A 69,943-nucleotide genomic window follows, 5' to 3' on the forward strand; every position below is an offset into this window, starting at 1 on the left:
CCAGGAGCAGGGCAGCTCATCTTGTCACTAGGGCAACACAGTGTCTGTCTTAGGCTGGAAAGGCGGAATTGCCACATGTAGTGGCTTGGCCTAATCCCATCAGGAGATAGAAACGGGAGGATCAAAAGTTCAAGGCCAGCCCCAGCTGTGTGAGCAGTTTGAGAGCAGCTTGGCTATGTGGGACCCTGTCAGAGAGTGGGGGGGACGAACCAGTGAGCGCCAGCCAGGCATGGTGGGACACGCCTTTAATCCCAACACAGCACTGGGGAGAAAGGGGGGTCTGTGAGTTTGAGAGACCAGCCTGGTGTACAGAGCGAGTCCAGGATAGCCAGGGCTGTTACACAGAGAATCCTTGTCTCGAAAAGTCAATCAATCAATAAAGGAATAGTATGACCGTCCCGTCACATGCTGTGTTTGCCCTTCCCCAGCCCTTCTCTCGCCCTATGGACCCACTGACTCGTGGTGAGACCTGAGGTCCCACCTGGCCTTCAGATCCCTAGCACTGTGCGCACCTTCCTCTGCTCACAGATAGCAGAGCTCACGGTTTGGGAGGTCCAAGACCCAAGGCACACTGTGGCACTTGGTCCCCAGACTCCCCTCTGGGGTGGGGCCACATGCAGATTTGTTTGTTTTGAGCAAAGACTTTCTAATGAATGTATTTTACAAATGCACCGGAGAACCATGCAATGCCGCCTCTGTTGGATGCAATCAACCGGGCCTGTGAGGGCAGAACCTTTCATCTCTCCTATATTGTGACTGTGACCCCTGCATCAGCTTCAGAATAAAGAGACACCCCGTCTTTTCTTTGATCTGACTTTGGGCGTAGAGTTCCCTCTGCTGGTAATTTCTCAGCTCTGCTTTGCCTTCCTTAACTGCTGTCGCCGTGGAACCCACACCAATGGCAGGAAAAGTCTTCAGCCATCCCTTGATTCCCTTCACAAACAAGATCCACGGACTTTTTTAAATTTTTGTATGCATTTTACATACCAACCACCATTCACCCTCCCTCCCTCATAAAAGTCTTTTTTTATTAATTTATTTTTCTATTATCAGCTTGATACAGTATAAATTCTTAATAGTGAAATATTTCATTGAGGCTTGTGCAGTAATTGAGTAAAACCAAAACTTACTATAAGCCACAGTCATCCTAGGGTCCCCCCTGCTATATAGCCTCCCTGGTTCTGTGGGTTGCAGTCTGATTGTTCTTTGTTTTCTATCTAGAATCCACTTATGAGTGAGTACATACCATGTTTGTCCTTCTGGGTTTTGGGTTACCTCACTCAGGATGATTTTTCTAGGTCCATCCATTTGCCTGCAAACCTCATGATGTCACTGTTTTTTCTCTGCTGAGTAGTACTCCATTGTGTATATGTACCACTTTTTCTTAATCCATTCTTCAGTTGATGGGCATCTAGGTTGTTTCCAGGTTCTGGCTATTACAAATAATGCTGCTAAGAACATAGTTGAGCATGTATCTTTGTGGTATGATTGAGCATTCCTTGGGTAGTTGCCCGAGAGTGGTATGGCTAGGTCTTGAGGTAGGTCGATTCCCAATTTTCTGAGAAACCACCATACTGATTTCCACAGTGGTTGTATAAGTTTGCACTCCCACCAACAGTGGAGGAGTGTTCCCTTTGTTCCACATCCTCTCCAACATAGACTGTCGTTAGTGTTTTTGATCATAGCCATTCTGACAGCTGTAAGGTGGTATCTCAGAGTCATTTTGATTTGCATGTCTCTGATTAAGGATGTTGAGCATTTCTTTAAATGTCTTTCAGCCATTTGTGATTCTTCTTTTGTGAATTCTCTGTTTAGCTCTTTAGCCCATTTTTAAATTGGATTGTTCAGTATTTTGATGTCTGGTTTCTTGAGTTCTTTATATACTTTGGAGATCAGTCCTCTGTCAGAAGTGGGGTTGGTGAAGGTCTTTTCCCATTCTGTAGGCTGTCTATTTGTCTTATTGACTGTGTCTTTTGCCCTACAAATGCTTCTCAGTTTCAAGAGGTTCCATTTATTAATTGTTGTGCTCAGTGTCTGTGCTGCTGGTGTTATATTTAGGAAGTGATCTCCGGTGCCAATGCATTCAAGACTACTTCCTGCTTTCTCTTGTATTAAGTTTAGTGTAACTGGATTTATGTTGAGGCCTTTGATCCACTTGGACTTGAGTTTTGTGCATGGTGACAGATATGGATCTATTTGTAATCTTTTACATATTGACATCCAGTTATGCCAGCACCATTTGTTGAAGATGCTTTTTTCCATTGTATAGTTTTGGCTTATTTGTGTTCATATGTATGATTAATGTCAGGGTCTTCAATTTGATTCCATTGGTCCGTATGTTGGTTTTTATACCAGTACCAAGTTGTTTTTATTACTATAGCTCTATAGTAGAGCTTGAAGTCAGGGATGGTGATACCTCCTGAGGTTGTTTTATTATACAGAATTCTTTTAGCTATCCTGAGTCTTTTGTTTTTACATATGAAGTTGAGTATTTTTCTTTCCAGGTCTGTGAAGAATTGTGTTGGGATTTTGATGGGGATTGCATTGAATCTTTAGATTGCTTTTGGTAAGATTGTCATTTTTACTATGTTAATCCTGCCTATCCATGAGCATGGGATATCCTTCCATTTTCTGATATCTTCTTCAATTTCTTTCTTAGAGATTTAAAGTTCTTATCAAAAAGGTCCTTCACTTGTTTAGTTAGTGTTATCCCAAGGTATTTTATATTATTTGTGGCTGTTGTAAAGGGTGATGTTTCTCTGACTTCTTTCTCAGCCCTTTTATCATTTGTGTATAGGAGGGCTACTGATATTTTTCGAGTTTATCTTGTATCCTGCCACTTTACTGAAGGAGTTTATCAGCTGTAGGAGTTCCCTGGTGGTAGAATTTTTGGGGTCACTTATGTATACTATCATTGAAAAATCCCCACCAAAGGCCCAGACACAGTTTTCCCCAAAACCCAAAAGAGCTGAGGGAAGAGATATCTTAAACAGAACTGAGTCAGTTCCCGCTTCCTGGAGAGGTGAAGTCAGGTGTTTTCAAAAGAACAAAGTCAGGATGTCTGGTGGTGATCGATTAACCATAAGATGCCCCTCTCTGGAGATAACATGACTGGACCCCAGAGATGGGTTGTAAAACTCCTGACAGATAAGACAAAGTCAGGCCCGGGAAAACCTGGACCAATCAAGGATGGACCCGTACTAACCCCCTCCCCTCTAAGAAATTTTGTGGGTTTTGCCTATAAAAACTGAGCTTGCACTTCCTCCAGCCTCCACTGCGTTGGATCTGCTGGATGAAGTCCCTGCCTGGGCTTGTATTGCTTTTGAATATCCAGAATAAAACCTTGCTTTTGCATTCTGGCATGCTCGTCTTTGGTGATCTCTCTGGGGGAGTCACGACCTGGGCACAACAATCAAATCATTTGCAAATAGTGAAAGTTTAACTTACTCTTTCCCAATTTGTATCCCTTTGATCTCCTTTTGTTGTCTTATTGCTCTAGCTAGAACTTCAAGTACTATGTTGAATAAATACAGGGAGAGTGGGCAGCCTTGTCTTGTTCCTGATTTTAGTGGAATCGCTTTGAGTTTCTCTCTGTTTAATTTGATGTTGGCTGTTCACTTGCTGTATATTGGCTTTATTATGTTTAGGAATGTTCCTTGTATTCCTGATCTCTCTAAGACCTTTATCATGAAGGGGTGTTGGGTTTTGTCAAAGGCTTTTTCAGCCTCTAATGAGATGATCATGTGGTTTTTTTTCATTCAGTTTGTTTATATGGTGTATTACATTGACAGATTTTCATATGTTGAACCATCCTTGCATCCCAGGGATGAAACCTACTTAGTCATGGTGGATAACTTTTTTGATGTATTCTTGGATTCGGTTTGCCAATGTTTTGTTGAGTATTTTTGCATCAATGTTCATGAGGGAGATTGGTCTGTAATTCTCTTTCTTTGTTGCATCTTTGTGTGGTTTGGGTAGCAGGGTAATGTTCCTTCAAATTGTGTGGAACAATTTGAAGAGTATTGGAATTACTTCTTTGAAAATCTGGTAGAATTCTGCGCTAAAACCATCTGGTCCTGGGATTTTTTTGCTTGGGAGACTTTTGATGACTGTTTATTTCTTTAGGGGTTATTGGTCTATTTAAATGGTTTACCTGGTCTTGATTTAACGTTGGTATGTGGTACCTATCCAGAAAATTGTCCATTTCTTCCAGATTTTCCAATTTTGTGGAGTACAGGTTTTGAAATATGACCTGACGATTCTCTAGATTTCCTCATTGTCTGTTGTTATGTTTCCCTTTTCATTTCTGATTTTGTTAATTTGGATGCTCTCTGTTTGCCTTTTGGTTAATTTGGCTAGGGGTTTGTCTATCTTGTTGATTTTTTTTTTTTTTAAAAGAACCAACTCTTTGTTTCATTGATTTTTTGTTGTTGTTGTTTTTTATTCTCTTGGTTTCTATTTCGTTGATTTCAGCCCTCAATTTGATTATTTCCTGGCATCTGTTTCTGCTGGGTGAGTTTGTTTCTTTTTGTTCTAGCGCTTTCAGTTGTGCTGTTAATTCATTGGTATGAGATTTCTCTAATTTCTTTACGTGTGCGTTCAGGGCCATGAATTTTCCTCTTAGTGCTGCTTTCATAGTGTCCCATAAGTTTGGGTGTGTTGTACTTTCATTTTCATTGAATTCTAGGAAATCTTTAATTTCTTTCTTTATTTCTTCCTTGACCCATTGATGTTTCAAGTGGGCATTATTCAGTTTCCATGAGATTGTAGGCTTTCTGTAATTTTTGTTGTTGTTGAAGTCTAACTTTAAGGCATGGTGGGGTTTGATAAGATACAGGAGGTTATTCCAGTGTTTTTGTATCTGTTGAGATTTGTTTTGTGATCAAGCATGTGGTCAATTTTTGAGAAGGTTCCATGGGGTGCTGAGAAGAAGGTATATTCTTTTGTGTTAGGAGGGAGTGTTATGTAGATATCTATTAAGTCCATTTGAGTCATAACATCTGTTAGGTCCTTTATTTCTTTGTTGAGTTTCAGTTTGGTAGATCTGTCTCTTGGTGAGAGTGGTGTGTTGAAATCTCCCACTAATAATGTGTGGGGTTTGATATGCATTTTAAGTTTTAGTAGTGTTTCTTTTATGAATGTGGGTGCCTTTGTATTTGGGGCATAAATGTTCAGAATCGAGACTTCATCTTGGTGGATTTTTCCTGTGATAAATATGTAATGTCCTCCTGATCTCTTCCGATTGATTTTAGTTTGAAGTCTATTTTATTAGATATAAGGATAGCTACACTAGCTTGCTTCTTAGGTCCATTTGCTTGGAAAGCCTTTTCCCAGCCCTTTACTCTGAGGTAGTGTCTGTCTTTGAAGTTAAGGTGTGTTTCTTGTATGCAGCAGAAGGATGGATCCTGTTTTCTTATCCATTCTGTTAGTCTGTGTCTTTTTATAGGTGAGTTGAGACCATTGATATTGATGGATAATGAACAGTGATTGTTAATTCCTGTTATTTTTGTGGTTGTGTTGTGTTGTCCCTCTTTGTTGTTTGTTGGTGTGGGATTATCTATTGCCTGAGTTTTCATGGGTATGTTTAGCTTCTTTAGGTTGGATTTTTCCTTCTAGTGCTTTCTGTAGGGCTGGGTTTGTGGACAGGTATTGTTTAAATCTACTTTTATCGTGGATTATTTTGTTTACTCTGTCTATGGTGATTGAGAGCTTTGCTGGGTATGATAGTCTGGGTTGGCATCCGTGGTCTCTTAGTGTCTGCATCACCTTTGTCCAGGACCTTCTGGCTTTCATTGTCACTATTGAGAAGTCTGGTGTTATTCTGATGGGTTTGCCTTTGTATGTTACTTGGTAATTTTCCTTTGCAGCTCTTAATATTTTTTCTTTGTTCTGTATGTTTAGTGTTTTGATTATTATGTAGCGAGGGAACTTTTTTTTTTTTTTTGGATCCAGCCTATTTGGTGTTCTGTAATGTAAGCTTCTTGTATCTTCACAGGTATTTCTTTCTTTAGGTTAGGAAAGTTTTCTTCTATGATTTTGTTGAATATGTTTTCTGTGCCTTTGAGTTGGTATTCTTCTCCTTCTTCTATCCCTATTATTCTTAGGTTTGGTCTTTGTTATGACTTTTTTGTCTTTAGTGTTTTCTTTGACTGATAAATCTAGGTTCTGATGTTGTCATATAGGTCTTCATGTTGTTGCCTGTATTTTTGCACTGGCATCTACTCATCTCTTCCTCTGCTAGGTGCAGGCACTGTCTGTGTCTGAAGGTGCCTCTCTTGTTCTAATTGTTAGTCTTGGTTCACTAGGAGTTCTTGGTTAAATCTGTACTGTTGGGCTCTGTTTCTTGGGGTGTAGCTTGGTCCAGTCAGTGTTAGTGGGTTCTGTCTCAGGGAACAGTTGTTCCCAGTTGGTGCAGGGTGTGCTTATGGTTTCAGTGGTTGTTAGGTTCGTAGGGGTTGGTTTTGTTTTTTGTTTTTTTGGTGGGGGAGCAGGGAAAGGTAGCTGTCCAGTCCCTGGGACTCCAATGGGTAGGGCCTAGGGGCAAGAGACCTGATCTGCCGGTCTGGAGATGGGGCTTACCTGTTCCCAGTTGATGGAGTGTAGGCTTATGATTCTGGTGATCTGGTTTGGTGGCTGGTGGGTGCCTTCTTTTGTGTTCTCAGGTCATGTTTTGCTCATGTCAACTCCTCAGTTGATTTTGTTTCCTCAGACTGCGGACTGTAGAATTCTGAAACCTCTCCCGAATGTATCTTAGCTGAGCAGATTATTTAGTATGGTAACCTCACCAACACTTCCAAGTTGTTGGGTTTCGCAGGATCGGCAGCTGGGCCCTGGGTCAGCCTCAGACTGAGTTTTGTATCCATTCTGGTCACATCTCATGGAGATGGCTCCTTCCCCGGGTGCTGGGGTTAAAGGCATCCCTGTTCCAGGTTCTTATTCTCCTTGTTTTCACTAACTCCTCAGTGTGTAATAGCTCAGTTTCTGGTCTTTATTACAACCTCATCTCTGCTGCAGCTCCGCCTACCTCTGCCCCAGAAGTTTTTACAATTTATTTCTATTTTATGTTCATTGGTGTTTTGACTACATGTTTTCTGTGTGAGGGTGTTGGATCTTCTGGAACTGGAGTTACAGACAGTTGTGAGCTGCCATGTGGGTGCTGGGTATTGAACCCGGATCCTCTGGAAGAGCAGCCAGTGCTCTTAACCACTGAGCCATCTCTCCAGCTGCCAATATACAGAATTTCGTCTCCTGTATTGTCACCACAATTGATCACAGTTCCTACTGGAAGACCCAGGGAGTTTTTCTCTGGAGGACCCACCGTGTTCTCGCTCTGACATCTTGAGCACCCAGAAAGAGTCAAGAAGGAAGGAAGTGCAGGGACACTGGGGTCAGTCCCAGATGACCTTAAGGCCTTTTCACACAGCTTCCAGATCCTTATGCCATGCCCCAACTGTGTGGAAACTCTCCTGCTGCCTTCTCTACCTAAGGTAACACAGCCCTTCCCTGTCAAAATTGGTGTCTCAAGCCAGGCAAGGTGCCCACATCTGTAGTCCCAGCTCTGGAGAGGCAGCAGGGTCACAAATTCCAGGCCAGCCTTGGCTATATAGAGATTAGATCCTGTCTCAGATCCGTGAACAAACTAACCTCTGCTCATCCAGGTTGTGGGAGGGCATCTTCTGGCTGGGAGTTTGCCCCAGAGTAGGCCAAGAGAAACAGGCCAACAACCATGCCTCATCCTGGAGAGAGGGAGCCTGAGAGCTGTGGAGGGACTGCCCTGCAGCTGGATCACAAGTGTGCAGGGACTGCCCTGCAGCTGGGTCACAAGTGTGCAGGGACTGCCCTGCGGCTTGGTCACAAGTGTGCAGGGACTGCCCTGCGGCTTGGTCACAGCTGTGCAGGGACTGCCCTGCGGCTGGGTCACAGCTGTGCAGGGACTGCCCTGCGGCTGGGTCACAGCTGTGCAGGGACTGCCCTGCGGCTGGGTCACGAGTGTGCAGGGACTGCCCTGAGGCAGGGTCAGCTCCATGTCCAGCACAGAGCATCTGGGGATGGTACAGAAGGTGCCAGATGTGCTCAGGGCAGTGACGGCAAGGCACATGTGAATGGCTTTCATCAACCGTGTCTTGGGTTGCTCCACTTGTCTGAAGAGGGTCAGGCAATGGCTTTAGAGCGGGGAAGTGTGTTCTGGCCCCTTGAGCACTCCCTCTGCCCAGCGTGGGACTCGGGTTCAGAGTCAGATGAGCTGCGGAGAGCTCTGCTCTAGTGGGTGGTGAGATGGCCACTAGAAATGCCACCCAGTCCTCTGCAGTTCATTGCTCTCAGCCAGTGGAAGGCGGATTTAACCACAGCCAGCAGGGAGACCTTGGTGTCCACCGCAGGAAATGCCACCCACGTCTCTCCTGTCCTACCTATGCTACCTGGCAGAGCACAGCATGTGGCGTAAGGACATCAGCCGCAGAGCCAGGCAGCCTCTGTTCAGACCCCAACCCTACCAACTGTGTGTGGCCTTGGGCCGTGACCAAACTTCTCTGGGGGTCTGCTTTCCCATATATGAAGGTTTTTTGACCAGTGGATCTGAGCCAAGAATGCAAACTCCACAGAGCCCTGACTCTCCAAATTAACGGTCTCTGTCACTGCTACAAGAAGAGCCAACTGTCAGGAAATGGCAGCTGTGAGCACTCCTTCACTGCGGGGTTTGGTCCAGCCACACAATGCGACCCTGAACAACCTCTTTACCCGCTTTAGACAATGGCTGGAAGGTGGAAGTATTTCACCCCGCCCACATCTGCCAACACCATCCCAGATCAGAGAGGCTGCTGGGCTTCCAGAGGCAGGGAAGCCTGTGCTTGTCTAAGACCAGAGGAAATAGAAGCAATTGCCCTTGTGGTGTGCTTCCAGTACCCGGGAGTGTGAGGCAGGAGGATTGCCATGAGTTATAGGCCAGTCTGAGCTACAGAGTCAGGCTATATCTTAAAAAGCAGGGAGCAGGAAGGAGCTGAGAGAATTAGTAAAGGAGCTTGCTGACAACCTGACTCTAATCCCCTGGATCCCATGGTAGGAGGAACTGACCCCTACAGCTTGTTCTTCGACCTCCAAATGGCACACACAGATGCACACATGCAGGCACGCATGCACACATAATATTGATAAGGGTTTTTTTTTTTTTTTTTTTTTGAGGGGAGGTTGTGTTTCAAGACAGAGTTTCTCTGTGTAGCTTTGGCACCTTTCCTGGAACTCACTGTGTAGACCAGGCTGGCCTCGAACTCTCAGAGATCTGCCTGCCTCTGCCTCCCGAGTGCTGGGATTACAGGCATGCGCCACCACCGCCTTGATAAGTAAATGTTAGAAAGGAAGGAAGGTCACTGAACTGACTCTGACTCTAGCAAGTGCAGTGTGCCCCACACCTGGACAGCTGCTGTGACAGGTATCCTGCCCTGACAGCACCCGCCACAGCCCTGGACCCCAGCAGCAATATGAACTAGCCAGCCTGAGGGAGCCCATGCTCTCAGCCTTCAGAACTCCACCTTCAAGAGGATGGGGATGGCAGCCTGTCACCGCTGAGTTACATTTCTCTAGGTCCTCTGCACGCCTGTCGTGAGTTGTTTCATACCAATGACAAGGTAATCTCGCTGTGCTGGCGTCCATCTCTAGGTCTGTTGTAAGGTGTTTGAAGCCCAGGTGGAACTTGTCACCTTGCCCTGCCCTGTGGTGGCTTGAGATACAGTGCCTACTTACTATCTCAGTGACACAAGCCTAACACATGTCACAGTAAAACAGTGTCAACATCTCACACTCATACACAGGTTCCATTTCAAGCCAGATTTTCCCAATGCCCAGGGACAGTGCCAGTGGAAAACCATAGGCCTACATGGGTCGGTCCCTCCCTCCCCCTTCTCCCTGTCACCTCTTCCAAGTAGAAAGACATCAAAAGAGTGAGCTTGATTGATGCCCAGACAGGTCATTCTAGCTGCTTGAGAGACTGAGGAAAGAAGATTGCAAGTTCAAGATCTGTTTGGGCCACAGAGTGAACTTGTGCTAGTTAATGAGACCCTGTCTCAGAATAGAAAATAAAAAAGACAACTGGAGATGTAGTTTATTTATAGAGCCCCTGCCTAGAATCCCCCAGTGAGGGGCTGGGGTGTGGCTCAGTGGTAGAGCCCCTGCCTAGAGTCCCCCAGTGAGGGGCTGGGGTGTGGCTCAGTGGTAGAGCCCCTGCCTAGAATCCCCCAGTGAGGGGCTGGGGTGTGGCTCAGTGGTAGAGGCCCTGCCTAGAATCCCCCCAGTGAGGGGCTGGGGTGTGGTCAGTGGTAGAGCCCCTGCCTAGAATCCCCCAGTGAGGGGCTGGGGTGTGGCTCAGTGGTAGAGCCCCTGCCTAGAATCCCCCAGGGAGGGGCTGGGGTGTGGCTCAGTGGTAGAACCCCTGCCTAGAATCCCCAGTGAGGGGCTGGGGTGTGGCTCAGTGGTAGAGCCCCTGCCTAGAATCCCCCAGTGAGGGGCTGGGGTGTGACTCAGTGGTAGAGCCCCTGCCTAGAATCCCCCAGTGAGGGGCTGGGATGTGGGTCAGTGGTAGAGCCCCTGCCTAGAATCCCCCAGTGAGGGGCTGGGGTGTGACTCAGTGGTAGAGGCCCTGCCTAGAATCCCCCAGTGAGGGACTGGGGGTGTGGTCAGTGGTAGAGCCCCTGCCTAGAATCCCCCAGTGAGGGGCTGGGGTGTGACTCAGTGGTAGAGCCCCTGCCTAGAATCCCCCAGTGAGGGGCTGGGGTGTGGCTCAGTGGTAGAGCCCCTGCCTAGAATCCCCCAGTGAGGGGCTGGGGTGTGGCTCAGTGGTAGAGCCCCTGCCTAGAATCCCCCAGTGAGGGGCTGGGGTGTGGTCAGTGGTAGAGCCTCTGCCTAGAATCCCCCAGTGAGGGGCTGGGGTGTGGTCAGTGGTAGAGCCCCTGCCTAGAATCCCCCAGTGAGGGGCTGGGGTGTGGTCAGTGGTAGAGCCCCTGCCTAGAGTCCCCCAGTGAGGGGCTGGGGTGTGGCTCAGTGGTAGAGCCCCTGCCTAGAATCCCCCAGTGAGGGGCTGGGGTGTGGCTCAGTGGTAGAGCACTTACTATTTGAGAGGCACTAGGTTTACTTTCTCATTTAAAAAAGAAAAAGGCATCATAAAGTTAAAGTGACGATGTCCCCAGTACTTGAGGCTTTACCAACCGTAGACCTGAACAATGTGTGCTTCCTGATAGTCCCGCCTCCTAACAGCTGGGAAGTGGGATTCTCCGCCTGCTCACACTGGCTCTGAGAGGAGGGAATAACTGCTGAGGGCCACCGGCTAGCACACAGGGTATTAGGAACAGAATCCCATCCCTGCCTCGACCTCCCACGTGCTGGTATTACAGGCACGTACCTCCACATCCAGCCACATGCTCATTACATCACCATCTCAGAGAGGAGGAAACTGATGCAAGGGTCCTGTCCTTAATTACGTCATCAGCCTGGGAGGGCCCAGCCTAAAAAGCGGCCAGGCCCTCTGTGTGTCTCCCTTTTCCTTTCCGCTGTCTTCCCTCCGCTCAGTCTCTGTTTCTCTCTCTCTCTCTCTCTCTCTCTCTCTCTCTCTCTCTCTCTCTCTCTCTCTCTCTCCCCCCCCTCCCCCGCTCTCTCCCAATAAAGCTCTGGAAAGGTAACCATGGCTCGTGACTTTCCTCCAGCACGCTCCTCCTTTGCCATGGCCGCTGCGGGCAGTGGCCAGCCATGAGCAGCGCCGATTTAACCAACAACTGAGGCCTAGGAGGTTGAAAGAGCCTGCTTCCGAGCCAGGACACAGTCCAGCATTCACAGGTCTTTATTGGTCCAGAGCCCCTCGAAGGCTTCACAGCTGCGTACTTGGCGTGGCCGACCCCCAGTCGGCCGGGGCCTGAAGGGCGAGGCCCTGATGGGGCTAGTGTTGGAACCATGAGCACCCTGGCCTCCTGCCTTTAAGCACTGTGTCTGCTCATGACGACAGCTCAGCAAATCCCATCCTGCCTCCAGGTCTTGCTGTCCTGATGAATATGGTGGCCAGGGACAGCTGGTGTAGACGTTCTGTCATTGTGTGACCGTATGTATCCACAGCTGTGAAACTAGCCAGGTCACGCCCTCAACGCACTGTGTGTTCTTGTGGGTACATTGTGTGTTCAGGAGCAGGCTGGCGTGTAGAGGTCAGAGGACAACATTGAGGATTGGTCCTCAGGTACCTCCCATCACCTGTTTGAGACAGGGCGCCTCACTGGCTGGGAACTTTGCCATGTAAGCCAGGCTGGCTGGCCCTCAGACTTTTAGGGACCCGCCTACCTCCAGCTCCATCTCATCATTGGTGGGATTACAGGTCCTTTGTTTCATTGCGTGAGTCAGGATGGCCTCTGACTTACGGTGTAGCCCAGGGATGACCTGGAGCCTGATCTGCCTGCCTCCACCTGCTGAGTGCTGGCTGGGGTTATAGGCCCACGCTGCCATTCAGTTCATGGGGTGCTGGGATGGATGGTACTCAGCTTTGTGGGTGCCAGGCAGCACCCCACCCACGGCCATCCCTCCACTTCAGTTTCCCTCCTTGGCGTTGGAATTTGAGTCGATGGCTTTGCCTTTAATAGGCAAGTATTCTACAACTGAGCTACATCCCTGCTCACCCCAGCAGCCTTTGCTCCCCCTTTTCTACAAGGGGCTGGATAGGAAGAAGGGAGGGGCCTGCTTTCTTGTTCAGTCAGGAGGCTCCCAGGAGCCGCAGCTGTCCTGTCTCAGGGAGACATTTACTGTTGATGAGGTTTGAGCAGAAAAAGGGCCTAGGACAGCAGGCTGGGAAGCCACAGAAACGTTTGAGCAATGCACACACACACACACACACACACACACACACACACACACACACTCACACTCACACACACACACACACACATTCTGTGGTCCTATGGGGAATGAGGCTTGGGCCTGACCCACAAAGCAGGTATCTGGGGTGAGAGCTGCAGGCACAGAACAAGACCTGGACTCTGAGAAGTTGAGGGATGGAGTGGAGAAGGGACACACGGAGGCAAAGAGACAGGAGGTGGGAACCACTGGCTGAGGGGGAAGAGAGATGATAAAGGGAAAACCCATTCTGTCCCTCTGCACTTTAAGACCTATGGTGAGACTATCTGGCTCCTGGTTCCCAACCCTTCCATCACACAGAGCCAGGACACCCCGAGTCTAGGGTGTCAGCAATCTTTAGGGTACAGTGTTGTGGGCTAATTTAGAGCATAGATTTGGAAGGGACCCACTGAAGGTCTGTGCTGCTTTAACGTGTGTGAGCACCTGCGTGTACATCTGTGCATCACATGCATGTCTGATGCCCATGGAGGCCAGTAGAAGGTGCTGCATCCTCTGACACTGGAGTTATAGACAGTTGTGAGCCACCATGAGGGTGCTAAGAACTGAACCCAGGTCTTCTGCAAGAACTACCAGTTCTTAACCATGGAGTCATCTCTCCAGCCCCGGGCTAGGGCTTTTCTTTTGGTGGGTGGTTTTGTTTTCTCTTAAGGTGTTTGTGTGTGTGTGTTTGGTTTGTTTTGTTTTGTTTTGTTTGAGTCATCTGGGCTGACTTCAAAGGTTTCTGTCTAGTTCTAGGGGTTAAACCCAGGACCTCAAGCATGCAAGGCAAGTGCTTCTACCCCCAAGTACAGCCTCAGTTCAGGTTCCCTATGGGCTGAGGACAACCTTGAACTCCTGATCCTCCTGCCTCCACTTCCCAAGCGCTGCAATGATAGACATGCCCCACCACACACAGGTCTGGGTTTTTTCCACCCCTGCAGCCCCTTTGGTGCAAATAGGGCCATGACTGCCCCTAACTAATTCTGCCAGAGACAAAACAAGGGAGAGAGGCCTCATGGGAAAAGGGGAGTTCTGGGTACAGGTACCTGCCCACAACCCTGGTGCCCCGAGTTCAATCCCCAGGACCATTGTAAAGACAGAGGAGAGAATTAATAAACCAAGTTGTCCTGTGACCTCCACGTGCACTCTGTAACATGCATGCACACGCATACACACACACACACACACACACACACACACACACACACAATCAAGAGGGGAGAGAAAGCCCTTTTACAAAGCAAAGAGGGTCTGCACCCCATAATCTCCCAGGAGAAGGGAACTCTCAGTCTGGGGCAGTTTGCTAGGGCCAGGTCACTCGAGGTTAGAACTATCCTCAGATCTGGGAATCCTTAGGAAGCAGATGGGGACCAATTTGGGTGAGCCCAGCTCCCTTGTCCCACATCCTTGTCTGCCACCTGCTTTGTATAATCTCCAGAACCTTCTTGGGAGCTTCATGAAGCTTGGAATGTTTCCCACGATGCAACTGCCAGGCTGGATCTCAGCCCAGCCTTCTGCACCGTACAGGAGGCAGGGCCTTCAGGACCCTTCATTTGCTGCCTCCCCGAAGGCCACTCCAATAGGTGGCCAGACTGTTTCTGCTGTGAGCTTCCCAGCCTGCCGAGGACCCCCAGTCTCTCCCGGAACCACCAGTCCTGGGACAGCTGATCCCCATCCATCCACCTGCCCCTGCCTCTCTGCCTCTCGTGAACCACAAATTTGACTTTTCATCTCACATTGCCAAGTTCATACCACACCACTGGCTCCACAGCTCAGAAATACACGTCTTTCTTTCAGATATTTCCAGACCGTTCTAAGCTGGCCACGCTGGGCAACAAGTTGCAAATCAGCTTCCCCACAATGCCCAGGCCTCAGTGAGACTTCTGCACTCCCAACAACTCATTTTTTTATGACTTTTTGATACAGGTTTACTCTGAATAGCCCTGGCTGTCCTGGAACTTGCTGTGTAGGCCAGACTGGCCTTGAACTCACAGAGATCTGCCTGGCTCTGCCTCCCGAGTGCTGGGATTAAAGGCGTGCACCACCACCGCCCGGCTTTCTAGTGGGTTGAACACTGTGAGCCCTAATAGGGAGTTCAGACTTGAGTCCAGGCCAGATAATTTTTGCATACCGCCATCAGAGGGACCACCACCAAGAACCACGCACAGAGGGAGGCCCTAATAAGTACCTAGGACCCTAATCTCACTGGGACACTTGAACAGAGCAGTCTCACCCTTTGTGGTATACATACCAGTCACATCCATGTTTTTATCAGATACACCACCACCACCACCATGCTCTAACACCAGATATACCCTCTTCAGCCCTCCAGCCTTTCAGCCTAATCCCAGTGACCACACTCAACCATGCTGCTATGGCTTGGGTCTTAAGCACCACCAAAAAGTCCTCTGTATGAAGGCATGGGTCCTCGGTTGCAGTGTTCAGAGGTGGGGAGCTGGGGTAGGACACTCACCCAGCATTCAGGAAGCCCTGGCTCCATCCCCAGCACCCATTAACCAGTTGTGGTGGTGCACACCAGTAATCTCATCAGTCAGGAGGTGGAGGCAGAAGGAATCGGAAATGCAGGCTTCTTCAAGATGTAGTTCAACATCAAGAGGGGCTGTGCAAGGCCTTGTCTCTGGGGAGAAGCTTTTAGGATGTGGTTGGGTCATGAAGGGGCTGAAGGCATCAGTGGATTGCTCCATTAATGGATTCATAATATGGTTGTAGGGATAGGGTGGGAACCATAGCTCATAGAGCCTGCTTGGAGGAAGTGGGTAGCTGGCGGGGAGGGGGGTGTGATTTGATATCTTATTCCTGGCCTCTTCCTCTGTGGGGTGTGTGTGTGTGTGTGTGTGTGTGTGTGTGTGTGTGTGTGTGTCCATCCATGCATGCACATGTGCATGCCCACCTGTGGTTGGTGTGTGTCTGTGTCCTGGGTACCATGAGGGAAGCAGCCTCACCTGCCATGATACTGCTGGACCCGAGAGGTGCTGTCTCACCACAGGTCTATAGCTGTGAAGCCAAGCACCATGGGCTGAGAGCCAAAAGGAATCCTCTTAAATCTTCAAGTTGGTTTGCTTAGGTATTTTGTGTAGATCCACTACCTCAAAATCATGGAGATTTATAGGATTCTAGATGGGGATGTAGGTCAGTGGTAGAGCCCCTGCCTAGAATCCCCCAGTGAGGGGCTGGGGTGTGGTTCAGTGGTAGAGCCCCTGCCTAGAATCCCCCAGTGAGGGGCTGGGGCAGTGAGTAGAGAATTTGTCTAGCATGAAACACTAGTTTAGCCCACTGGGAAAAAAACAGCAACCCTCCCACTCACAGATACCCCAGACAGCTGAAGCCTAAAAGGCTCAGTCTAGGCTACTGAGGGGTCCACCCGCCTTTCACCTCACACTCTCCATGAGCATTGCATGACCCACACATATGAAAGCCCCAGGTTTTCTGGCCGCCTTTTCTTTACCATGCTTGCCCACCACTTTCCCTGCTATCAGGGCAGGCCCGAGATGCCCTGTCCGCCCCCCCATCTCTGTGTCAGTTCCCAGGTGCCAATTAACTCTTAGAAGTAGCCTTTGGGATATGATTCTGGGGCTATCAGAATGGAACAAGAGAATGAAAGTTTAGTACAAGGAGTGGGTATGCAGCTCAGGGGTAAACAGTTCTTAGAACAAGGCCCCAGCTCCATGCCCAACACCAAATTATAATAGAGTACCTCAGGAGGTCTTCTCTATGTGTCTGTCTCTGTCTCTCTGTCTATCTCTGTGTCTCTCTCTGTGTGTCTGTCTCTGACTCTCTGTGTCTGTCTCTGTTTCTCTGTGTCTCTGTGTCTCTGTCTCTGTCTGTCTGTCTCTGTCTGTCTCTGTCTCTGACTCTCTCTGTCTCTCTGTCTCTCTCTGTGTGTCTGTCTCTATCTTTCTCTGTATCTCTGTCTCTGACTCTCTCTGTCTCTGTCTCTCTCTGTGTGTCTGTCTCTGTCTTTCTCTGTATCTCTGTCTCTGACTCTCTCTGTCTCTCTGTCTCTCTCTGTGTGTCTGTCTCTGACTCTCTGTGTCTGTCTCTATTTCTATGTCTCTGTCAAACACACACACACACACACACACACACACACACACACACACACACACACTCAGCCTCCCAGGCAATTGACAGCTCCAGCCTTGGCCTCATGGGGAGCAGAGAGGGACTACTGAGGAGCCCTGGGCACCTGTCCACCCCTCAGCCTCCCTGTCCTCAGGGTAGTGTTACCACATTCAGTATTTACCCCTAGATCCAGGCCTGGGTGCCCCCATACCTCGCTCCCCACCCACCCTGCAGACTCTTGTCATCCATCCACCTCATGCCCAAGAACTGCAGCTCTCCATTTGATCACAGTAGCCCTGTTGGGTTGATGATGGTTTTTAAGGGCTTGGCTGGCCGGTGAGGCGGGTGGGGCGGGCGGGGCGGGGGTGGGGGCGGGGCTGCGCCTTTACTTGTCTTCTGGCAAATCACGCCTCTTCCAGCTGTCAAGAACGTACTTGAGGAGGAGGCCGATCTTCCTGCGGGTGGACAGCGGGGCTTCCTCGCTGGTTCCCTCCCCGGAGATCCCCCGCTTTTCCACACCGATGTCACCAGCCGCCTCCAAGCTCACCTCGGCGGCCTGGGACTCATCTTCCTCCAGGGCCTTGATGCGGACGCGTTGGGCGTCCTCAGCCATCTCATTGAGACAGCCCTGGAGCATGGTGTAGACCGTGCCGAAGCTGATGCCCCCGGCCACCAGCGTGCCGAACACAGGGATGCCCCTCTCGAAGGCACGGGCCACCCGCATGGCGCCGTCCGAGGACTGCGAGTAGAGGCGCAGGACAGTCTCTGGGGAGACCTCGTTGGCCAGAGGGGAGCGGATGACGGAGCGCAGGTCCCCTGCCTGCTTGCCCACCTGCTCGGCCAGCTTGGCCAGCGAGTCGTCGTCTAGGCCGAAGCTGCGGTGGTAGCCGCGCAGAGAACGGATGAGCAGGGCGTCATCGTAGGCGGCTGCCAGTCCGGGGACAGGCAGGGCCTGGATGACCCCGGACACCAAGGCAGTCTTGAGCACCTGCTCTTGGAGCATATCCTTCTTCTTTTGCAGAGCCTCCAGTGAGATGTCAGGCAGGGACAGCAGGCCGGCGTGGCGACGGTGGGCGGGCAGGTCGTGCTCCCAGGTGGACACGAGCATGGGGAAGTCATAGCGGGCTGGCGACAGGTTGGACACCAGGAAGATGCGGGGGTCGTTCAGACCGGCTGCCCGCAGCCGCTCCGCGCAGTGCTCGCGGATCTCCTGGAGGACCACGGCCTCGCTGAAGCCCGAGGGTCGCTGGCTGCGGGTGGCCGCCAGATCCTCGTCCACCTTGGTGCGCACGAAGTAGAACTTCTTGCCCTGGCGCAGGATCTCGGCGGCCAGGCGGGTCTCCACGGCGCCGCAGCGGCGGGGGGAGACGAGCAGGAAGAAGTCATAGCGGCCGAAGTCCACCTGCTTCAGGTACTTGTCTGCTGAGCAGCCTGGAGAACCGGCCCCCGGCAGGTCCCACAGGGTCACGTCGGGAAACTGGGGGTGCGGGTAAGGCGAAGGCTGCATGGTGGTCTCCACGACCCCGGTGAGAGCTGCGCCAGGATCCTCGGCCCCCAGGCCACGCAGGGCATTGATGAGGGAGGACTTGCCGGCTCCGGACTCACCCGTGACGCCCACCTCCAGCCGGGTGCTCTCCGTGTTGGCCAGCAGCTCCCGGAGGCGAGAGGCGGCCTGAGGGATGTCGCCAGACTCAAAGGCCGTGCGCAGGGCCTCCAGCTCTTCCTTGGCCATGAGGATGGTGGTCTCCTCCTCAGGCACGGAGGGCAACCTGGAAGTTGCCATGGTTCAGAGCTGGACAGGAAGATGGGGGGCAGTGACGGGATGTGTGACTCCTCAGCGTCTGCAGGGGAGATGGGAGACGTTCCTACGTTATGCGCTCGGACAGATGTGCAGGAGGTGAAAGGAGATTCTTTAGACTACCACCAGCTCTCCCTTCCTCAAGAACTGGGGTACCCTGGCTCTCACCTGTAATCCAGCACTGTAGAGCTTGAGGCAGGAGGATCACCATGAGTTCCAGGATAGCGTGGGATACACAGTCCGTCTCAAAACAACAATGCTCAGATGTGGTGACACACACTTTTAGTTCTAATACTGGGAGGCTGGGACAGACAGATCTATACGAGTTCGAGGCCAGCCTGATCTACATAGAGTTTTCCAGGCCAGCCAAGGCTTCATAGTGAGACTCTGTCTCAAAAACAACCATAATAACAAGCCAAGTGTGGTCACTCACACCTGTATTCCCAGCACTTGGGAACTGGAGGTAGAAAGATCAATTTGAAGGGCATCCTCATCTACATAGGGAGAATTCAAGGCTAGCCAGGGCTACATGTAACCCTGCCTCAAAACAAGACCCCAGATCCATTTGGCAAGAGTTAAAGGACTTTGACATGTGAAAGGCCCAGGTTCACTTTCCACCTGGGCCACTGACTTGCTGTGTGACATGGGACAAAATCGACATCACTCTGTGCCTGTTTGCCTCTATAGTTAAGGGCAAAATCATCAAACAGCTGACTGAGACACTGTCAGTGATCTCTGAGTAATCTAGGAAGGACACAAGTTTGTGAGGGATATGTTCCCTGTGCCCAGAGGGAGGCTGGATGACCTGCTGAGACCCAAACCTGAGGATGCCTTACAGTGTCTCACTATGTAACTCAGGCTGGCCCACAGCTCACTGTGTAGCCCAGGCTGTCCTGGAATCACAGTGATTCTCCTGAGTGCCAGCATTACAGGCATGAGCTCAGATGCCTAGCTGATACTTTCAAATATTTGAGCCAGAGCTGTCCAGTCTTACAGAGGCCTGGCCTCCCACACTGGGTAGGAGGACGTGGACTGTGGCTCTGGCCAAGCTGGAGAGCCACGACTTCTCAACCACTGTGGTCGCCAGGAGCCAGTGTGAGGTAACAGGGTCACCTCTGCCACATACTGGCCCAGCACTTCCTCATTCTCTTCTGTGAGATGTGGCTGTGACCATCCTCACAACAGAATGTCTCCTGAGAGCGGGAGACTCCGGTGGGCTGTGAGGTGAATGAAACAACGTGGGGCACCCAGCAGGCACTGCTCTTAGCAGCCAGCGTTGTGCTTAGTGCCTGTGGTCTACGACTTCCTTTTTTAAAGACAAGATCTGGCTGTGTAGACCAGGCTAGCCTCTAACTCACAGCAGCTCTCACCTTAGCCTCCCAAGCACTGGGATTGCGAGAATTCCACCTGCCCCCCAGGCCTGGCTAGGCTTGTGACTTTGGGCCTCTGTCCTCCTGAGCCCTGACTGCTTGCTCTGAGCCACCCTCGAAAGGCCTCTTAATCTACCTCTGTTACTCTGCCACCCCCAGTCAACAGTGAAAATGTTCCTCATTCAGCCTGTAAGCTCCCCTTCATCCCCTCCCCCACCCTGGCCATGGCAGCCTTGCCAGGCCCACTCTCTCCTCAGATCTCCTGGTGCCTGCTGACGGTGTCTCTCCATACCGCCTCCTGACAGTCCAGCTCTCCCTCTTTTCACTCACCATGTGGCCCACGACCTCGAAAATCCAGTCACTCAGCCAGATGTGGTGGCACACGCCTGTCATCCTAACACTTAGGCCAAGTCAGGGAAATGACCATGATTTCAAGGCAAGCCTGGGCTACAGTCTGAGGTCCTGCCTCAAACAAAAAAAGCAATTCCCCCTCTTCTACACACACACACACACACACACACACACACACACCCCTCCAAATAAATAATAAAATCTCTTGACACCCTTGGAATCAGAAGCCCACTTCGTCTGGCAGGGAGAGGCACCTGGACACTGATAACCCAAGGGATATCTCAGATACCGCCTTAGGCTCAGATCCGTGGGCTCCTTTGCCCCTCTCCCCCTCTGCCACATCCTCCTTCCCTTGGCCTTGCTGTCTCCCCCACCTCCTCCTGTGCTGCCCTCCCCACCATCTGACCCTCCTCCCTCAGCTTTAGCCACCCCTTCCCAGGCCCGCTCCATAACCTACCTCAGTGTGACCTGGGACAGGTCCCAGAAGCCAAAGGCAGAGCAGTCAGTGGTGATGGGGTTCAGGTAGGGACTTTTGGAAACCCGGGTTTCTGTGCACTGACCCGCAGGGCCCAGCTGGAGAGCCCGGCCCCTCAGGGACTCACCTGACCCGCAGGCTCTCCCTTTCCCCTCACACTCTCCCCGCTGGTGGGGTCTCCTCACAGCCCAAGCTCACAACCTGTTGCTAGGGCCCATTGTAACAGTGAGCCTCAGTCCATTGGTCAGCGGGGCACCATGCAATAATGAGATGATGACATCAGCAGGCAGGGCCCCAGGGAGCAGGGGTCCTAGAGCCCCAGGTGCCCCTAGAGCCACCGTGTGGGGCCACCTCCGGCCCTCCAGAGGGATCTTTTCTAACACTTACTTATTCAGAGCCCCCTGTGGGATGAGGATGTGGCACAGTGGACAAAGGCTTAGGCTAACATGGTGAAACCCTGGGTTTCATCCTTAGCACCAGATACACCCAGCATTGTGGCCAGTAAGCTGCACTCGGTAGTTGGAGGCAGAAGGGTCAAAGGTCAAGGCCATCCTTGACTACATAGCAAGTTTTGAGGCCAGCCTGGGATTCATGAAACCCTATAATAAATGAATATATACATATACATACATACGTATGTATGTATGTATGTATGCATGCATGTATGTATAGCCACCCCCATCAACAAGAGAAACTCTCTGTGGTCTCCATCACCCCCAGGACTAAGTCCTAAATGAATAACATGGACATCTGAGGCTCTGGCAACTCTTCAGCGGGCTGCTCGCCAGCCTGTCATCATCCACTCAGTGTATGCACCTCTCACGTCACGTGTGGACGGGGTGGGGGTAGGTATTAGCTTGGTTAGCACTGGCTGGGTCAGGAGGAAATGGCACTGACAGGGAAGGGCCTGCTTTCCATGGTGGCTCATACCTGCCATCCCAGCGCTGGGCAGTAGATCCCAGGTTCAGGGCAGCCTCCTACATAGTTGGAGGCCAATCTGGGCTACTTGAGACCTTGTCTCAAAACACACCCCACACACACCACACATACACACACACACACACACACACACACACACACACACACACTACACCATACACACACACACCCAAACCCCACACTTATACACACTCCACACACATACACTACACACACCATACACACACCCCACACACACCATACATACACACACCCCACCCCGACACACACACACCATACACCATACACACACACATACCCCACATACACCCCACCCCCGACACGCACACACACCACACACACACACACACGCACCACACATATACACACACACACACACACACCACATATATACACACACACCACATACACACACACACACACACACACACACACACACACACACACACACACACTGGGCAATGGGAAGGTGGAGGGAGAACAGCTCAGTCTGTAAAATGTTTACCTTGCAAGCACAAGGACCCGAGTTCAATCCTCAGAACCTGTGCACACATGCTGGGTGTGGTGGGGGGGCACTGGTAACCCTAACACTGGAGACGCGAAGACAGAGAATGGCTGGGGTTTGCTGGCCAGCAAATCTCACCTAATTAGTGTACCAAAGACCCCTGAGTGGTCCTGGTCTCAAAGGAGGCATGCGGATGACACCTGAGGCTAGCTTACACACACACACCGTAAACAAAGCTTGGCACCTGCTCTCAGCTGTGGATGGAGGCCACCAGACAGGGCACGGAACCTGCCCTCCTCCTCCATTCTCTAAATGCGTCCTGTCCTAGCCCACCCACCCACCCCGTCAGTCTTAGCTCAGGGACCGCGCGTCTACCATGTCTTTCTCATTGTCTCCTCTGTCTCCTTGTTACCCCGTGAAGCCGCATCCAGCTCACAAAGAGGGAAATGAAAGTAGACATGAGTTGTGTGTGGTAGTGCATGCCTGTGACCCTAGCACTTGAGAGGAGGAGGCAGGGGGATTGAGAACTCAAAGGCATTCTTGGTCACTTAGCAAGTTTGAGGCCAGCCTGGACCCTGTGAGACTTTTGTCTCCAAACAAGCTAAGAGAAAGTAGAGGTGTGATCCAGCAGATGGGCTGAGGCAAGGACTGACTGCTTCGGGGGGAGAGGGCAGAGGGGGGTCGAGGGCTCCCGGAAAGAGCAGGTGAAATGGAATGGACGGTGGGAAATCAGAAGCGCTGGGCACAGAGAATGAACAGGCTGAGAGCGAGAGGCCTGTGGATCACGTGATGCTGAAAGATGGGGAATGAGAGAGACTCGGTGGCCAGGCATTTGCCGAGGGTGCACAAGCCTGGGGTTCCGTCCCCAGCAAAGAGGAGAGGAGAGGAAAGGAAAACGTCTACTAAGTGAATTCAAGGGCAGCCCAGGCAACTGACTGACGCCCGTCTCAAAACAGAAAGTGAAGCAGCCGAGATGCCTCACGCCTGTGGTTCCAGCACTCGGTAGGTGAAGGTGAGAGATAGCCATGCATCCAAAGCAAGCCTTGGCTACTGTGGTGATATATGATGTACCCTAATAAACTTGCCTGGAGATCGGAGGACAGAGTCAGCCTCTAGATTAGACATAGAGGCCAGACAGTGGTGGCACACACCCTTGATATTATCACTCAGGAATCAGAGTCTGGATCTCTGTGGGTTCAAGGCCACACTGGAAACAGAGCCCGGCAGTGGTGGCACACACTTTAATCCCAGTACTGGGAAGCACACATGCCATTAATCCCAGGAAGTGATGTCTGGGCAAGAAAGGTATATAAGGCATGAGGAAACAGGAACTCACTCTCTTTAAACTGAGGATTTTGGAGAGGTTAGAACCAGTGGCTGGCTCTGTCCTCTGATCCTCAGGCAGTCATATTAGGGTGCCCAGTATATCATCACAGATTACAGAGTAAAATCCAGGTCAAGCCGGGCTAGCATGAGACCATATCCTCAAAGGAAAAAAAAATCAAAAATTAATTACAGCCAAGATTAAAGAGAGGGCTGGGATGTAGCTCACTGGTAGAGTACTTGCCCAACCCATGTAAACCCCTAGGTTCAGTTCCAGATACCACAAAAAAATGGGTGGGCCAAGACATCCACAGGTCAGGGTCTCAGGACTGCAGCTGTTCTCAGAACCTGCTCTCAAGCTGCAGTTCTCTCTACCCTCCAGTCCATGGTCTCATAGCATTTCCCCAGCCAGGCTCCAAGGGCCTTCCTCCTCCTGTGCATTTTCTAGGATGCACCTCAGGCTTCTAGAAACTCAAAGGTTCATTCTGGCCATCTAAGGAGCTTGCAGGGGTGAGGACGGAGGCCCCAGATGGGACAGATTGGCTGGAGCTAGGGCAGGAGTGGCTGCCGCCCAGCGTGTCCAACATTTCCAAACCCCGGGCAGCAGCTGCGTGCTCTGTGGGATCCTGCTGACTGGCAGGCTGCAGAGACACAGTCAAAAATAGTCTCAGACGTTCCCCGACACTGAGCAGACTGTGGCATGTCCCCAAGACTCCTTCCCCAAACTCACAGACACGTGTAAGGCCATGAGGGGAAGGAGAGATTCTGAACGAGCAGCAAACACAGAATTGTCCAACAGATCTGCAGACACACAAACCATGCGGCTGGAGCGACAGCTCCGAGGCTAAGAGCACTGGCAGAGGACTTGGGTTCGGTTCCCAGAATCCTCATGGCAACTCGCTAATGTTTGAATCTCCGGTCCAGTGGCTCTGACACACTCCTGACCTCCATGAACACCACACAAATACATGGAGCACATGCATGCGTGCAGGCAAACACCCATACACATAAAACAATAAAAATACAAACAAAAGTCGTTTTTGTTTGGTTGGTGTTTTGTTTGTTTTCTCGACAGGGTTTCTCTGTGTAGCTTTGGAGCCTGTCCTAGAACTTGTTCTGTAGGCCAGGCTGGTCTCAAACTCACAGCAAACAAAACTCTTTTTAATAATCTTATTAAAAATAAATTTTGAGCCAGGCGGTGGTGGCGCACGCCTTTAATCCCAGCACTCGGGAGGCAGAGGCAGGCAGTTCTCTGTGAGTTCGAGGCCAGCCTGGGCTACCAAGTGAGTTCCAGGATAGGCACAGAGCTCAAAAAACCAAATAGATAGATAGATAGATAGATAGATAGATAGATATCTAGATAGATAGATAAATTTTGCCGGGAGGTGGTGGTGCATGCCTTTAATCCCAGCACTCAGGAGGCAGAGACAGGCAGATCTCTATGAGTTCGAGGCCAGCCTGGTCTGCAGAGTGAGTTCCAGAAAAGGCGCAAAGCTACACAGAGAAACCTTGTCTCAAAAAACAAAAAACAAACAAACAAACAAAAAAGCTTTAAAAATAAATTTTTAAAAGCTAAACAGGGGCCTGGAGAGATGGCTCAGAGGTTAAGAGCACTGGCTGCTCTTCCAGAGGTCCTGAGTTCAATTCCCAGCACCCACATGGTGGCTCACAACCATCTGTAATGAGATCTGGCGCCCTCTTCTGGCCTGCAGGGATATATGCAGGCAGAACACTGTATACATAATAAATAAATCTTTAAAAAAACAAACAAACAAACAAACAAAGCTAAACAGGAGTTGGGGGACTTATCTCAATGACAAGCACTGACCTAGCAAGTGTGAGGGCTTGAAATCAAGCACTAGGAAACACATACATGAACACACACACACACCATACACACACACACACACACACACACACACACACACACATCAAAAGAAAAGGGACTGTGAAGATGGCTTAGTGGTGCTGGGCAGTGGTGGTGCACACCCTTAATCCCAGAACTCGGGAGGCAGAGGCAGGCAGATCTCTGAGTTCGAGGCCAGCCTGGGCTAGAGAGTGAGTTCCAGGACAGCCAGGGCTCCACAGAGAGACCCTGTCCCAGAGAAAAAAGACGGCTCATTGGATAAGGGTGTTTGCTGACAAGGCAGATAACGTGGATTTGGTCCCACAAGGTATACAGAGAAAACCAATTCCCACAACCTGTCCTCTGGCTTCCCTATGTGGACCTTGGCAACACACACACACACATGCACATACATGCACACACACACACACTCCCACATACACACACACACACACTCCCACATACACACACATGCACATACACACACACACACACACTCCCACATACACACACATGCACGTACACACACACACTCCCACATACACACACATGCACATACATGCACACACACACACACACACTCCCACATACACACACATGCACACACGCACATGTAATGTAATTTTGTAGAAGAAGAAACATGCAAACAAGATCAGCCGGATTCTCACACCTGTCATCCAAGCACTTGGGAGATGGAGGCAGGAGGATCCCTGGGGTGACTAGCTGCTCACTCTAACCCACTGGTCAGTCTCAAGTAGCCACGCCCAGTTCATACATGGGTGCTGAGATTGAACTCAGATCCTCACGCTTGCATAGCAAGGACTCTTATTTGGCCATCTCCCCAGCTCACATTTAAACTATTTCTACTTAATTTAGTATTTTTTCGTAGCTCGGCATTAGAGTGTGTGATCAGCATGCAGGAGGCCTTGGGTTCCGTTATCAGCACCAGAAAGAGAGAAGGAAGGGAGGGGGAAGAGAGGCTGGGGAGGAGGCGGGGAGGAGGAGGAACTGAGTTCAGTAGGGATGATAGAGACAGAGGAGAGTGACATATTTATTCATCCCATCCTTCCACACACAATCAAACCTAAGACGCTTGTGGTTGCCGGATACGTCCTTTTTTGATCCCGCTGACAAAGAAAAAAAAAAAGCTGCCAATAAAACCACATCATGACATTTCCTTATCACTTCAAATGTGTATTCCAGGACAGCTGAAAGAGCTCTCGGGAACTTATTTAGAGAACACAGATCCTTATCACACATCAGTCTTGTGTGTGTAAAAATAGAGAGTGGCGCACGCCGGTTATACCAGCACTCGAGAGGCAGAGATGGCAGAATTGAGAATACAAGGCCAGCCTGGGCTACACAGTGAGCCCTTGCCTTTAATCCCAGCACTCAGGAGATCGGAGGCCAGCCTGGTCTACAGAGCGAGTTCCAGGACAGAGCCACACAGAGAGACCCTGTCTTGAACCCCAACAGGAGGGATAAATGGAAGAGTGAGATAGCTCAGTAGACAATGGCCAAGCCAACGCGGAGGCCTGAGTTGGACCCCTAGGAGAGGACCCACACTCCACAGAAGTTGTCCTCCTGACCTACCACACACACACACACACACACCCCATTGCGATACACAATAATAATTATTCTTTAAAACAGTCACAGACCTGTAATCCCCGTGCTTGAGAAGAGAAGGAGGCAGATGTTCAAGGCCGAACAGTGAGTGGGGGCCAGCCTGGGAAATAAGAGGCCCTATTCACACACACACACACACACACACACACACACACACACACGATAAAACAAGAGCCAACAACAACAACAAATCCCAAAGCACTCCTTAAACACGTCTGTACAATGTGAGCCGCCCTCTCCGGCCCCAGCCTTCCAGCCCAGCCAGGCTGTACCGTTCTGGGCATTCACGCTGTAGAACATCTTTTCAGTCTTTTGTTTTTCTCCTTTGGGGCCCCATTTCTCTTTTCTCTCTCTCTCTCTCTCTCTGTCTCTCTCTCTGTCTCTCTCTCTGTCTCTCTGTCTCTCTGTCTCTCTGTCTCTCTGTCTCTCTGACAAGATCTCTTTTAGCCTAGCACACGAGCGTCAAAAAACCAAATAGATAGATAGATAGATAGATAGATAGATAGATATCTAGATAGATAGATAAATTTTGCGGGAGGTGGTGGTGCATGCTTTAATCCCAGCACTCAGGAGGCAGAGACAGGCAGATCTCTATGAGTTCGAGGCCAGCCGAAAAATATAAACTCTGAAAAGCCAGGTGTGGTGGCACAGGCCTTTCATCCCAGCACTCAGGAGGCAGAGGCAGGTGGATCTCTGTGAGTTTGAGGCCAGCCTGGTCTACAGAGTGAGTTCCAGGACAGCCAGAGCTACACACACACACACACACACACACACACACACACACATACACACATACATATAAATGTATATATGTATGTATGTATGTATGTATGTATATATATGAAAACTCTGGATGATATGAAGCAGCCAAGGCTAGAGACGATTTTAAACCTTTGCTGTTTGGTTTTCTTTCTTTCTTTTCCATTTTGTTTTGAGACAGGATTTTTCTGTGTAGCCCTGGCTGTCCTGGAACTCACTCTGTAGACCAGGCTGGCCTCGAACTCAGAGATCCTCCTGCCTCTGCCTCCCCAGTGCCGGGACTGCAGACTCCTACCACACCTCTGCTTGAAAAAACTGTCTCTAGGTGGACAGTCTGTCCCTTCCTGTCCAAAGACTCCACCGCAAAGCTCCTGTGGTCACCACATAGCCACATTCAACTGCCCAAGGAGACCTGGGATTTGAACCCAGGGAGTGAGACAACAGGGTTATGACCTCAGAGACCCCTGAGTCAGGCCTCCTGGGAAGGGTAGCTTCCATGGACTAGGGAGGAGGAAGGGGAGGTGTCCACAAAACCCGGGCTGACTCACTCTTAAGCAAACCGTGGGCGGAGCCCTGGGGCAGCAAAACTGCCTCCTTCCCCGGGCTCTGTCTAGAGCAGAAGTGAAGGGAGACCCACCCGGACCGTGAAGGGAGACTCACCCGGGACGCGAGCATGGGCCCCCGGAGGAGGCTGTTGCTGCTGCTGCTGCTGACGGTCTGTGTACCAGGTAAGGGAGGTGACACCCGGGGTGAGTTACGGGGAGAGGAGCCCAGCACCCAACCCTTCTCCCATCCAACTACTCTCCGGGTGTGTTCTCCATACCCACGTGGCACATTCAGACGCCCGCAGGCATTCATTTAGCAAACCGATCCCTGGCGCCGTCCCAGGTTGCCCTGCAAAGTCAAACTGGAGGTCACGAAGGCACAGAGGAGTTAAGTAGCTCCTGCGTAATTGCACAGCTAGCACATGAGTAACTGGGCTTGCTGGCCCCTCGCGGGCCGCTTCCCACAGAGTTCTCGTTTCTGTGGGCTCCCGGTTTGGGGTAGGTAGGAGGGAGATCGGCCCCCACAACATTACCAAAGGTCCCAGGGCCTGTCCCTCGACGACACTTGGCTTTTGCTACTTCCTCACCTGCTTCCTCCAGAAAATGAGGGGGAAACGTGGTTGAGAAAGCGCAGGAAATGGAGAAGGAATTGAGTCAGGGTTTGACGTGGTGAATAACCCTCCGGTCCTCGGGAGACCGGGGATGAGTAATGGGGTCGGGAAGGGGACCTCCGCGGGAGGCCCGGGTGGCCAGGGAGCTAGAGGGGGTGGGGGTGGGGGCGCAAAGGGGAGGGGCTCTTGGTGTAGAAAGGGGACCCGGCGCGGGGGGGACGCGGCGCTGAGGTGCAGACAGGACGGCTCTTACTGTGAAATAGAGCCCCGTGAGGACGGAGCCCCGGAGAGGAGTCTGGAGTGGGGCTACCACCTGGGGGCAGAGCTGGCTCTGTGGTTTGGGACAGTTACTTTGCCTGTCTGTTCCTGCAAAGTGTCTTGGAAATTGGGGAGGATCCAGAGCTGGATAGGCTGGAGCTGTGGTCCTGATTAGAATCGCGTGTGCTGGGGGCGGGGCTACGAATTTGGGGAGGCGTTAGAGGACCTGGAGGGGGCTCCGAACCTGGGGCGGGGCCAGGGGGGGACTAACATTTAGGACACACACACACACACACACACACACAGTGGGTCTATGACAGTGGTTCTCAACCTGTGCGTCCTGATCTCTTCCAGAGTCAAGGGGGTCGCCTAAGGCCATCGGAAAACCCAGATATTTACACTCTGGTCCATGATAGTAGCAAAATTACAGTTATGAAGTAGCAACGAAAACAGTTTTATGGCTGGGGGTCACCACAACATGAGGAACTGTGTTAAAGGCTCGCAGCGACAGGAAGGCTGAGAACCTCTGGTCTATGCTATTAAGGTGAAGTCCGCGCAGGGCTAATCCACCCACAGAGCTGAGCGAGCGAGAAGACAGCCTTAATCCGAGGCTGGTGGATCTCTGCATTCAAGGCCAGCCTAGTTTATATAGAGTTCTCTAGATATACGTAGTGAGACCGTTTCAAAAATATTTAATGAAATAATATAATGTAGGGAGAGAGTTTAGGGGAAGAGCCAGAAGGCGGGGCTGTAGTAGAAACCAGAGCCTGCCTCTGGGCTAAGGAAGGGGGGGACGGGAGCTAGAATATTGGGCCGAACTAGAGAAGGGAGTTGTGGGCGGGGCTAGTGCCTGGGTGAAGCTGGAGCTAAGAGAAGGTTTGGGGGAGGTGGGGTAGAGAATGCTTTTGGAGTCACCTCAGTTGAAGCTGTCTTGATGGGCGGGGTTAGAGGATGAAATTGAAGAGAAGCTAAGGAAGGGGGTGGAACCTTGGGCTCCAGGGAAGAAGAGATCCGCCAAGCAGAACTGACCAAGGCCGCATAGGGAAGACACAGGATCTAAATGGGAACAGGGGTTGGAAGTCCTTTTCACCAGAGCAGAGTTCCAGCAAGTGATGCATGTCTGTGATCCCAGCACACGGGAGGCTGAGGCAGAAGGATTGCTGAGTTTGAGGTCAGCCTGGACTATACAACGAGAGAGAGAGAGAGAGAGAGAGAGAGAGAGAGAGAGAGAGAGAGAGAGAGAGAGAGAGAACTAAGGGTAGAGAGGACATGATGCACAAATCTGAGGGGACGGGGCCTAGAGACCAGTTTGGCAGCATGGTGGAGTGAGAGGCAGATCCTGGCTCTGAACCCCCTCTCCTCCCAGCCTCCCAGGGTCTGAGGTGCATGCAGTGTGACAGTAACCAGAAGTGCCTGGTGAAGGAGTGTGCCCTGGGCCAGGATCTTTGCAGGACCACCATGCTTCATGAATGGGAAGGTAAGGTGGACCCCCCGACACACATCAACTTGATAGGAAACAACAGTAAGGAAATGCAGACATTTAAACATCTAACGAGGCTGGAGAGACGTTCTGCCCAGCACTTAAGACCAGCTGCTCCTCCGGGGCCCCCGAGTTCAGTTCTGGTGTCCACATGTGGTGGCTCACAACCACCAGTAACTTCAGCTCCAGGGAGGAGATCCGAGGCCCTACTGGCACTTTTGTGCACATATTCACCCCCAGACACACAAACACTTGTTGGTCTTCTGAAGGACCTAGGTTCAATGTGTGGCACCCCTTTGGCAGCTCACCACCTCAGGCAGCAGGCATGAATATTGTGCACAGACATGCATGCAGGCAAAACACTCATACACACAAAATAATAAAATAAACCTAAAAATATTTTTTTTAAATGTTGGTGAGATGCCCAACTAATTCCAGCACTTTTAGGAGGCAGAGGCAGACAGAGCTCTGTGAGTTCAAGGCTAGCCTGGTTTACACATCGAGTTCTAAGACATCCAGAGGTGCACAGAGAAACCCTGTCTAGAAAAACAAACAAACAAAAAAGTTGGTGAGACCCTGAAGAGAGGATAAATTGGCACATGGGCCATGCACAGTGATGCCAAATATTTTTGCTGTTTTGAAGCAGGGTGGGGGGAGGAGTTTGGATTGTTGTTGTTTGGTCTTGAATTTTTTTTGAAGTCAGGGTCTCATGTAGCCCAGGCTACCCTTAAACTTGCCATGTAGCCAAGAATGACTTTGACCATGGCTGGGATTATAGGTGTGCACCACCACATCTGACTTTAATGTAACTTCTGAGCAGGGCCGTGATGGTGCACACCTGTAATCCAAGCACTCGGGAGGCAGAGGCCGGCAGATCTCTGGGTTTGAGGCCAGCCTGGTCTACAGAGTTCCAGGACAGCCAGAGCTGCACATAAAAAACACCGATCTGAGACAAAGCTAGAGAAACAGCTGAGCAGATTAAGGCACCTGCTACTGGAAAGGTGGGCACTTTGGTACACACCTGTAACCCTAGTAATGGGGAGGGGCTACATAGCAAAACCCTGTCTCAAAAAAGTTAGTTTTTTTTCTCTTCCAATTAAAAGCACCTCTTGGGCTGGAGAGATGGCTCAGAGGTTAAGAGCACTGGCTGTTCTTCCAGAGATCCTGAGTTCAATTCCCAGCAACCACATGGTGGCTCACAACCATCTGTAATGAGATCTGGTGCCCTCTTCTGGCCTGCAGGGATACATGAAACAGAACACTGTACACACAATAAATAAATAAATCTTTAAAAAAAAAAAAAATCTCTGCTGGTGTCATTCACCTTGAGAGAGAGTTGTAGATGGATCCAGAAAACCCAAATGATGAGTATGGGGGAGAGGAAGATAATTCTAGAAAATAACAGAGTTGGCTCAAACAAGAAGAAAAGCCCACAAGGAGCAGCACTGGGGATGGGTGACCCTGAGACCAGGAGTGTCCAGGGCTGGTTGGGGCTAGGGACCCTGTAGGGACTAAAGCTGTGTTCCCCCTAGATGACCATGAACTGGAGGTGGTAGTGAGAGACTGTACCCACTATGAGAAGACCAACAGGACCATGAGCTACCGGGTGAACTCGAAGATCATCAGCCTGGCAGAGACCGTGTGTGCCACAGATGTCTGCAACAGACCCAGGCCTGGTGAGTCAGATGTGCTCGCCACGCCCAGACCCACACCACCCCAGCACCGAGTCCGTTCCTTACCCCGCTCATCCATCTCCAGCCTTGCCCCCACGTCTTTTTTTCCCAGCAATGTCTCCCAAGTCATCTTCCAACCCATCTCAAAATATCCTCACGCCCAGCTTTTTGTTTGGTTGGGACAAAATCCCACTCTAGAGCCCAGGCTGACTGAAGAGGGAGAGACTCCTCCCTCAGCTTCCCAAGGACTGGGCTGATAGCTCTCAGCTGCCAGCCCCTCTCCAGATTGTAAAATCATGCCTGGGTTGTGGGTAACAAGCAAGGCTGTCGTGTACGGGATGGCACGTCCACCAGGCTTGGTGGAGCTTGCCTGACATCCCAGCTGCTTGGGAGGCTGATGCAGGAGGATTACAGGTCAAAGGTCAGCTGGGGCAACAGAGACTGTCTCAAACTAAAAACTAGAAAGGAGGACCAGAGAGATGTAGCTCCTTGGGTAAAGGTGCTTGTTGTACCTTGTGACCTGAGTTCAATCCCTGAATTCCATGTAAAAGTGGAAGGAGGAAACTAACTCTCTACAAACTAGCCCTCTGACCTGTACACACACACTAATAATAATAACAAATTCACAATTATTTATTTGTTTGTTTGTTTGTTTGTTTTGGTTTTTCAAGACAGGGTTTCTCTGTGTAGCTTTGCGCCTTTCCTGGAACTCACTCTGGAGACCAGGCTGGCCTTGAACTCACAGAGATCCGCCTGCCTCTACCTCCCGAGTGCTGGGATTACAGGCGTGTGCCACCACTGCCCGGCCAAATTTACAATAATTTAAATCTGAAAAAGTAGGGCTGGGGGCATGGCTCAGTGGCAGAGCTCCTGCCTAGAATCCCCCAGTGAGGGGCTGGGGGTGTGGCTCAGTGGTAGAGCCCCTGCCTAGAATCCCCCAGTGAGGGGCTGGGGGTGTGGCTCAGTGGAGGAGCGCTGCCTAGCATGTGTGGTATCTTTGTTTTCCCTTGCTAGCATGTGTGGTATCTTTGTTTTCCTCCCCCAACAACCTTCAAAAAACAAACAGAAACAAAAAACAAAACAAAACAAAACAAAACAAAAGGCTGATCCTTGGCATGGAAAGTGTAGGGAGAAAGGATAAGCTTCCATTAACCTTTTGATTGACAGCTTTAGGCTGTGGTCCGTGGTCCAAGTGCACGCAGAGAACGCCAGGGATGGTGAGGAAGGGGCAGTTCCCCTTGCTGCTCTTTCTGCGGGGTCTGGATGGAAACTGATTTCCCGGCCTGTGTCCCAGGGTCCTCATGAGGCTGCCTTTGTGCCTGGTTTGTCTCTTCCGCCATCCTACCTACACACCGTCTTCTGTTGCAAGGATGAGTAGTTTCCCTTTTAAGAAAGTTTCATTTTGGTTTAGGTGTGCACACACTCGCCGTGTTACGTGTGGAGGTCGAAGGGCAACTTGTGGGAGTCGATGCTCTCTTTCTACTGTGAGGGTCTTTTGTTCTTGTTTTTCGAGACAGGGTTTCTCTGTGTAGCTTTGCACCTTTCCTGGATCTCGCTCTGTAGACCAGGCTGGCCTCGAACTCAGGTGTTTGGGTTTGGCTACAAGCGCCTTTACCCGCTGAGCTATCTTGATGACCCTAGGGTTTGTTTGTTTATTTGAGATATGGTCTCTCTATTATGGAGCCCTAGCTGTCCTGGAACTCGCTCTGTACACCAGGCTGACCTGGAACTCACAGAGATCCACCTCCCTCTGCCCCTGAGTGCTGGGATTGAAGGTGTGTGTCGCCACCACTGACCTTTGTGTTTCTTAGATAGCCCTCTCTGGCATTGAACTTGCCATGTGGCCATGAGTGACCTTGAATGCCTGGCTCTCCTGCCTCTACCTGAGAGCTGGGATCCCAGGTGTGGGATCACACAGGCTTTAGTCAGTGTTGGAGATGGAACACAGAGCTTTGCGCATGCTAGGCAAGCACTCTACCAACTACACCCTGTCCTGAGACCCTCTCTTCTATTTTTTTTAGCCCCTCCTCCACTTGTATATTTGACGAATGATTCTGCCCTTAGCATGGGAGACAGATTCGAGGGACCCTGGAGTATGAGGGGAAATGAACATAGGTGGGTGAGGGGGAAGATAAGAGGGAGTGGAGGGGTAGGTGGCGGGGGTGTGTCTGCTTGGCGGGGACAGAAATGTCCTGATGGAATAGCTTTGGAAGGTAGAGAAGGAGACCTCAGTGATGTGTGACCTGAGCACAGAAGCTGCTTTTCTGGGCGCGATGGAGTCACTTTCGTCTGTGCTATGGTTCTGCGGGCTATAAAGCTGGACAAATGACAGATGTCTGTGAAGTGCATAAATCAGAGGAAGGGGCTTGGGGCCCTGTGACTGTTGGAAGAGAGAAGCCAGAGAGTTTCACAGGTGGCACGGCTCGGCCCCACCACCACACACACACACATACAAACAAACACACAGCAGAAACAGAGATGTGGAGAGAGGGCCCTGGAGACTGAGGCCACAAGGCAGGGCTGGGGCTGGACGAGGTCCCCTGATTTGGAGACAATTCTCTCTCCAGTTTTTTGCAAGCATACATGCAGAGGTGGGGTGTCCCAGCAGCAGCGAACTGAGCTCCCTGGGGACACATGGGCAGGGAGTTGGAGAGGTGCAGGTAGCCACCTCAGATCCCCTGAGACCCCAGTCAGGGGGTGAAGGTGGAGCTGAAACAGATCAGCCCTTCAGGAGCTGAGCTCGGCTGTGTGTGTGCCTGTGAGGAGGGAAGCTGGGCAAGTTCTAGAACAGACATTGATTGATTGATTAAAAGGTTCAGAAAAAAAATAATAATTTAGAGTTGTGTTCGTGTGTTTATGTGTGTGCCTGTGTACACCTGTGAGCATATGTATGGGTCTGTGAGCGTGTGTGTGTGTGTGTGTGTGTGTGTGTGTGTGTGTACACAAAGATGTCAGAGGAAGTCGGTGAGTGTCTGACTCTGTCACTCTCCACTGTATGGATCCCCCGACTCTGCCCCCCACCCCTAACTCTGGGATTACTGGCCAATGCAATGCCTCTGTGGAGTTTTACATTAATTCTCGGGATCCAATTCAGGTCCTCATGTTTGTTCAGCCTGGCATGGTGGCACACACCTATAATCCCAGAGGGTGGGAGGATGCAGGAGAAGAATTTCCCTAAATTCTAGGCCAGCCTGGTCTGCTTAGCAAGTTCCAGGCTGCAGAGTAAGACCTACTCTCAAAAAACAATAAAAGAAGAACAACCCAAATAAATTAAAACATGGGAGAAAAGGTTTATGTAACTCAAAGTTTGAGACATGGGAAATCCACACAGTAGGATTCTGGCTCTGGCCAGAGCTCTTCCCCCAGCATACATACCCACCCCAGCCACTCCCAAACCCCATTACCTCGTGGCTAAATGCTGAGAGAGAATTCAAAACGCAGGAAACCACAGTTCCAGGATGGCTCAATGGTTAAGACATTAGTCCTGAGGACACAGGACCCAGGTTCAGTTCCCAGCACCTACGTCAGGCACTCACACTGTCTAGAACTCCAGTTACAGGGAGTCTAGCGCCCTCTGCTGGTATTGTGTGCACGTGGTGTACAGACATAAGTGCAGGCAAAACATCCATGCATATAAATAAAAATAAAGAGAGAAAATTAAAAACAGTTTTCTCTCCTGGGAGTCAACTTGGAGTCTCTTCCAAAGTTAATCTATTAGTTAATCCCTTGCGAAAGCCATGACGTGGATGGCCTGGCAGCTTCCTTCTGCCTAGCTCCGTGCCCTAAGGTCCTTCCCTCTCACTCTGCCCCTCTTCAAACACACGACCTCAGGGGGACAAACTATATCTAAACCATGGTGGAGGCAGGTAGAGACTCAGGTGTGTGACTCCAGGAGAACCAAGAGGTGACTGAGTCAAGGTCTGCATGTCAGACATTTGTTTTTAGTACAGCAAATGGAAGGTAGTACCACTGAGCCACACCCCAGCCCCTCACTGGGGGATTCTAGGCAGGGGCTCTACCACTGAGCCACACCCCAGCCCTTCACTGGGGATTCTAGGCAGGGCTCTACCACTGAGCCACACCCCAGCCCCTCACGGGACTCTAGCAGGGCTCGACCACTGAGCCACACCCCAGCCCTCACTGGGGAGTCTAGGGGGCTCTACCACTGAGCCACACCCCAGCCCCTCACTGGGGAGTCTAGGCAGGGGCTCTACCACTGAGCCACACCCCAGCCCCTCACTGGGGGATTCTAGGCAGGGCTCTACCACTGAGCCACACCCAGCCCCTCACTGGGGGACTCTAGGCAGGGGCTCTACCACTGAGCCACACCCCAGCCCCTCACTGGGGGACTCTAGGCAGGGGCTACCACTGAGCCACACCCCAGCCCCTCACTGGGGGAGTCTAGGCAGGGGCTCTACCACTGAGCCACACCCCAGCCCCTCACTGGGGAGTCTAGGCAGGGCTCTACCACTGAGCCACACCCCAGCCCCTCACTGGGGGATTCTAGGCAGGGGCTCTACCACTGAGCCACACACCAGCCCCTCACTGGGGGATTCTAGGCAGGGGCTCTACCACTGAGCCACACCCCAGCCCCTCACTGGGGGATTCTAGGCAGGGGCTCTACCACTGAGCCACACACCAGCCCCTCACTGGGGGACTCTAGACAGGTGTTCTACTATCAAGTTGCATTCTGCGCCCTTGATTTTTTTTTGGTGGGGGAGGGGATGCAGGGTTTCCTTGTAACCAGAATCCTTTGTCTCCAGCTGTTTTATTGACTAGCACATTTACCTTTGCCTTTACTTCTAGGATGCTCTGCCTTTGAATCACAATTATCACTCAGGAATGGATGACCCGAACGGTCAAAGCTTCACTTGATTGACCCATGATAACTTTGCTATTTTGCTCAAAGCCTCTAGCTTAGGCCAATTGGACCGGTTGCTTTTCCCTGGAAATACCATGTCACCCTTTGCCCAGACTTTGGCTCACACCATCCTCCAGCCTGGCACAGCCTCTTCTTCCTGACCCAGGAGATTGGAGCTGTGTCTGAGCCGAGGCAGCCTACTGGCAGGCTCAAGGCAATTAGGTGAATCATTCCATCCAGAGCCAAATCATCTATCTTGCTCAAGGAAAAATGCCTAAAAGACCCACAGCCTGCTCCTTCCCACAAACATTCATGAAAATGAAAAGCAGATCTTCCTCCAAGCACTGTGGTACATTTCTGTAATTCCTGGATCTTGGTGGCTGAGGCTGGAAGATGGCAAGTTTGAGGGCTAGCTTGAGGTACATAGTGACACTGGGTCAGAAAAAAAATCAAAAGAGGAATTTCCAACCTTGGGGGTGGGGAGGAGTTCCTTTTTGCACACTTCTTCCCAGAATGCTCTTCTGAATATGGGTCATGTGACCTTCAGGAAGCCTCTTAGTCCTGTTCCTCATTGCTCATTCACAAATCTCTCTTCAGTCTCACAAGTGATCTAACCAGTCATGGTGATGCTAGAGGAGAGAACTACTTGGGAGACTGAGGCAGGAGGATTCCCTAGTGAGGGGATGGGGGTGTGGCTCAGTGGTAGAGCCCCTGCCTAGAATCCCCCAGTGAGGGGCTGGGGTGTGGCTCAGTGGTGGAGCCCCTGCCTAGAATCCCCCAGTGAGGGGCTGGAGTGTGGCTCAGTGGTAGAGCCCCTGTCTAGACTCCCCCAGTGAGGGGCTGGGGTGTGGCTCAGTGGTGGAGCCCCTGCCTAGAATCCCCCAGTGAGGGGCTGGGGTGTGGCTCAGTGGTAGAGCCCCTGCCTAGAAGAGGTGATAAATAAGATGATGAAGAATGGGGAGGAGTTAAGAAAGACAAGGAGCAACAGGAAAGATGTTCTAGACAAAGACAACAGAATATAGGAAGGTCTGGAGGCCAGTGAGGGTCTATGTTCTGAGACTGGGGAGCCAGTATGGAAGAGAGCATGGGAAGGGCTGGTCTCGGAGATGAGGCAGGAGAAGTGGCCAGGACCCAGTTTTCAGTGGGCCTTGAATGCCATAATTAGGTACCTGGGTTTTTATTCTAAGAACCATGGGGAGTATGTGAGGGTTTTGAGCAGAGGAGAACTGGGTTAGACATCCTTTAAAGACTTCTTTCTGGGGCCATGTGAGAGAACTAGAGTAGAGGATGGCTGTGGCAAGAGCAGAGGCTGGTATTGAGAGGTACCCATGGCTGAAGAAGACAGGATACGTTCTGGAAAGATTTGGGATACGTAGGCTCGGTGATGATTGACGGGTTCAGAGCGGAGTTCTCTGCAGGGCCTCCAACCCACCCCTTACCTTTCTTCCTAGGTGTCCGAGGGCTTGCCTTGTCCCGGGGACGGTACCTTGAGTGTGTGTCCTGCAGCTCTTTGGACCAGAGCTGTGAGAGGGGCCGGGAGCACATCCTGCAGTGCCGCTATCCTGAAGAGCTATGTGTGGAGGTGGTGACCCTGGGGAACTCCGAAAGTAAGCCCTCCCTACAGGGAGTCCTCTTCTAGGCCGGACCTAACAGAGACCTTCAAATACGGGGACTGTAAGCAAGAGGCAACTTCACACACACACACGCACGCACGCACACACACACACACACACACGCACGCACGCACGCACACACGTGACTGGAAGTCCGGGTTCACGGGGTCAGCCTGAGAGTGACCAGGAACCCGGCTACTTCAGCATATTTCACATATTGCTTGCATTCTTTTGAGTGTCTCATGGCATGATATGGCCGTCAGACATCCAGACAGGTGTCCATGTACCAGGTAGACGACAAGGACAAAGAAAGCCCCCTTACCCCATATATATATATATATATATATATATATATATATATATATATATATATATTCATTCTTTCTTTTAGTAAGGGTTCTTTCTGGAAATCGCACAAATACATGAAGTTCTACTTATCGTATGGGCCTCCTTTATCATACAACAAAGGAAGAATGGAAAGGGAAATCATTTGGCTAGGAATGAGGTTAGCCTCAGTAAGAAGAGACCTCTAAGAACACGGGCTGCTCAAGGGGGTAAATCCACAACCAGCCCCTTACCACCATCTGACTGACCTCTGCCCCTTGCAGGGAGCTCGAAGGATGCGAACTATACCAGAGGCTGTGGCAGTCTTCCTGGGTGCCCGGGCACAGGAGGTTTCCATAGCAACCACGCCTTTCACTTCCTGAAATGCTGCAACCACTCCAACTGTAATGGCGGCCCAGGTGAGGGACAGGGCGGGGTGGATGCTCTTGGCTCTGTCTAGAAACTGACATCCTTCTCGGTCTCCTGAGTCCTCTCCCTTTCTCACTGCTTCCCCGAAGCCTGCCCTGGCCCGCCGCAAGGCTGGTTCAGGGCGGCCCTTGCAGCCCACGCAGCCCACTCAACTGCCCCAGACCCCGGCTCTGCCAACCCTGAGTCAGAACTGTGATGACAAAGTCCTGAGGAGACAGAGCCAGGCTGTCCTGGCCACTGTGGGGTCCCAACACAGTCAGCATGAGGTTAAGGCCAAAGAAACTATTTCATGAAAATGTATTAAAGAGAGCTGGAGAGGTGGCTCCATGGTCAAGGGCACACGCTGCTCTTGCCGAGGACCCAGGTTTGATTCCCAGCACCCACATGCTCACGTCTGTAACTACAGTTCCCGGGGATCTGATGCCCTCTTCTGGACTCCAGGGGCATGACATGCATATGGTACACAGACACACTGTGCACACAGAACTTCATACACATAAACTAAAATAAATAAATCTTTTTTTAAAAAATGGGCTGGAGAGATGGCTCAGTGGTTAAGAGCACTGACTGCACTTGCAGAGGTCTTGAGTTCAATTCCCAGCAACCACATGGTGGCTCACAACCATCTCTAGTGGGATCTGATGCCCTCTTCTGGCATTAAGGTGTACATGCAGATAGAGCACTCAATTATAAAAGAAAATAAATCTTTACAAGAAAAAAGTATTAAAATTATGCAAACCCCTGCTTTTGATTCCTGGAGCAGCTGGTGGACGTCAGAGCCTGGCACGCGTCAGATGGGTCCTCAGACTTGCCAGCAAGCCCTTTACCCACTGAGCCGTCGCAGTCCTAAACTTATTATTTAATATTAATTTATTTAAACCAAAAACAATCTCAGCACTCCAGAGGTAGAGGCAGAAAGTTCAGAAGTCTGAAGCCATCTTCCATATAATGAGTTGCAAGGAGAGCCCCTGTCTCAGAAAACGAACAGAGAAAAGCCAGGCATGATGGGCAATGCCTTTAATCCCTGGACTGTAGACCAACAGGAGTTTCCACAGTAATAACATCTTCTGTATTGGGGGCTGAAGAGATGGCCCAGCGGTGAAGAGTGGATAGCACCCGGACCTGGGTTCAGTTCCCAGCACCCATAGTTGGACAGCTCACAGCTACCTCTAACTCCAGCTCCAAGGGGGCCAGTGCTCTTTTCCAGCCTCTGCAGGCATCTGCATGCACACAGTACACACACATACCGTTTTTATTTTCAAATTTGCATTTATTTTGTGTGTATGTATGTTCATGCACGCAGATGAGCATGCCATGGGCCATGTGTGGAGGTTGGAGGATGACTTTCAGGGGTCAGTTCTCTCCTTCCACCATGTGGGACCTGGGGATTGAACTAGGGTCATCAGACTTGGCCGAAAGCTCTGCTGAGCCATCTCACCAGTCCTAGAATCATATTTAACGCTAATTAGTTTAAACCTTAAGAAACACAGGCCCTGAGAGGGTAGGGCTTGTTTCATAATACAGTTAGGGTCCCTCATCAGGCCTAGCTGGATGTGGGTGGGGCTCAGTCCTAGAGAACAGGACCCCAAAGGTATAGTTCCCACACGTGACCACCAGGTGGCGCCCTAGCATCCGGGGCTGAGCACGGGCAGATGAGAGACGGATGCTTGGGCCCAATGCTTATCTTACCTGTCTTTTTTTATCTTTAAGTTCTGGATCTTCAGGACTTACCACCGAATGGCTTCCAGTGTTACAGCTGTGAGGGGAACAGCACCCATGGGTGTTCCTCCAAAGAGACTTCCCTCATTGACTGCCGAGGACCCATGAATAAGTGCCTGGAGGCCACAGGCTTAGATGGTGAGGCCTTGTGGGAGCTGGAAGGGGACCCACTGGGGCACAGGCTGCTGACCAGACTGATTGACAGATGGGTGGTACTTACACACAGGAAGGGCAAATTGCAATAAGGGGGTTGACCCTGTCAAACCAACAACAGCCATCCACAACATTATACCTTAACATAAATAATTGAGACAGGGTCTCACTATGGAGCCCTGGCTAGCCTGGAGCTCTATGTAGACCAGGCTGGCCTCGAACTCACAGAGATCCACCTGCCTCTGCCTTTAAAGTGTTGGGATTAAAAGCATGTACCAACACAGCTGATCTCATAAATAATCATTTTGATGGAAAAAAAAAAAAAAAACAGCAACCAAAAAGCCTGTGTTTTTCATAATGAAAAAAAAATGCAAAGAGGTGACTGTCATTGTTTACGGTGTGGCAGCCCTCTCCCCGTCTGGCTTTAATAGCAGACATCTGGTCCTCGTGCCTGCTTTCCTGTTCAGCCTGTTGCAATATCACATGTCCTGGGGTTTCTCTGGAAAAGCATCTCTTGTCTGCTCAGAAGCTCCGAGGGGCCAGATGACATCTTAGAGTTACTACGAAAGCAACCCTCGTGTGAGCCTGAGGGACTGCCAGGGGTCCTTGGAACACACTTTGGGAAGCACTGCTCGCAATAGGGGGTGGGGGTGGCTATGGCATCTACCACCAGGAACCCGTCCCTGAGGGCTCCTGTCTCACCGGCTCTCCCCTTTCCTCAGTGCTGGCAAACCGGAGTTACACCGTGAGAGGCTGCACCTCAGCTTCCTGGTGCCAAGGCTCCCATGTGGCGGACGCCTTCCTCCTGGCCCGGCTCAACATCTCCTGCTGTGACGGTAGTGGCTGTAATGACCCCAGAAGCAGTGGTCCGGGGCCAGGCCCTGCCTACCTCAGCCTCATCGGCTCCCTGCTCCTGACCTTCGGACTATGGGGTGTCCTCCCCTGGAACTGAGTCCTGAGCCCAAGCCCTGGCTGGACCCAGGGACGATTGTCCCCTTCCCGTCCCCCTCCCCCCGCCCGCCCGCCCCATAGATGTGACTCTCATTGGGTTGCCTTTGGGCCTGTTTTTCCAAGAACCGGAAGAGAAGGGGACAGAAGGGGACCAGAACAAAGGCTGCAGGCAGCGGGGGTTCTTGGTTAATAATGTTGCTGTTGTTATTATTATCATTCCTCTAATTTATTTTATATATATATAAATAAAAGATTTTTGTACCAGTGACTAAGGCTGCATCTCCCCTCCCCTGTCACATTCAGCTTTGGGAAGAAGAAAGTTGGGGGGTGCTCACTATGTAGCCTTGGCTGACTCTATAGCCCAGGCTGGCCTCAAACTCAGAGATCCCCCTGCCTCTGCCTCCCCAGTGCTGGGATTAAAGGTGTGCACCACTACACCGGCTTTTCACCTCACTGTTTTTGTTGTTTGTTTGTTTTAATGATTTACTTTTATTTTATATGGGTTGTTATTTTGCCTGCCTGCATGTATGTCTGCGTGAGGATGTCAGATTCCCTAGAACTGGAGTTACAGACAGTGGTGAGCCACCACGCGGGTGCTGGGAATTGAACCCAAGTCCTCTGGAAGAGCTGCCGGTGCTCTTAACTGCTGAGCCATCTCTCCAGCCCCTTCACCTCACTGTTTTGAGACAGGGTCTCTCACTGAACCCTGAGCCCATCAGGTTGATGATGCTGGTTGCCAGCCAGCTCCAGGGACCCTCCGATCTCCCAAGCCTCTGTAGCTACAGATGTACTCACTGTGTCTGGCTTTTCTACATGGGTACTGGGGATCTGAACTCAGGTTCTCATATTTCTGGGGCCAAGTACTGTACCAACAGAGCCATATCCCCATTCCCCAGACTATATTATTGTTGATGCCTTCCAAGAAAAAAGTAGTAATAATTGAGCCAAGACTATTTCCCATGATGCCCTGGAGCAGACAGAGCCGAAGATGATGTCCTATGAGATGCTTCCTACTTCAAATTGAAGATAACATCACCATGATGCCTTGCAAAAGACATGGAGGCTAAGGCTTCCTCTCCCATAATGCCTTGCAGTGGGGGCAGAAATGGCCACCCTCTGGTGTCCTCTGGCAGATGAAAGGCTAAGATCACGTTTCTCTGTTCCACAGTCAGCTCTAGGCCTCAGTGTTGCTGGCTCCTGAGTTGGTCTTCCAGGATCTTTGGCTGCAAGAGATAAAATTGCTTTGTGCTGACTTAAGCAGAAACTGGTGTATTATAGGGAGGTTGAATCTGAGCAAAGTCCTGGGTCTCCTGGGGTTCGCCGGGGACAAGAAGGGACCTGAAAGCTGTGTAAAGCAGAAGAAACTCCTTCCTGCAGACTCTGTCCCTCCCCCACCCTCCTGAGCTCGTGTGCATGCATTCAGACCTGCATGCATGTGTGGGCAAGAGGACAGCCAGGTGCCATTCCTCAGATGGTGCCCACCTTGGCTTTGAGACAGCCCTCTCACTTCTCACTGGCCTGGAGTGGGCCGGGCCGGCTTGTTGTCAGGCTCCAGGGTCACTCTAGTCACCTCAGTGGTGGAATTACAAGCAAGTGCCCCCACAGCTCAGGTTTTTTGTTTTGTTTTTTATTTAACATGAGTTCTGGGCATTGAACTTGTGTGCCAAACAGTATCTCCTGAGTCATCCCCCAGTCCTCAAAGTCCCCCTCCCTCCCTCCCTCCCTCCCTCCCTCCCTCCCTCCCTCCCTCCCTCCCTCCCTCCCTCCTTCCCTGCCTCCCTCTCATATTTCTTCCCTGAGCTTCTTTTTTCCTCTCTCTCCATCTCTCCCTTTCTCTCTAGACTGCCCACTTGGACTTCCCACATAGTAGACAAATACGCCTACTGTGGGGCAAAAGACCAAAATCACTTGAATCTCTTTTTACAGGTTCTCACATCTTAGCTAAAGGATCCACCACGGCGGCCAGTTCTGCCCACGGCTGGCTCCCCTCTGCTTAGGGCCAGGGAAGGTCACCCCCATCCTGCGGTTCTCAGGAAGCACGGCCCACTCATCGGGGGGGGAGCCAGGAAACAGACCCTGTGGGAGGGATCTTGCCACAAGTAAGGAGAAGTAACTGAAAAAAAGCCAGAGAAGTTCCCACCGCTTAAAATGTTCTAGTTGGCAAGCAGGATTGCTTTCACATACTCTATGAGTCACGTGGCCAAGGCTGCACCCAACTCAAAATGGTTGAAAGTAAAAAGGAAATTGATTTTCTCATATAAAAAGCAGTCGTGAGTTAGGGGAATTCCTGAGCAGTGGTTCCAACCATGTCCTAAATGGCCCAGGCTTGTCTACCTCATGATCCCAAGATGGCTGCCTCCATTCCAGGCGTCACACCCACGTTTGGAGCCAATAACAAAGGGGTCATTTACTCTGGTGATTTCTTTGGGAAAAGGAAGAAAACCCTGCCTGGTGTTCCATTTCCATGACTTGTTTCACATACCCTCAAATCATCTGGTTATCAGATGATAACTGTCATTCTTAGGAAAGAGCAAAGGGTAGGGGAAGCAGATCACTGTGCCCGGCTGGTGTTTTCTCCCCCAGGAGTGGGCCCGACAACGGCCTCTCTGCCATCCACCTGTGCTCTGGTTTCCACTCTAACCAGAGGTGGGACCTAGGGTCCCCTCTGATTCAATTAGCATAGCCCCGCCCCCTTGGCCACTGTCTTAGCGGTGGTTCTATTGTGACAAAACACTGTGACCAAAGCGCGGGATAAAAGAAAGCCCTTATCAATGAACTGATTCCTAATTATTCTCTAGTCGGTGCCTAGCCCAGGGGTCGTCAGGAGGTGTTGTCCAGCAACCGCTGGGAGCAGATGCAGGGACCCACAGACAAAGGCTAGACAGCACCAGGGGAACCCCACAGAAGAGGAGGAGGAAGGACTGGAGGAGCCAGAGGGGTTGAGGACACCAGGAGAACATGGCCCAGAATCAACTAAGCAGGGTTCATAGGGGCTCCAGACTCTGAAGCCACAATCACGGACCCTGTGTGGGTCTGAGCTGGGTCCTCTGCATGTGTTATGTGTAGCTTGGTGTTCTTGTGGGACTCCATACAGGAGTAGGGGTGCCTCTGACTCTTTTGCCTGTGCTTGGGACCCTTTTCCTCCTACTGGGTTGCCCTGTCCAGTCTTGTAAGGTCTGCGCCTAGTCTTACTGTAGCTCGTTATGCTGTGTTTGGTTGATGTCCCTGGGAGGTCTGCTCTTTTGGGGGTGGGGTGGAGGAGTGGATCTAGGGGACAGGGGAGGTGAGGGGACTGGGAGGAGAGGAGATGGGGGTGACTGCAATTGAGATATAATGTATGTAAATAATAAAACTTAAAACAGAAAAAAGAAAGTCTTGCTGGGCAGTGGTGTTGCACACTTTTAACCCCAGCACTCGGGAGGCAGAGGCAGGCAGATCTCTGTGAGTTTGAGGCCAGCCTGGGCTACAGAGTGAGTTCCAGGACGGGCTCTAAATCTACATAGAGAAACCCTGTCTGGAAAAACCAAAATAAATAAATAAAATGAAAATAAAAAATGTTTAAAAAATCTTTAATTGGGCTTATGTTCAAGTTTGAATCCATGATAGAGGAGCAGGGGTATGGGGATGGGAACAGCTGGAACTCACATCTTTATGAGTATGAGGCACAGAGAGCCAAGTGGGCATGGGGCCAGTCTTTTGAGCCCTCAAATCCACCCCCAGTGACACTCATCCTCCAAGAAGGCCACACCTCCTAATCCTTCCCAAACAGTTCCATCAACTGGAGACCAAGTGTTGACACATATGAGCCTTCAGGGGCCGTTCTCATTCAGACCCCACAGCCGTAGATACTGGCTTAGGGGTAGGCAAGTGGCAATCATCTGGGGCAACAAGACACAAATTTCAGGACCCAAGAGATAGAGGTAGGATCTGGGGTACAAAGTGAGACCCTTGATGTGCTGAGGCAAGGAGGAGGAGGAAGAAGAGAGGTGAGGAGAAGGGGGGCTGAGAGATGGCTCAGTGGTTAAGAGTGCCTGCTGTTAGTCCCAAGGACCAGAGTTGGGGGTCCCAGCACGCATGTAACAAGTCATGCATGGAGCAAACGCCTGTAATTCCAGCTCCAAAGGAACTGATGGCCCCCTCTGGCTTCGATGTATGAGGCAGAGAGAGGGGAAGAGGGGAGGGGAGGAGATGGGAGGGGAAGAAAGGAGAGGAGAGGAGAGGAGAGGAGAAAGGTCACATGACAGCAATTGCCCTGTAGCTTGGCTTGACCAATCTTGAGATTGGATGGCTCCCCTCATCTTGAGAGATGGCTGGCAGATAGCCCTGGGGCTAGAGTTACCGGGGAGGCTAGGCAGGGGGAAGAAAAGGGCAGTTGAACAAAGAAGTCTACTGAAGGAAACTCTTCATAGAAGAGATCCCCTCCCTCACTGAAATGGGGCCTCGTGGAGGCCATATGGCCCCAAACTACATAGTGGAAGCTGGCCTTGATCTCCGGCCGGCTCCTGAGCACTGGGAGTCCAGGTGTGTGTCACCGTGCCCGGCTTCTGTGGTGCTGGGGATGGCCCCGGGGTTCTGTGCCTCCAGAGTAAGCAAGCACTCAGTCCCTTGAGCACACTGGATCATTTCTCCTTCACCAGTTGGGTTGGGGTTTTGTATCACTTGCACCAAGACCCTATGGACAGAGTGCCTTGAAGGGACAGGACCTCTGCTCTCCCAGGGCCCTGCCCTCCCACGGAAGATGCAGATCTGACAGATGAGAACCAAGCCAGTGTCTCCCAGAGTGCCCACAAGCTGGGGAAGAAGACATCAGCTAGAGACTAATGGAGGGAAGCCCACCTGCTTGTGTAGGGAAAAGGTCACTGTGAGTTACCCCCTTGTGTGTCTTGAATGCGTGACAACAATTTCTGTGTTGAAAGTCCATCCTGGGCTGGGGAGCCAGATCAGTCAGTGAGGTGCTCAGTGTGAAACGTAAAGCCTTGCATTCAAATCCCAGAACCATGTGAAAAGTAGCCAGACGTGGTGGTCTGTGCTTTTAATCCCAGGAGCTGGGAGAGAGACAGGAGGAAGCCAGGGGCTGGTTGACCAGCCAGTCTAGTCTAGTTGATGAAGGTCAGGTAAGTGAGAGAGCTTATCTCAAAGGGAAGGACGTCCAAGGTTATCCATCCTTCATCTGCCATACACAGGTGCACGCACATGCCTGTGCACCTGCACACACAGGACCACGCACACATTCACACAGAAACACACAAATATACACACATTCACACAGAAATGCAAACATACACAAAGACAGAAGCATACACAGAAACACAGAAACACACACATTCACACAGAAACACACATTCATGCAGAAACACACATTCATACAAAACACACACACACACATATACACACAAACACACACACAAAGACAGAAACACACACATGTACACACACAAACACACACACATACACACACACAAAGACAAACACACACATACACACACACAAAGACAGAAACACACACACATTCACACAGAAACAAACACACCCACATATTCGCATACAACACACCCACATATAACACACATTCACACACACACACACACACACACACACACACACACACACACTGGAGAGAAATTTAATCTCCTTGTGAGCCATTAAGGGGATGGGAACTTAATCCAACTATGGTGCTCAGAGGTGGGGCCGGTGGGGCTGCTTAGGCTCAATGAAGTCATCAGGGAGGATCCCTCACGACTGAATACTGTCAGCTGGGTGAGAGGGAGAGAGACTGGGAGGGACTCGTGTGCTCCCTGTCTCCCACCATGTGACCCCCTAGGACTCCCAGCAGAACGAGATGAAGCCCAGAGCTTGTTTGCCAAAACACACCTCCTTCCTTCCCAACTCATCCAGTCTCTGCCATCATGACAACAGAAAACAGGCTACATACCCTGAACAAGTATCCCTGAGACAGTCTCACATGTCACTCTCACCACGTCACAGAGGGAACTAGCTTGATCACCCCACTCCCCAAGCTAAGTGGTAAACAGACTTGGAAAGGGATGATGATGCTCACAGCTGGGGGTCTGGAGGACCAAGAGGATGCTGGGAGGCATGGTCCCGGGGACACGATGCTGGAGCGTTGGTCCTGGGGTCAGAGGGGTTGCTGGGAGGCATGGTCCCGGGGACACAGGAGTTGATGGGAGTTTTGGGACTGAGGACAGAGAGGATGCTGGGAGCTGAGCCCTGGACAGGAAGTGTGTTGTGTGATGATGACCTTTGGTTGACCTGGATATACAACAATTTAGAAGTGATGGAGAAAAAAGAGGAGAGCTTTCAGGTGGACCCAGTCTACCTGCTGGTCTTGAGTTCTGTGAGTGGCAGAGATCTCCCACATGCCAGTTTTTCACTCCTGTGGGTCATAAGCCTGCTCCAGGCCTTTGGTTGTCCACAGGAGCGGGCTCAGGAGAACCCACGCCCACGAGAGAGAATGGACCAAAGTCTGGAGGGGTGAGTCAGCCTCCAGGTTGGGGAACGGAAAGGCAGAGTAACACAGACAGACTGGGCCAGGCAGTGGGAAGAAGGGTGCAGAGCCCGGATGCCACACCTGTAAGGTTGCCCCAGGGGCCTCTCCCTCCTCAGGGCCTAGGACTAAGACTTCCTTCCAGTCCGGTTAGCTTTCTGGGGGCCCCTCCCAGCGAAACAAGACTAAAACTTGAGGTTTCAAGGTCAGGACCAGAGGAAGGGAGCGAACCCCATTCGATGCCCTACCCAGAGAAGTCCACACTTGCCCAGCCACCCGGCCCAGCCTCTCACGCCTTCCTACTCACCTGCCCACATTCACCTTTGCTGCATCACACTCCTCTCCCTCAAAGCTCACACTCACAGCACATGCCAGCACCTCGCATCTTGGCGCGCTTCTGAGCATCGCCCTCCAGAGCGTCTCTCCAGAGCATCTCCCACGCACCCCCTGTGGGTCGCCTGTGCATCTTCTGCCCAAACCCTGAGCATCTCCCGTGCGTCTTCCATGCATTCCCCCGTGTATCTCCCGCGCCTCTCCCACGCATCTTCCGCGTGTCTCCGGTTCAGCAACCTCTGGGGAGCCCCACTCGCCCTGGCTACGCCCGCGCGCGCGCACGCACACACACACACACCTTTGCACCTTCACACGACCCTCCCGACCTTCCGCTCTCCTGAGTCCTCCCCTACTGGCTCCCACGACGCCGTCACGCTCACGCCCGGCCCACGCGCCCGGGTCCGCGCGCTGTCCTGCGCGCGACCCCCCCCACCTCCCCTGGTGCGCGCCCTGTCCGCGCTCCCGTCCTCCCTCTCCCCGCATTGTCTGGGCCTCACTGCCCCGGCCCCGCCCCTCACCCGACGCCACGCCCACCCGGCCGCGCAGTGGGCGGGGCCGAGGGGCGGGGCCGGGCTCGGGGGCGGGGCCGGCGGCGCGGGAGGTGCAGGTGCCGGGCCGGGAGCGAGCGGCGGCGGCGGCGGCGGCGGCGGCGGCGGCGGTGGCGGCGGCGGCACCATGGGCCGGGCCCGGCGCTTCCAGTGGCCGCTGCTGCTGCTGTGGGCGGCCGCGGCGGGGCCAGGTAGGGTGACGGGGGTGGGGGCCGGGTCGGCGGGCTGGATCGGAGTGACGAGGGAGGTGTGCGTATTGCAGTGGGGCTGAGGAGGGGGTCGCGCCGCGGTGACAGCTGGGTCGCCTGGGGGCCTGCAGAGGCCCAAACAATGCGATGGGGGGGGGGGCTGCGGGAGACCCTCGTCTCCGGGACAAAGCGCAGCGCCGGCCAGGATCCCGGAGCCGCGGGCGGGGGGGGGGGGCGCGGGCCCCGGCCGCCGTGCCGCAGCCCCCCCACCCCGCACAGGCCCCGATCCCGCGGGGACAAAGGGCCTGAGACCCTTCCTCCCCCCCATGTCCCCAAGCCCGCCTTCTCCAGGCCGGTCCTACTGTCCTTCCGTCCTGGTCTTTAGCTCCTTCTCTCTCTGCTTTCTCCCCCCACCCTTGTCCTCCGTCCCTCAGTCCTCAAGTCCTGTCCTTCCTTCTGTCTGCCCCCCCCTTTCTCCTTGTCTCCCCTCTCCCGTCTCTCCATTTTGCCTTTGTCCCCCACCTCTGTCCCCTTTCCCTGGGTCACTCTGCCCCCCATTCACTCTGCTCCGTCTCCTATGTGGCTGCCCTCCCTCCATGTCCCCATTCACCATCTCTCTCCCTGTCTCCTTGACACCCCGAATCTCTTCCCTCCGTGTCCCCATCTGCCTCATCCCCTTGTCTCTTCGTCCCCTACCATTCACCCCTTTCTCCACCTAGCCGCCTCCTTTCTCCTTCCTATCCCACGGTCTCCCTGTCCCCTGACTGACTCTGCTTCCTCTCCCGGTGCATCCTCCATCGAAGTATATCTCTTTGCTCCTGGAAAGGAGAGTCAGGCAGGGCAGCGGCAGTATAGATGTGTGAAGTGGGATAGGGAACAGTGGCATGTGGGCACACACGTGGATCCCACAAATGTCTCCCCAACCCTCCCCCCCGTCCACACACCCAGGCCACACTTCACAGAAGAGCCCCCTCCAGGACACCCACATGTCTTTCTTCCTCACCGTGGGAAGCTAAAGACCCCCAAGACAGGGTGACCCTGAGGCTGGGGACAAGGTCAGGAAGTATCACCTGAACACTCACACTTACAACCCTATGTGTCTCATATCTACCATGGGACACTTATCCTGGGTGGGTCAAGTTACTTTGCCTGAGAATACCTGATGCGGAGGTGTCACGCCGGACTAAGGTCTCCACAGGTGACCCAGAGCTGGGAGCCCTCTTTCCTGGCCCCAGTTCTGTCAAGTGACGGTTCTGAACTTTGCGATTGATGATGTCAGAGCTAAGTTGAGTGTGGTCACACCTGCCCCACTCCAAGGGTTGCCGCGGAGGACGAGGCCAACATCAGAAGTTCTGCCTTTCTTCTGTAGACTTATGTAGTGGCTTCCTGACTTTCATCAGTCCCTCTTTTGCAACGGGCATGCCCCAATTTCCCAGGTGAGAGCTCGGGACTCATGGTACCTTTCCATCCATTTTTATTTTTCTTTATTCCTCTGCGTGGAAACCAGGCTCCTAGGCTCCTAGGCTCCTAGGAGCTGGTGAGTCCAGTAAACAAAGAGCCTGGAGTGATTTAGAACGTTGACGCCCTTAGGACACTGGAAGTCTTTAGCACCTTAACACCTTTCCACTTCTAGACTGTGGTTGGTCATGGTGGCCGCCTGTAACCCTGCTCTGGAGGCTGAGGCAGGAACATGAGTTCGAGACTTGCCAGGATCACTACTTAGTGATATTAAGTTTAGAAATAAAAGGATTAAAATAAAATAAAAAAAAAGAGTGGGGGCGGGCTGTGTGTATGCTAGGGAGGAAGCTTATTAGCCATAGGTATCTAGAATCCGCCAATGAGGGGCTAGGGGGTGTGGCTCAGTGGCAACGCATTTGCCCAGCGTGTGAGAGGCCCTAGGTTCAATCCCCAGTGCTGGAAGAAGAAAGATAAGATTCTTTATGATGGGACTGCGCTGTTCTAGTGTCTTGACGTACTGAAATCATTGAAATCTCTACCCACTGGGGTTGTGCAGCCCCTGGGCCCTTGTAGCCTCAGCTGGCTACCTATTCAGTTCTGGTTTTTTGTTTTGTTTTTTCGAGACGGGGTTTCTCTGTGTAGCTTTGTGCCTTTCCTGGATCTCACTTTGTAGACCAGGCTGGCCTTGAACTCACAAAGATCCGCCTCTGCCTCCCGAGTGCTGGGATTAAAGGCCTGCGCCACCACTGCCCAGCCCTATCCAGTTCTGGATTCAAATCTCGGGCACCATCTGGAAGATGTCTCTAAGCCTTGGTTTGATGTTAAAGTCACTGCTTCCTGGCACCTTAATCCATTCTGTAAACGACCTCTAAATTACATGCTGTGGGGTTTTATGAGTGGAAGGCAAGCGTGGTGTCTTGGGGAGAGCTCCGGGCTTGGGTCCTGGCCTCCTCTCTGGCATAGTTTAATGTCAGTCTCTGTCCTTTTCTGGGCTTCAGTTTCTCCTTTTGGGGAGGATGGTCCTAAAGAGTCCCATTTATAATGCTTCTCATGGATATCCAGTTCCCTTTCTTTCCCTCCCTCCCTCCCTCCCTCCCTCCCTCTCTCTTTCTCTCTTTCTGTTGTGCTTAGTTTTGTTTTTGTTTCTCTGTGTAGCCCTGGCTGTCCTAGAACTCACTCTGTAGACCAGGCTGGCCTCGAACTCACATAGATCCGCCTGCCTCTGCCTCCAGAGTGCTCAGATTAGAGGCATGTGCCACCACTGCCCAGCCCTTGTCCCCCCCCCCCCCCCCATACAGGGACTCACTATGTACAAAAGGCTTTTAAACTCACTATGTAGCCCCCTGCTGGTCTCAAACTCACAGCGATCCTCCTGCCTCAGACTCCCAAGTATTGGGATTACATGCTTGTGCTCCAATGCCCAGCTTTTTTTTTTTTTTTTTTTAAATTGGATCTTTACGAAGGGCCCTGACCACCCATTTTTAGGAAGTATCGATGGTCCCTACATCTTCTTACCCAGCCAGCATGTGGGAGAGACTGGAGCCTTTATTTGTGCCTTTCAAAAAAAAAAAAGAAAGAAAGAAAGAAAGAAAGGAAGGAAGGAAGGAAGGAAGAAAGAAAGAAAGAAAGAAAGAAAGAAAGAAAGAAAAAAAGAAAGAAAGAAAAAAAGAAGAAGAAGGTATCCATCTTCCCTGGCTCACTCATCTGTTGAGAATATGAGGAGACTGAGGCTGATGTAGAGAGAAAAAAGGTAGAAATATGTTACAGGGCAGTTGACCACAGAGATGCACATGGGGTTGGGGTTGGGGGGGGACCCACAACAGGAAACTGGACCCACAGCAGGAAGCTGAAATGTAGATCCTAAGAAAGAAGAAAGAGGTTATTAAGACTTGGGGAGCCCTGTGGAGGGGACTTTGTTGATCCCAAGTTGTTTTCCTTCTAGGGTGACGTACTGCTCCCAGTTAACGGCTCTAAGCAACCACTTAGGGCATACAGGGGCTCCCCTTTCATCGTGACTCACCCCAAAGAATGGGTCTTGGTAGATATCTATCACTGACCCCGACCCACTCCTGAACTGGATGCCTGGGTCCCCGGAGTGTGGGGGTGGAGGTTAGGTTCCTCCACAGATTCCAAGACCTTAGACCCAGCGGGGATAGGGCCCAGGGGCGGGTTAATGTCGTGCGAGCCTGGCCTGTCCCCGACTCGGGGACACAAAGGCATCTTTCTCTCTCTGGGTGTGTGTGTGTGTGTGTGTGTGTGTGTGTGTGTGTGTGTGTGTGTGTTGGGGTGGGGGTGCTGGATGCAGCCAGTCCCGCCAGCATCCAATGGCCCATGGCACCAGAGCCCGAGCACCCATGGGTTCTGCCTGTAGACACTGGGCACCTCGGCCTTTCTGTGGACACCCAGGACAGTGGGGTGGGCTGCTGGGGCTTCATGGAGGAAGGGTAACTGGGGCCAAGGCTGGAGAAGCAGAATTGATCTGAAGCTTGCATTCTTCTGGGAAGCCCACGCTCAGGGTGACCCTTTCAGGGACTCCTCACCCCCTGGAGTGCCTGGAATCCAGGGAGTCCTGAGTATCCCAGGAACGTGGGGCCACAGGGAGGACTTTGTGTTAGGCTGCTGACTCACGCCTGGACGCCCCCACCTAAGACCTGGGTCCCCAGACACTCTCGGGATACAAAGGACAGAAGGCAGGATCGTGGTTCAGGAATCCAAAGTTTTCAAGAGGGGAGAAGCCAGGGTTCAGATCTCTGTGTCTGAAGGAGGAGCGCCTGGGGTCTGGACCCTGTGTCTGAGGGAGGAGGGCTGGGCCTGGACCCTGGGTCTGAGGGAGGAGGGCTGGGCCTGGACCCTGGGTCTGAGGGAGGAGGGCTGGGCCTGGACCCCTGGGTCTGAGGGAGGAGGGCTGGGCCTGGACCCCTGGGTCTGAGGGAGGAGGGCTGGGCCTGGACCCCTGGGTCTGAGGGAGGGGGGGCTGGGCCTGGACCCCTGGGTCTGAGGGAGGAGGGCTGGACCTGGACCCTGGGTCTGAGGGAGAGGGCTGGATCTGGACCCCGGGTCTGAGGGAGGAGGGTAGGGTCTGGACCCTGGGTCTGAGGGAGGAGGGCTGGGGTCTAAGTCAGAGGTTTGAGGTGACTCGGAGTCTGTACTTCTGGGTACTGAGAAAAGGAAGAGAAGCTGAGACTCCTTGGCTGAGGAGGAAGGGGCTGAGGGTTTCTGAGGGAGGTTGAGCTGGGACCCTGATGCCTAGGTCCTGCAAATACAGGCGCCTTCACAAGGCTGGTCTGCTGGAAGAATTGATGCTTTGTGCAACGATCCTCGGACTCCGCCATTGATGGGGGGCTGAGGGGGGGTTCAGGCAGGACCCAGGAATGTACCAGCTTCCCAGGGGAGGAAAAAGGAAAGAGACATGGTGCCAGTGGCCCCCTGGGGTACGGATACAGAGGGGGTGGCTATGACCTTCCCAGAACTGTGACCTTGAGATTCTCTTGGGTATTCGCTGACTCAGGACCCAGGAAGTACTCCCCCATCCTGCTTAGTCTCTGTGGAAACATCCACCAGCTGTGCACTGTGGACCCCTGTCTCATGAGTCTGGGGGAAGAGTGCCGGGCCTGGACCCCTGTCTCATAAGTCTGGGGGAGGAGGGCTGCCCTGGACCCTGGGTCTGAGGGAGGAGGGCTGGCCCTGGACCCCTGGGTCTGAGGGAGGAGGGCTGGGCTTGGACCTCTGTCTCATGAGTCTGGGGGAGGAGGGCTGCCCTGGACCCTGGGTCTGAGGGAGGAGGGCTGGCCCTGGACCCCTGGGTCTGAGGGAGGAGGGCTGGGCTTGGACCTCTGTCTCATGAGTCTGAGGGAGGAGGGCTGGGTCTGGACCCTGGGTCTAGGGGAGAAGGGCTGGGTCTGGACCCCTGGGTCTGAGGGAGGAGGGCTGGGCCTGGACCCCTGTGTCTGGGGGAGGAGGGCTGGGCCTGAACCCTGTGTCTGAGGGAGGAGGGCTGGGCCTGGACCCTGTGTCTGAGGGAGGAGGGCTGGGCTTGGACCCCTGTCTCATGAGTCTGAGGAAGGAGGGCTGCCCTGGGACAGTTGTTGCCTGTGTTTGTGAGTCTGAGGGTGGAGGATGATGAGTCTCTCCATGTCCCCTGACAACCCCTTTCCCAGGACCTCCCCTCTCCAAGCACAGTCCCCAATGATGACTTCTGGCTGTCAACACCATTTCAAAGTCCATGCCCCAGTCCCAAAAGCTCAGCCCCTCTCTGACCAGAAAGTCCCGCCCCCCCCCCCCCACCCAGAAACAAAAGCCTTGGGCCAATTAGTATTCCAGGCAGAAACACGGTCGCTTACTGACTCTTCAGGAGGGGGAGGGAATTCAACAAAAGCCCCCCCCTCACCCCATCTGCACCCTCAAGCAGAGAGCAGTTGGAAAATGGGAGAGGTGGATATGGGGGTCCCCATAGCTCCAGGAAAGGGCGGACTTTGTCACTAACTCCCCTTGGATACCTCACTCTCCACATCTGTAAAATGGGGGCTAACTTCATATTAGCTGTGAGGGCTGGAGAGATAGTTGTTAAGATTTTGTTTGGTTGGATTTTGTTTTGTTTTGTTTTTTGAAACAGTGTCTCATGTAGCCCAGGCTGGCCTCAGACTCGATGCTTAGTCAAGGATAACCTTAAACTCTTGATCCTCCTGCCTCTACCTCCCAAATGCTGGAATTATGGGTGTGCACCATCATGCCTAGCTTATGATATACCAGGACTCAAACTCAGGACTTCAAGAAATGCTAGGCAAGCACTCTCCCAATGAGCTACAACCCAGCACAAGATTATTCTTTTGGGGATTTTTATGAGGCAAGGTGTTACTACCAGGTCTCGGCTGGCCTGAAACTCTCTAAGTAACCAGACTGGCCTCACACACTCAGAGATCTGCTTGCCTCTGTCTCCAGGTTGCTGGTATTACATGTGTACCACCATACCCAGCAAGATTTTTTTTTTTCAGTATTGACCATGCAGACTAGTTTTCATAAGGCCTGGCTTGTTCCCAGAGCCTCTAATAACAGCCATCAAAGAGTACTCTTCTGGAGTGTTGGGTGCAAGGCTGACTCCTGTAAAGCTTTCTCTGGCATCACGGTCATCTCACAGATGGCGTGGACTCTGCTAATAAAGGTTGGGGCACTTCCTCAAGGTCACACGGATGGCAAGAGCTGGAGCTGGGATCTGCCTGGCTTTTACAATGAGATCCCCAGGCAGCGTGTGTCAGAGCATGTCTGTGACCCCAGCACTAGGGAGGCTGAAGTGGGAGGTTCAGGAGTTCAAGGCCAGCCTGGCCTATATAGTGAGTATTAGCGTAGCATGGTCTCAAAGAAAACCAAAATAAAGCTGTGGTTCATCATAATTGTCTGGAAGCCCAAGCGAGATCCTACCTGAGCAGTGTAGCACCTTCTGCAAGCTCTCTAAATGTTCTGTTTTTAATTTTTAAAATTTTGTTGTTATAGTCATTTATTTCTTTTGTGTATATGGGTCCTGGTGATCAGACTTGGCTTGCTGTCTTTACCCACAGAGCCATCTTACCAGCCTCATTTTGTTCTTTGTTTGTTTGTTTTTGTTTATTTGAGACAGGGTCTCTCTATTCTGTTGCCTTAGCTGGCCTTGAACTCACTGTACAGACCAGGCTGGCCTTGAACTCACAGAGATCTCTCTGCCTCTGCTTCTGAAGTGCTGGGTTTAAAGGCTTGTGTCACCATGCCTGGTGAATTTTGCACTGCTATGTATGTGTGAGTGTGTGTGTGTGAATTATGCCGTGTGTGTGCAGGTGTCTTCAGAAGTCAGAAGGGGCATCAGGTCTCCTGGAGATGGATTCATAGGCAGTTGTGTGCCTTCTGATGTGGGCGCTGGGAACTGAACTTAGGTCCTCTGGAAGAACAGCAAGTGCTCCTGACCTCTGAGCCATCTCTCCATTCCTGCTATTGTTTCTTTTTCCTATTTATTTATTTATTTATTTATTTATTGTGCATACAGTGTTATCCCTGCAGGCCAGAAGAGGGTGCCAGATTTCATTACAGATGGTTGTAAACTATCATGTGGCTGCTGGGAATTGAACTCAGGACCTCTGGAAGAACAGTCAGTGCTCTTAATCTGAGCCATCTCTCCAGCCCCCATGCTATTGTTTTTTAAAAACTTATTTTTAAAAATTATGTGTGTTAGGATATGTATATGCAAATACTGGTGCCTGCAGAGGCCAGAGGTGTCAGGTCCCCTGGACCTGGAGCTCCTGGAAGTTGTGAGCTGTCTATTGGGGGTGCTGGGAACTGAACTCAGATTGTCTGCAAGAGTCATAAGTGACCCTCTTAACAGCCCAACCATCCATCTCTCCCGCTCCCCCATATTTGCATTTCTGAGACAGTGTCTCCTGCAGCCCAAGCTGGCTTCCAACAAGATACATCATGGAGGATAACCTTGAACCACTGATCCTCCTGCCTGGTGACTGAGGGCTGTGCACACTTCCTGACCAGGTGTGTGTGGGTGTGTGGAGCTTTACCCTCAGTGGGTCACACACTCACCTTCGTAAAGCCTGTATGTTATTTCCATAGACTACGTCAATCAATGGGAAGGAGACAAGAAAGTGTTCTGGAGGCAAAGAGACAGAGGCTGAGGGAAGGTCTTTTGGAGGAGGTCAGAGGTCACTGAAAGAGCATGGAAGACAGCCCCGAGATGCTGGGAGTAGTAGAAGAGAGTAACCAGGCAGAGGGAAGTGCATGCAAAGGCCCTGGGGGCGGGGAGCAAATTCAGTGTGCTTGAGGGACACTGAGGCCTGTTAGTCTAGAGGCAGTGAACAGGACAGGGGTGGAAGGGCCCACACAGGTGTTTGTGATAGGCTGCCATGGGAGGGCTGGATGCTGCTGGCGCTGCTGGGCTTTGAGGTCCTCCACACCACTGGGCAAAAGCCCAGTCGTCCCCAGCCCTGTTGGCTGATTTTAACATGGGCATAGTGGTCCACACATCACTCAGGAGGCTAAGGCAGGAAGGTCATGTGTTCAAGAACAGCCTGGGTGTGAGAGGCAGGCATGGAAGATAATACCGTAAGCAGGTTCTTTTGTGTGTCTGAGTGTGTACATGTCAGAGTGTGAACATTTTTGTGCATGTGCGCGTGTGTGGAGGCCAGAGGCCCGGGTCACGTGACTCCCTCGGCTGCTCTCCACCTTGGTTTGTGCTTTTACTCACATACTTATTTCATTTGAGACAGAGTGTCACAGTCACCCTTGCTAGCTCAGAACTCCCTGTGCAGACCAGGCTGACCTCAAACTCCTGGAGATCCACTTGCCTATTCCTCCCGCATGTGCCTGGTTGTCTCATAGTCCAGACAGAAGAGATTCCCTGCAACTGGAGTTTACAGATGGCCGTGAGCCGCCGTGTGGATGCTGGGAATCCAACCTGGGTCTACTGAAAGCAGCCAGGGCGCTCCACCTCAGAGCGTATTTAAAATGACATGTGTGGGGGAGTTGATGGCAGGTGTCATGACCCTCGTGGAGGTCTGAGGACAACTTGCAGGAGTTGGTTCTCTCCCTACATCACATGGGTCCCAGGGATCGAACTCAGGTTGTCCATCTTAGCCACAAGCACCTTTACTCACTGAGCTCCTTTGCCTGCCCCTCTCCCCCATACCACCCGCTTTTGACACAGGGTCCTCAAGGAACCTGGAGCATACCAATTTGGCTAGAGTAGCTGACTAGTAAACTCTGGGAATCCTCCTGCCTGCACACACCCCTGCCCCCAAGCCTGCTTTATTTGTATGCTGGAAATCAGGCCTCGCTCTCGATGAACAGCAAGCATTTGATCCACAGAAACATCTCTCGTCCCCTGAGTCCCATTTTGAAAAATGCACCTGTAGGGGAGAGGGTAGCTGGAGAGATGGTTCAGGAGTTAGGGTCACTTGTTACCCTTGCAGGACCAAGGCTTGATTCCCAGCACCCGCACGGCAGAGTTCCAGGAGATCTGGCCTTTAATCCCAGCACTCAGGAGGCAGAGGCAGGCGGATCTCTGTGAGTTCGAGGCCAGCCTGGGCTACAGAGTAAGCATATACTATCCCTGCTGAGGACCTGAGTTCTGTTCCCAACACCCAAGTGGGGTGGCTCAAAATCACCTATAGCTCCAGCTTCCAGGGATCCAAACCCTCTGGTCTCCTTGGGCACCTGCAGCATGTGCACATACCCACATACAGACACATCATACACATCATGAAAAAATAAAATCTTAAATTTAAAAGAGTCCTCCTGTCAGGTACAATAGTACAAACCTTTAATCCAGGCCTCATCTACATATCAAGTTCCAGGTCAGCCAGGGCTACACAGTAAGACTGTACCTAAAAAAAGAAGCAGCCGAGTGGTGGTAATGCACACCTTCAATCCCAGCACTCGGGAGGCAGAGGCAGGTGGATCTCTGTGAGTTTGATGCCAGCCTGGTCTACAAAGCGAGTTCCAGGACAGCCTGGGCTGCACAGAGAAACCCTGTCTTGAAAAACAAATAAGAAAAAGAGGAAGAGGAGAAAAAAGAAAGAAAAGGAATGAAAAAGAAAAATCCATATCATCTGGGCATGGTGGCATGCCTGTTACCTTAGCATTCAGGAGGCAAAGTCAAGACAGTCATGTGTTACATACAGGTTAGCCTGGACATGAGAGGCAGGCTTGGAAGTTGAGATCCACAAATAGGTTCTGGAGAGATCCAGATGAGATATGAGGCCAGGATTCTAGGAGACAGACAAAGCCATATGGATTCTGATGTGTATAAGAGGTAAAATACGCAGACATTGCTGAAGGGATGGGTGTTAGCGCTGAGGAAAAGGCCGAACACTTGGGTGGCTTGTCGTCTTTTGGCCTGACAACTGAGTGGGCAGTTTGTGGCACCTACTGCGCTTATAAAAATGTAGGGAAGAAAATATTTGATGCGAAGATTGGATGTGTTGAGTTTGTCATTCTGGGAGACATTAGATAAAATCCAAAGGGTGGTTTAGACATCACCAAGATAAAAAAAGTCCAGAATTGCAAAGTGTGTCCACTCCACATCACCACCAAAGACCCAGACACTGCCAACACTTGATTCCATCACTCCTGTGTCACTGGAACCCAAAATGGCTGCCAAAATCCCACAATGCCATCCTATTTCCAGGTGACCCAGTAGAAAAAAAGGTGTCTCTCCTTTTATTAGGAAGTACCCCATAAATGACTATATGATATTTTTGCTTAGGTCTAATTAGAATAAACTTTATCACACAGCTTTACCTAGCTGCAAGGAAGTCAGGAATATCTCGCCAGGCAGGGAACAACCATGCAGTACAATGAGGCTTCCTTGATGATGAGTGGAAGAATGTTGAGATGGGAAGCGAGCAGTCCCTGTTCATATCCTGCAGAAGGAATCCCTCGAATCTACCCCTTCTGATGGAATATTATATTGATTTGTGGCTAGTTCCTTATAAATGGTAAAGATTTTCTAAGGGCCTGGACCTCATCTGACTTATCTCCAGGCTGACACTCAAGGGCTGCACATACCAGACAACATACTACAAGGCAGAATGGAAGAGACAAGGAGCTTAGCTTATTTTGTTGTTTTGTTTCTTCAAAGCAGAGATGCTTTTAATATAGCCCTGGATGGACTGGAAAACCTCCTTCCTCAGCGTCCCTAGTGCAGAAATTACAGGTGTGCTATGCCATGCCCAGCCATTAATAATTTAAAGACAGCTGAAATGGTTACGGTGCCTCAAATCTATCTCATGGCACTCAGGAAGTGGAGGCTGCCACGCTACAGGAAAAACCAAGTCAAATCGTGAATTCCAGGTTCAGGGAGACCCTGCCTCAAAGGACTAAGGTGATGAATGACAGAGGGGATATTCAATCCTAATGCCCTCCTCTGGATTCTGTGCAGACACTGGTGCATGAGTACTTACACACACACACACACACACACAACTAAATCGTGAATTTAGAGACTGGAGAAATGATTCTGTGGTTAAGAATACTGGCTGTGAGCTGGAGAGATGGCTCAGTGGTTAAGAGCACCAACTGCTCTTCCAGAGGTCCTGAGTTCAATTCCCAGCAACCACATGGTGGCTCACAACCATCCCTAATGAGATCTAGCGCTCTTTTCTGTATGCATAATAAATAAATAAATCTTAAAAAAAAAAAAAAAAAAGAATACTGGCTGCTTTCCAGAGGACCCAGGTTTCATATCCAACCTTCATGCCAACTCCCAACTATCTGTAATTCCCGATCCAGGGTTTGGATGCCCTCTTCTGGCCTCTGTGGCCACTAGACATACAAATGGTGCATTCACATGCAGGCAGGCAAAAACACCTGTACATATAAAATAAAATTGAAAGTTAAAAAAAAAAAAATCAAATAACTGCCCATCCACCGTAGAACACATCTCTAATTCTGGAACCAGAGAGGCTGAGACAAGAATGTCACCTGAGTCCTGAAGTTCAGAACCTCTGGGCACCCTACTGAGATGAGAAATCAGCAAACAGATAGAAAACAAACAAACAAACAAACAAAAAATAGAGCTCCTTGCCATTGCATGCCTCTCCCAACATAGTCCATAACTCTTCCCCAGTGCTGGACATTGACCCAGATGACTGGAAGGGATGTGGAGGCAGGCCAAAAGATCAGAGGGTCCTGGCTTGGACAGTTTTGACTATGTGTAGTTTTCACCTACACACTGGGACTTGAGATGTGAGGCTCTGGGATCAGTCTCTGGCACCGATTCATTATCAGGGCATTGGGAAAACAGGGATTGAAATAGAGCCACCCTGCTAGGCGTGAGCACTCAGAAGACAGAGGCAGGAGGATCTCTGTGAGTTTGAGGTCGGCCTAGTCTACAGAGCAAGTTCCAGGACAACCAGTAGAGCTACACAAGAAACCCTGTCTTGAAAAACAAAAACAAAAACAAAAAACAAAAAAAAAAAAAAAAGAAGAAAGAAAGAAAGGAAGCAAGCAAGCCCCCTTTTCTGCACACTGTGAAGACCGAATGGGAAGGACATGGCAGTGCCCTTTCCACAGGAGCTCCAGCAGTAAGCACATGCTTGTTCAGTGGTAGCTATGGTAGTGCTGTTACCTTGGGAAAGAAACTGAGGGTTCTGGGGGCTCTGCTGCTGGTTAGGGTTGGCTTTCAGCTTCCTTTCTTTGCTAATGGAAATGGAACCCATGACCTTGCCCAGGTCAAGAAAATACTGAGCCATGCCCTCAACTCCTCACTGGGGGATTCTAGACAGGGGCTCTACCACTGAGTCACGCCCCAGCCCCTCACTGGGGGATTCTAGGCAGGGGCTCTACCACTGAGCCATGCCCCCAGCCCAATATTACCTTTCCAGCCCTGTAATTTGTTCTTCTAATAGTTATTCAAGGTGGGCTAACTGCTGTCACAAATAATCCCAAACTCTTAATGTGTTAAAAAAAAAAAAAACTCAATCTGAGTTGGGCATTGTGGTGCATACCTTTTAAATTTTTAATTTTATTTGTTTTCCAGACTTTGTTTGTTTGTTTTCAGACAGGGTTTCTCTGTGTAGCCCTGACTGTCCTGGAACTTGCTCTGTAGACCAGGCTGGCCTCAAACTCTGAGATCCACCTGCCTCTGCCTCCCAACTGCTGGGGTTAAAGGTATACACCACCAAGTCAGATGTGGTGGCGCACATCTTTAATCCCAGCACTCGGGAGGCAGAGGCAGGTGGATCTATGTGACTTTTAAGCCAGACAGGTCTATGGATCAAGTTCTAGGTAAGGTGGGGCTGTATAGAGAGACCCTGTCTCATAAAAATAAAAACCAGTCTCAGGCAGGGCCATGGAGGACAAGCAGCCGTGGACCTCTTTCTTCTGTGAGGTCCCGCTCTTCCGTGTGCTTCTTGGGTTGTTCTGGCCCTGTAGATGTGCACACGTGTGTTCAGTTGTAGGGGAGAAAGACAAGGTGGGAGGAATGTATCCAGCACTATAGCCATTGGCCCCAGATCAGTCACATGCCACACCCAGCCACAGGGATGCCAGGGGAAAATAGCATGGGCATGGACAGAGCCAGGGCATGACAGTGGGACAGACCACTCAGAATGTAGAAAAATGATGGCTGAGAGCCAGGGGGCAGTGGCCAGGGGCAGTACTGTACACTGGTAACCACACCATTGTGGAAGCTGAGGCAGGAGGATTAGGAGTACAAGACCAGCTTGACTTATGCAGTGAGACCTTGTCTCTGAACACCGAAATGATGGGGGAAACTCACTATTTACTCAGATTGTGGGTGGGAGGCTTAGATTGAGTCAGGTGGGCAGACTTCTCATGGTTTACATTGGGGCCACCTGGGGTTCAGTTACAGCATACGATTCAAGGTGGCCTCCATCACAGGATGGGTGGCAGGTGCCTCAAAGAGGCTATTCTGGGTTTCTGGTGGCAGATGGCACACAGGAAGCTGTTAGGCATTTTTAAGCCTGGGCGTTGTGACTCTTACTAGATTAGTTCCAACAAAAACACCTCTCCCTCCCCAGCTTGGTCTCCTACTGCTCTCTATGTAACTAAGGGTGACCTTAAACTTCTGACCCTCCTGCCTTGATCTCAAGCACTGGGATTGCAAGCATTCACCACCACACTCAGTTTATGCTGTTCGGGGGACCTAAATCAGAGTTTCATGCCTGCTAGGCAGGCATTCTAGCTACAGACATCCCAACCCCAGTGTGTGTGTGTGTGTGTGTGTGTGTGTGTGTGTGTGTGTGTGTCAGACAGAGACAGAGACAGAGACACAAAGACACAGAGAGAGAACTGTATCTTTTGTTTTTCAGACAGGGTCTTGCTTTTGATATAACCTAGCTTTGATCTTATTATATTGCCCAGGCTGGCCCTGTACTCCAGACCCTTCCTGCCTCTGCCTCCCAAGGGCTAGAATTTTCAGGGCTACATCTACCAGGTTCTCTTGGTCACTGCAAGTCCTAAGTTGGCCCAGATTCAGGATGGTGAGCCTCCTGAATGGGACAGTCGAGCAGAATCAGCTTGCAGAGGGTCTCTGTAGACCAGGCTTGCTTGGAACATAGGGAGAGAATTGAGGGAAGAGAGGGAAAAGGAATTTGTAACCGGATGTGATGATGTAAGCCTATAACCCCAGCACTGGAGAGGCACAGACAGGAAGATCCTGTCAATTCGAGGCCAGTCTGGTCTATATATGTTCCAGATGTGGGAAGACAACCCATCCAATGAGCCTCAGTGGGTGCCCGGGTGTGAAAGATGTCAGCCTCCCACGCGGGCAAACTCCAGCTCTGAGATCCAATGGGGATTTCTTCTGTCAGAGCCTCGGTTCCTGCCCATCTCCCTGGGCAGTTCTCTCTCCCCTTCCTCTTGCTGCTATTGCTCCTTTGTGCTACCACAGAGACACGCCACACAGTCTTGCCTTGGCTCCTCCGGAGACCGTTTCGCCCCTCCAGACTGGAGAGAGAGAGGACTAAAGGCCAGGTTTGGTGGCTCACACCTGTCATCTCAGCACTCATGAAGCTGAGGCAGGAGGGTTGCCATGAGTTTGAGGCTAAGCTGGCTGCATGGTGAGAGACTATTCTCAACAACAAACAAACTAGGATCAGAGTTCAGGTCCCCAGCACCCACATAAGTCGTCTGTGGTCCTGGAAGCTTCACCAAAAACAGAGATGGGATCCTCAGAGTAAACTGGCTAGCGGCCCTGCTGTTTAGCAATCCTAACCCTGATCTGTGATCTCTGGGTTCGACTGAGAGCCCCTGCTTCAATGAATAAGGTGAAGAACCTTAGAGGAAGACTCCATAGGTCAGCCTTGGATCTCAACACATGTACACGAACATGTCCATGTTCCCCCACTTATATAAACACATAGGGCCTCATTCATGCGCGCGCGCACACACACACACACACACACACACACACACACACACACACACACACGGAACTGAATGTCATCTCAGGTACTCTCCCATCTGTTTCTCTTGGTTCAGGAACGGGACAGGAAGTGCAGACAGAGAATGTGACAGTGGCTGAGGGTGGGGTGGCTGAGATCACCTGCCGTCTGCATCAGTATGATGGGTCCATAGTTGTCATCCAGAACCCAGCCCGGCAGACCCTCTTTTTCAATGGCACCCGAGGTGAGTGCAGGGACCCTAGACACCTGTGACCTCAAAGAGGATACATCTAAACTTCTGCCGGGAACAGGGCTAAAAGCCTTTACTCTCATGGGGGGGGGGGGGGGGCGGGGCTGGAATGGGTTCCCAAGGGGACAAACAGTTGAATAAACTGTGTCTGGGGAAAGGTAGGGGGCTGCATCTGTCCTGGAGGGTAGCTGTCTGGAGACCAGAAGCCCCCAAGTTGAAGCCCTCTTCACTGCAGCTCTAAAGGACGAGCGATTCCAGCTGGAGGAATTCTCCCCGCGTCGAGTGCGCATCCGGCTCTCCGACGCCCGCCTGGAAGACGAGGGGGGCTACTTCTGCCAGCTCTACACGGAGGACACCCACCACCAGATCGCCACGCTCACTGTCCTAGGTACGGGCCTTCCCCTCTCAGAGCCCCACTCATTCATTCTCTGCTTCTCACTTGTCCTGAGACCTCTGCACCCTGGACATCTGGCTCCACCAGACCTCAGGTCTGTGCGTATGACCCCTGCCACCAGTGGGACCCTGGCTCCCATTGGTCCCAAGGATCCAGCAGCCAGACTGACTTGAGCCTGCCTCGGTGCCTCCCCAAACACCTGCCCCCTTTTTCTGCGCAGTGGCTCCGGAGAATCCTGTGGTGGAGGTCCGAGAGCAAGCGGTGGAGGGCGGCGAGGTGGAACTCAGCTGCCTGGTTCCGCGGTCGCGCCCCGCAGCGGTTCTGCGCTGGTACCGCGATCGCAAGGAGCTGAAAGGTACCCAGGGCTAGGCAGGCAGCGTGGAAGAGCAGGGCGGGCTGGGGTGGGGGCTCCCTCCGGGCTGGGGAAAGGGGCGGGGTTCGTGGTGGGCGGGGCCTGGAGAAGAGCGCACCGGTTCGGACTGACGCTTTCCATTCGCTGTTCAGCAGTTGAGCTAGGCGTGATGGCACACGCCTGCCATCCCAACCTTTGAGAGATGGAGGGAGGAGGACTAGGAGTTCAAGGTCATCCTCGGCTACATCGCGAGGCCAACTTGGACCACTCGAGACCCTGTCTCAAAACAAAGCGAAACTAACAAAACTTAAAGCAGACTCCTAAGGGGTGGGAGAGACAGGGGGTGTGGCTAGGTGAAATAGGCCAGGCTCATAGTTCGGAATGTGGCTTGGCCAGCAGCCTACCTTGGGGGCAGGAGGCAGGGCAGAACCCCTGGCCTGACGTTTCTGGACTGCGCCCGGCAGGAGTGAGCAGTGGCCAGGAGAACGGCAAGGTGTGGAGCGTGGCGAGCACCGTGCGGTTCCGTGTGGACCGCAAGGACGACGGCGGTATCGTCATCTGTGAGGCGCAGAACCAGGCGCTGCCCTCGGGACACAGCAAGCAGACGCAGTACGTGCTGGATGTGCAGTGTAAGTAGCTCTGGGGTCTGCACGCTGGCCGCCCGCCCCGGAGGTCCCCCATCCCGCAGAATGATCTCTCAGTTTTGCCTCCTGCGCTGCAGACTCCCCCACGGCGCGGATCCATGCCTCTCAAGCTGTAGTGAGGGAGGGAGACACGCTGGTGCTGACGTGTGCTGTCACGGGGAACCCCAGGTGAGATCTAACTTCTGGCTCCTCAGGGCTGAGGAGACTTGGCGCTTGCACTCCTGGGTCCTATGGAAAAAGGTCGTGAAGCCGGATTCCCGATGAAAGGGCTCGGGAGGGGTGAATTCTTAAAGCTCTGGCTACAGTAGCGGCTGGCCTCAAGCCGGTCCCTTGGTTTTCCACAATTAAAGGGCTGTGAGATGGCCCTTTTGTTTGTTTGTTTGTTTTTCTCTAGACAGGGTTTCTCTGTGTAGTTTTGGTGCCTGTCCTGGAACTCACTCTGTAGCCCAGGCTGGCCTCGAACTCACAGAGATCCGCCTGCCTCTGCCTCCCGAGTGCTGGGATTAAAGGCGTGTGCCATCACCGCTGGACTAAGATGGCCCTTTTTATTAAGAGAGAGAGAGAGAGAGAGAGAGAGAGAGAGAGATGAAAAGAAAGAAAGAAAGAGAGAGAGAGAGAGAGAGAAGGAAGAAGGTAGGTTATGGCCAGGTGGTGCCAGGTGGTGGTGGCGCACGCCTTTAATCCCAGCACTCGGGAGGCAGAGCCAGGCGGATCTCTGTGAGTTCAAGGACAGCCGGAGCTACATAGAGAAACCCTGTCTTGAAAAACAAAACAAAACAAAAAATTATGGGGTCCAAGGAATGGCTCAGCTGTTCATCCGGAAGACCCTGGTCCAATTCCCAGCACCCATATAGTGGCTTGCAGGCCTCTGTACCTCCGGTCACAGGGGATCTGACGCCCTCTTCTGGCTTCTGCGGGCACTGCACGCCTGAGGTGCGCTGACATACATGCAGAAAAACCCCCATACACATACATACTTTAAAAAATTTATTTTTGAGAGGTGTGGGGTGCATACCCCTGCACACGCAGAGTCAGAGGACAACTCGTGAGAATTGTTCTTCCACTATGTGTGTCCCAGGAATCTCATTCACAATCAGGCTTATCAGCAAGTGTCTACCCTTTGAAACATTTCACAGGCAGAGTTGTCGGATCTTCTTCACCCCCTTTCATTGCTGGGGATTGAACCTGGCGTCTTATACATAGCTGGTAAAGGGCCTACCATTGGAACACACACACACACACACACACACACACACACACACACACACACACACACACCAGCAGTGACAGCCTCTTACTTCGAAGTTAATGCTGGATCGGAGCCGCATATCCAGATTCCTGGAGAAGTCAGGTCCTTGGGTTGCTAACTCTGTTTTTACCCATGGCCAGGCCAAGCCAGATCCGCTGGAACCGGGGGAATGAGTCTCTGCCGGAGAGAGCGGAGGCGGTGGGTGAGACGCTCACCCTGCCGGGCCTGGTGTCTGCAGATAACGGCACCTACACCTGCGAGGCGGCAAACAAGCACGGCCACGCGAGGGCGCTCTACGTGCTTGTGGTCTACGGTGAGGGCGGAGCGTGGCAAGCCTGGGGGCGGGGCCGGGGCTGGCTACAGGGCGTGAGGGCGGAGCCTGAGCTAAGAGGTCGGTTTCGTGGTTCAGTAGCCCAGGGGTGGGGAACAATTTGAGTCAAAAGAAAAGGAACATGCTAGCTGACAGTGGCGGGACTCCACTGTTATCCCAGCGCTTTGGAGGTTGGGGCGGAGGGACCACCCACTCGAGGCCAGTCTACCAAAGAAGGCGGTTGGAGGGGTGTTGGCTGGAAGTGTAGCTCAGTTAATAGAGTGCTTGCTTTGCATGTATGATAAAGCTTGGATACAGTACCACATAAATCTGATGCTGGACTCTGGAGGTGAAGGAAGGATAAGAAGTTCAAGGCCATCTCCATCGATTTTTAAAAACATTTAATTTACCTTTATTTTATGTGCATTGGTATGAGGGTATTGGATCCCCTGGAACTGGAGTTAACAGATAGTTATGAGCTGCCGTGTGGGTGCTGGGAATTGAACCACAGTCCTCTAGAAGAACAGCCAGTGCTCTAAACCGCTAGCTAGACCCTGTCTCAATAAACACACAACAGGGGTTGGAGAGATGACTCTGTAGTTAAGTGTACTTTTACTGCTTTTGCTGAGGATCAGGGCTGGATTTTCAGCACCCACATGACAGTTCACAACTCTGTAATTCACGTTCCAGATCAGTGTCCTCGCACTTGGTGCACATAAATCCACGCAGACACGGGTACATAAAATTAAGTAAAATGTTTTTTAAAACCCCAAAGCTAGAGTAGGATGTGTTACTTCTGGCTTAGGGATGAAAAGGTGAGGAGGTTCCTAGATACTCGCAACGGAAGACCCACGAGTGTAAAAGCCAAGGATTCCCGGAGGAACTGGAGCTAAAGAAAATGGGCTACAAGGCGGCCGGCATTTTTTGAGGAGCGAAGCTGTGTGCAGAATAGTTTAATGGCCTGGCAACGGTAGGCGGGATTCGGACCTTCTCTGACGACCTTGTCCCTCTGACAGACCCCGGCGCAGTGGTGGAGGCCCAGACATCGGTTCCCTACGCCATTGTGGGCGGCATCCTGGCGCTACTAGTGTTTCTGATCATCTGTGTGCTAGTGGGCATGGTGTGGTGCTCCGTCCGACAGAAGGGTAAGTGTTTCTGATCATCTGTGTGCTAGTGGGCATGGTGTGGTGCTCCGTCCGACAGAAGGGTAAGTGTTTCTGATCATCTGTGTGCTAGTGGGCATGGTGTGGTGCTCCGTCCGACAGAAGGGTAAGAGCGGCGGCACCTG

The 69,943-nt window shown here is 51.7% G+C and overlaps 4 protein-coding genes across 4 annotated transcripts in view; 3 read left to right on the top strand and 1 right to left on the bottom strand.

Annotated features, from left to right (window-relative positions):
• The window catches only part of Smg9 (SMG9 nonsense mediated mRNA decay factor), a 22,613-nt gene extending 22,345 nt beyond the window's left edge, over positions 1-268 (top strand). The window contains exon 14 of the mRNA XM_036176553.1: positions 1-268. This exon is cut by the window's left edge and continues 467 nt beyond it. The gene's annotated coding sequence lies outside the window, so the exon portion shown is untranslated.
• Positions 269-17,305: 17,037 nt separating this feature from the next.
• Positions 17,306-21,112, bottom strand: Irgc (immunity related GTPase cinema). The gene is made up of 2 exons (XM_036181125.1): positions 21,060-21,112; positions 17,306-18,779 (listed from the first exon to the last, which is right to left on the bottom strand). The coding sequence occupies exon 2, from the start codon at positions 18,719-18,721 to the stop codon at positions 17,324-17,326; it is 1,398 nt and encodes a 465-aa protein (XP_036037018.1). The 5' UTR covers positions 18,722-18,779; positions 21,060-21,112; the 3' UTR covers positions 17,306-17,323.
• A 7,450-nt stretch (positions 21,113-28,562) lies between these two features.
• On the top strand, positions 28,563-42,764 carry Plaur (plasminogen activator, urokinase receptor). The gene is made up of 7 exons (XM_036181255.1): positions 28,563-28,661; positions 30,714-30,824; positions 32,360-32,503; positions 38,813-38,968; positions 39,583-39,717; positions 41,438-41,584; positions 42,322-42,764. Exons 1-7 carry the CDS (start codon positions 28,607-28,609, stop codon positions 42,549-42,551), a joined length of 978 nt encoding a protein of 325 aa, XP_036037148.1. The 5' UTR covers positions 28,563-28,606; the 3' UTR covers positions 42,552-42,764.
• Positions 42,765-49,989: 7,225 nt separating this feature from the next.
• Positions 49,990-69,943, top strand: part of Cadm4 (cell adhesion molecule 4) — a 21,646-nt gene continuing 1,692 nt past the window's right edge. The window contains exons 1-8 of the mRNA XM_036189249.1: positions 49,990-50,127; positions 65,554-65,700; positions 65,942-66,094; positions 66,321-66,455; positions 66,917-67,081; positions 67,174-67,264; positions 68,486-68,658; positions 69,672-69,800. Coding sequence (XP_036045142.1) covers positions 50,064-50,127; positions 65,554-65,700; positions 65,942-66,094; positions 66,321-66,455; positions 66,917-67,081; positions 67,174-67,264; positions 68,486-68,658; positions 69,672-69,800 — 1,057 coding nt within the window. The 5' untranslated portion in view covers positions 49,990-50,063. The remainder of the gene's footprint in view (positions 50,128-65,553; positions 65,701-65,941; positions 66,095-66,320; positions 66,456-66,916; positions 67,082-67,173; positions 67,265-68,485; positions 68,659-69,671; positions 69,801-69,943) is intronic.

The sequence above is a fragment of the Onychomys torridus genome, chromosome 1 (assembly GCF_903995425.1).
Source record: "Onychomys torridus chromosome 1, mOncTor1.1, whole genome shotgun sequence".
Taxonomy (NCBI): domain Eukaryota; kingdom Metazoa; phylum Chordata; class Mammalia; order Rodentia; family Cricetidae; genus Onychomys; species Onychomys torridus.

Excerpts from the sequence above, each read along its gene's own strand:
- Irgc (XM_036181125.1), bottom strand. The coding sequence starts at position 18,721 with ATGGCAACTTCCAGGTTGCCCTCCGTGCCTGAGGAGGAGACCACCATC.
- Plaur (XM_036181255.1), top strand. The coding sequence starts at position 28,607 with ATGGGCCCCCGGAGGAGGCTGTTGCTGCTGCTGCTGCTGACGGTCTGT. Across the intron at positions 30,825-32,359 it reads CATGCTTCATGAATGGGAAG|ATGACCATGAACTGGAGGTG; the intron begins GTAAGGTGGACC and ends TGTTCCCCCTAG. Across the intron at positions 41,585-42,321 it reads GGAGGCCACAGGCTTAGATG|TGCTGGCAAACCGGAGTTAC; the intron begins GTGAGGCCTTGT and ends CCCTTTCCTCAG.